Genomic DNA, 72,089 nt, shown 5'->3' with positions numbered 1-72,089 from the left:
CTTTAAGCAATGAAATGATCATACCCACATATTGACACTCATCCCCAGAAGAGTACAGACGGCAGCTTAAAGTACAATTTACACGAATCCCTGAACCAAATAAAATTGTTGCTACCCCCGGAAAATGTGTCCGGAAGGGCAACCTTAGGTTCAGGGCAGGCCTGGTATCCATCACCGAAACTAGCCGCCTGGGGTCTCTGGATCTGCAAGACGGTCACGCGGAGGTCAGCTACCTCCAAAGACATACCCTGCATCTGTTCGACCAGTACAGACATAGGATCCATAGCTGCACTGACCTGAACGAAATGGCGGTTTTGGCGGTTGATAATGTCACGAATACAGGGGAGGGACACAGAACTAGGCCTCAAGGGAGAGGGAAAAATTCACCTCCTAGGAAGCCCCTAAACCTGGCCCTGACTTCTGTCAGTATGTATAGACCCTGAAGGTGGGAAAAGACATACCCCGAAACCTAGATCCTAGGAGCCCTGAAATGCCCTAGGTAGTGGCAGGGAATGAGAATACTAGTTCCTTCCCAGGTGAACGAACCAGTGTCTCCCTGAAGCCTAGTAACAACAAGCACAGGGGAACGACCAAATACAAAAAAGCAGTACAACTTATCTTATAGAAAATGGATGAGCAGGAACACAGGAAAGGTCCACACACCAATTCTTCCAAATCCAAGCAGAGAATATCAACCGCATGGTATGAAGTGTGAGACCAAACCAAGTAGGGAAAGCAGTAATGACCACAAGCTGCACCTGATAAGAGGTGTGGTCATTACCAAACCACAACACTGATAATCAAGAGACTGTCAGGTAACCTCACGTGCAGTCAGTCTCTCTGATCTTCTAACCTCTGTCACAGAAGGTTCCGTGACAGTAGTAGAGATCAGAAAATTGGTCCACACCAATCCATTTGATCATCAAACATACTTCTTGGTCCCTCTCCGTGATACAAATCAATTCACTCATCTTTGCCCAGTAATATTATTTTACAAATTGTCTGTCCCCAAAGAAGGGATGAAAGCCGAGTCTCTGGATGGAACACCAGCTCCAGGCCTGGGATTTCTATGTGGGGTGACTGGATTAGTTTGGGTTTTTTGAGAAAGTTGGTGAGCAGAACATTGCTTTTTTGGCCCCGATCACTAAACCTAGAAGTTAAGGAGCTAGAGACAGATCTACAGGAGGACGTGTATTCAGTCACTGTGTGATTGTGTCTCCACAGATGGATCCAGGAGGAGAAATCCCTCTGAGAGATGTCCACATCCTCTGTATTCCCAGGACTGTCCAGAGGAGAAGGTCCCAGAGAACCATCAGGTAGATGGAGCTGAAGCCTCACCAACATCTGACCTGGAAGGGATTGAACCAAAGATAACTTTATTTTTTTTTGTTTAGGATGAAAATCTGATTGATATTAAAGTTGCGGTAATAGATGATGAAGAAGAGGAGATGGATATTTGGGGTGATCGTCAGTGTAAGGGGAGGGCTGTTATGTCAGGTTCACCTGGATACTACTCACAGCATCTCATCATCACATGTAATCAATCTATTCTGTTACTGTGTTTCCTACAGATGGATTCATAGAAAGAAATCCCCCCGAGAGATGTCCCCATTCTCTGTATTTCCAGGACTGTCCAGAGGAGAAGCTCCCAGGGAACCATCAGGTATAAACATCTATATAGAGGGGTCTGCAGTCATAGAGGGGTCATAGATTGTAGGGGGGTTTCTTATGTGGATCTGTTAGATTTCCCACCTGTCTGCTGTATTGTCCTGAATTGTTACAGATGACAAATCAGGGGGAAGATGTGACTGATATTAAAGTGGAGGATGAAGTAGAGCGGATGATGGGCGATCCCCAGTGTAAGAGTGAGGTGGAGGAGAACATTTCAGTCCATGTGATCACAGGTATGGAATAATGAATGTAGAAAGTGAATTGGGAGGTTTCTTCAAGTGAGGCTCCACCTTAGAGCTCCATTAAAGTAGCACTCCGGGCATTGACCCCTGTGTTATATACAGGAGCGGAGGGAGTTGAGCAGAGCTCCATCCACTATACAGTGACAGGGCTGTGTAAGGCACCACTACACCTGAACAGCTGATCAGTGGAGGTGCGGGGTGTTAGACCCATATGGATCAGCTATCCTAAGCATAGGCCATCATTTAATAAAAGATAGCAGCCTCTTTCATTCTTAAGAAGGGTAAGGAGGAATGGCATGCCGAGAAATATTGTCCCGTATTCTTATAGGGAACCCGTCACAGACTTTATGTTGCCGTCCTTGAGGGCAGCATAAACTAGTGACAGACGCTGATTTTAGAGTTGTTTCAATCATGATCTAAAAGTAAGTGGGGTAAGTTTAAGGGTTTGGATATCTGGAGTTGAGGGGGGGTAAAATCGCTCTTTATGTGGCAGATATCTTGATATATAAAGAACACTATAAAAACTGCCCCATTTATAATTCAGAGGATGGAGGGCTGTGGTTGATTCTCTGGATAGAGTATTAATTGGTCCAAATCAGACTCACAATTTTAGTTTGAGTTGACAATACCTGCCCTCAGTTACAGACTCCTTTCAGTAATTAGTTATTCAGATATCCGGAAGTTTTACCGAATTTTGATTACATAATAAGGGCATTAAATTGAGCACAACATTGTTATGTAGGTTCTAATAACGAAAGCTAGAAGTGAAGGAGCCGAGAGACGTGTCTGATCTATAGACAGATCTACAGGAGGCCATGTATTCAGTCATTGTGTGCTTGTGTCTCTCATAGGTGAGCATATTAGGAGAAATCAACCAGAGAGATATCCCAGTCCTCTTTGTTCGATGGACTACACAGAGGGAGATCCTTATTTTATTACTGACACCCAACTTGGGCATCATCACAGAGATCATACAAGGGAGAATACATATTCATGTTCAGAATGCAAGAAGTGTTTTACAAAGAAATCAAGTCTTGTTCGACATGAGAGAATTCACACAGGAGAAAAGCCGTATTCATGCTCACTATGCGGGAAATGTTTTACAAATAAATCAAGCCTTGTTATACATGAGAAGATTCACAAAGGGGAGAGGCCATTTTCATGTTCAGAATGCATGAAATGTTTCATAAATAAATCTGATCTTGTCATACATCAGAGAATCCACACAGGAGAGAAACCATATCCATGTTCAGAATGTGAGAAATGTTTTATTACTAAAGCCAAACTTAGGGATCATCAGAGAATTCACACAGGAGAGAAGCCATTTACATGTTCCAAATGTGGGAAATGTTTTATTAAGAAATCAGTTCTTGTTATTCATGAAAAAAATCACACAGGGGAGAAGTTGTATTCATGTTCAGGATGTCGGAAATGTTTTCAAAAGAAATCAGTTCTAGTTAGACATCAAAGAATTCACACTGGTGAGAAACCATTTACTTGTTTAGAATGTGGAAAATGTTTTATATTTAAGTCAGATCTTGTTATACATGAAAGAATTCACACAGGAACAAAGCCATATTCATGCCCAGAATGTGGGAAATGTTTTACAAACAAATCAAGTCTTGTTAGGCATAAGAGAATTCACACAGGAGAAAAGCCCTATTCGTGTTCAGAATGTGAGAAATGTTTTACAAATAAATCAGATCTTATTATACATGAGAGAATTCACACAGGAGAGAAGCCGTATTCCTGTTCAGAATGTGGGAAATGTTTTATTACTAAAGCCAAACTTAAAGATCACCAGAGAAATCACAATGGAGAGAAGTCATTTTAATGCTTTGTATGTGGAAAATGGTTTACAAAGAAGTGATATTCTGAAACTCCCCAAAGAACTTGCATAGAGAAGACTGATACTGTTTTCACCACCATTTGCTCAAGTCATTATCAGTTTTTCTTTCTTGTAAAAACTCTGTCTTTATTTTTTGATAAACGTGTTGTCTGCTGCTGTGGCCAAAACTCTGTTGCTTCTTCTTTCCACAGAACATTGGTGTAGAAGTCCTGTTCTTTAATGCGCAAATTGCAGTCTTACCAGGCGTTTTCTTTTCAGGATAGCATAGGTTTTCCTTTAGCAAACATCAAATGTAGTTTTAACCCTTTCCCTGTTAAGGACCTATCTCCTGACAGAGAGGCATGTCAGTAGCCAATGACATACATCTTTGCTGTTAATGGCTCTATCTCCAGCTAGATTGGAGATAAAGCAAAGTTCAAAGACTAAGAAATCGGCTCTAGCAATGATCCAGCCTGAGATAGAGCAGTGAGAGTACCATATGCTTGCAGCTCATACTAAAGTGAATGCTGACAGGCTGCAGTGTGGAGAAGAAGCACACATTTTCTTGCAGTCCTTATATAACTGAATATGACCCCAGGAGATGGGTAACATGGATTGTTTATCTTGTCACCTTGCCTAAATAATGATATTCATGCCACACAGACATGTCAATGACGTGTATACCTATTACACTTTCCTTCTCCTGTTTTTACCCAACGCTTATCATTAAATATGCAGTCCAATGTTCTAGAGCAGGGATGTCAAACTCGTGGCCCTCCAGCTGTTCCAAAACTACAACTCCCATCATGCCTGGGCATACTGCAGCTATCAGGGAATGCTGGGAGTTGTAGTTTTGCAACATCTGGAGGGCCATGAGTTTGACATCCATGTTCTAGAGGGACAGGTTACACACTGCAATCAATAATAGCAATTACCACTAGATCAATTCATATTTTCTAGTACCTTTCTGACAGATGGTCTAGATGTCCTGTCTGTCAGAAAGATATTTTCTCCCACTGACTGTCGCTATAAGCAATCATGGACAACTAGTTCCAGAAAAGAATGTCAGCCTTTGGATTATTTCACACTGCTTTTTGGTCCATATTAAAGGGGTTGTCCGCTTTTGTAATGTTGATGACCTATCTTCAGAATAGAATGTAGTGAAAGCCACAGCACAAACTCTAGTCAAAACGTTGCATTATCTTAGTGAATAAATAACAGCTTGGCATTTGAAGACTAAAGTGTGCTGCGGTTTTTCACTACAGTCTGGATAACGGGATCACTGTGGGACCACCACTTTTTGGCTACTGATTTTCCATAAGTGCTGCTACAAACCCTTTTTTCTATCCTCAGAATAGGTCATCAATATCATATCGGTGGGGTTCTCACACCCGGGACCCCGCCGATCAGCTGTATGAAGAGAACACAATGCTCATACAGCGCTCACCTGAATAGGAAGCAGCTGACCCATTACAGTGAATGGGACGGCAGAGTTGTAATTACACCTGCTCACCGCTGCGATGTCGACGTTGAGCAGGTAAACAGAGAAGAGAAGGCAGCACTGCGTTCTCTTCAAACAGCGGATCGCCAGGGGTGCTGGTATTCGGGACTACGCCGATCTGATATTTATGACCTGTCCTGAAGATAGGTCATCAATATTACAAAAGGAGACAAACCCTTCAAATTCAAATCACTTGGACATTCTGAGCGAAGTGGGGATAAATAACACTTGTGTTAGGCTGCGTGCGCTCATAAAATATTGAGTTCAGTAGGACAGTAGCGGTTGGAAATTGCACTGATGTCATCAGCCCATGAAGCTAACTGCAATCGGCAGGATTCCTACTTTCAGAAAACACTTAAGGATAAGGGGTGCACTTACTTTTCAGATATATAAATCTTGTATTTTATAGGTTGTTACTTTTGTTTAAAACTTCCAGCTCAGAGGTCCTATTACACCTGCAGATGAAGCAGGTGATTGTGGAGAGGGAAGGGTTCCTTCCTGGCAACCGCCTGCTCTCTAGCGGAGGAGACCACCGCTATTACATGCAGCGATCTCCTTCTCAGTATGGGGACAAGGGTTAAAATGGAAAATCTGCTAAGGCCTCTTTCACACTTGCGTTGTCCGGATCCGGCGTGTACTCCACTTGCCGGAATTACACGCCGGATCCGGAAAAACGCAAGTGAACTGAAAGCATTTGAAGACGGATCCGTCTTCAAAATGTGTTCATTGTTACTATGGCAGCCAGGACGCTATTAAAGTCCTGGTTGCCATAGTAGTAGTGGGGAGCGGGGGAGCGGTATACTTACAGTCCGCCCGGCTCCCAGGGCGCTCCAGAATGACGTCAGAGCGCCCCATGCGCATGGATGACGTGCCATGCAATCACGTCATCCATGTGCGTGGGGCGGACTTTAGCGTCCCGGCAGCCATGGTAACCATTGAGAAAAAGCTAAACGTCGGATCCGGCAATGCGCCGAAACAACGTTTAGCTTAAGGCCGGATCCGGATCAATGCCTTTCAATGGGCTTTCATTCCGGATCCGGCCTTGCGGCAAGTCTTCAGGATTTTTGGCCGGAGCAAAAAGCGCAGCATGCTGCGGTATTTTCTCCGGCCAAAAAGCGTTCCGGTCCGGAACTGAAGACATCCTGATGCATCCTGAACGGATTTCTCTCCATTCAGAATGCATTAGGATAAAACTGATCAGGATTCTTCCGGCATAGAGCCCCGACGACGGAACTCTATGCCGGAAGAAAAGAACGCAAGTGTGAAAGAGCCCTAAAAGTGAAATTTGGAAATTTCTGCTCTCTTTTCCTTTAATTCTTATGAAACACCTAAAGGCTTAACAAAGTTTGTAAAATCATATTTTAGTTTTATTTGTAGTTTCTAAAATGAAGTCATTTATGGGTGGTTTCTACACTAAATTTTCTTAATTTTAAAAATTGCATATAAAATTGTTCTCCATCTGACATCCCAAAAAACTATTAAAATGACATTACAGAATGATGCCAACATAAAGTAGTGTGAGGCAGTGACAGGCCTCATACGGGATAGAGGTGTAGAAGGGGTGGATATTTTAGTCCACACCCCTATTCCACCACAGGTGAGGCCAGCTGGCTATAATCACTAGGCAGAGAAACCAGTCCTCAGTGCGGTGGAGACTTGGAAACTGAAGCCTGCAGAGGCTCTGTGTGGTCTCAGCCAGGAGGCTGAGGAAAGCCAGACCTTAGGCCACATTCACATGACCGTATGAATGAGTCCGCATCCATTCTGCAATTTTGTGGAACGGGTGAGGACCCATTCATTTCTATGGGGCCGCTGTCCGCATCCGTTGCTGCGTGACCCGGCCCCGCAAAGAAAATAGAACATGTCCTATTTTTGTCCGCAATTTCAGACAAGAATAGGCATTTTCTATGATAGCTGCGGCATGTGCAGATCGCAAAATGCGGAACGCACATAGGCAGGTATCCGTGTTTTGCCGATCTGCAATTTGCGGATCCGCAAAACACAACGTTTGTGTGAATGTAGCCTAATACTGTGTTGGTGAACGTCACTCTATAGGTGAGATAGATACATCACATGTGTTGAGCCCAGACGGGCAGGTGTTTATTTTCGTGTTTAAGTTTGTGATGGTGCTGAAGTGCCAAAATAAAGCACCTTTTGGACTTGAACCCCGTTGTCAGAGGAGACATCTGTGATTCCGACCCCCTGAGAGAGAGCGATCCCTTACAGTAGACATATGGGAAATGTTAAGTAATAACTATTTTATGAGGTATCACTATCCGTCTTAAAAGCAGAGGAATAAAAATTTAGAAAATTGTGAATTTTTCAACATTTTTGTTAAATTTTGGATATTTTTTATAAATAAAGGTGAAATATATCGACTCAAATTTACCAATGTCATGAAGTATGATGTATCAGGAGAAAACAATCTCAGAACGGCTGGATCCTCAGGATCGGTCATCAATATCTGATCGGCAGGGGTCCGACACCTGGAACACCCATCGATCAGCTGTTTGAGAAAGCAGCGGTGCTGGCAGTGTGGCCTTAATGCGGTTTCCCACAGGCCCAGTGACATCACGACTATTATCACTGGCTAAGCCCCCCTGCCGATCAGATACTGATGATCTATCCAGAGGATAGTCATCAGTAACAAAAAAGCTACAGAACCCCATCACGCTGAAAACTGGCACGTGGGTAGAAGGGGTCTAACACCATCCCAATGTCAGATCCATTTTTCAAAATATGCTTTCACTTCTAGAGGTGTGTCCTGGAACGTTCTGCTTGGGTCACACTTATGAAACATCACATTAAAGGGATTGCCCAATTTCATATAGTTTTTTTTTAGATACCTGCCCACTAGGCAGGACTTTTTGAAGGAAGCATTCTTACCTGCTCCCCGATCCTCAGTACCGGATCCGTGGGTCCATTGCTATCTTCTTTGCACTTAGGTCCCCACATCTTAAACCCCTATAATGCCCCCCAAATTGCCTAGGCACTGCATATAGGTTATACTACCCCCCCATCCGCATCACTCACGATGCCCACATGGCCGCTGCTGTATCTCTCCATCACACGGATCAAAAATGGAGAGGAGGGGGCAGCCAATAGCTGACCGCAACGGGAACGAGCCTCCCTAGCATGACTGTCTTCCAGCAGTCATAACTTTTCAAAAGGGGTTCTCCGGGCTTGTACTATTGACCTATCCTCAGGATAGGTCATCAATATCAGATCGGCCCTGGTCCGACATCCAGCACCCCCGCCGATCAGCTGTATGAGGAGACGGCGCTCGCAGAGCACGCGTGCCGTCACCCTTCCTGTCCGCTGCTGCGGTCTATGATCTTTTCCCTAGACAGCAGCGGCGAGCAGGAACAGAGACGGGAGATGGCATGCACTGCACATCTGATCGGCGGGGTGGCCGAGTGTCTGACCCCCGACCATCTGATACTGATACAATAGTAAAAGCCCAGAGAACGCCTTTAATTTTTTCTTCTAATATTTTTATTTTTATTTTGTGGGATTTAGTTGTAGGTATTTTAGGAACCATTTTAGGTTATATGAAGTGTAATAAATAACTTTTATTTATTTATTTTTTTGGGGAAAATTAAAAAACAGCAATGGTAACAGTATTTTGTGGAATTTATTTACAGCGTTCACCGTGTGGTATAAATAACATTGCTGCTCCGGTCAAAAGACGTGATGAAATATCGCCGCTCCGGTCACAAGACGTGATTAAATATCACTGCTCCAGTCACAGGATGTGATGAAATATCGCCGCTCCGGTCAAAAGACGTGATGAAATATCGCCGCTCCGGTCAAAAGACGTGATGAAATATCGCCGCTCCGGTCACAAGACGTGATGAAATATCGCCGCTCCGGTCAAAAGACGTGATGAAATATCGCCGCTCCGGTCAAAAGACGTGATGAAATATCGCCGCTCCGGTCACAAGACGTGATGAAATAACGCCGCTCCGGTCACAAGACGTGATGAAATATCGCCTCTCCGGTCACAAGACGTGATGAAATATCGCCTCTCCGGTCACAAGACGTGATGAAACATCGCCGCTCCGGTCACAAGACGTGATGAAATATCGCCGCTCCGGTCACAAGACGTGATGAAATATCGCCTCTCCGGTCACAAGACGTGATGAAATATCGCCGCTCCGGTCACAAGACGTGATGAAATATCGCCGCTCCGGTCACAAGACGTGATGAAATAACGCCGCTCCGGTCACAAGACGTGATGAAATATCGCCGCTCCGGTCACAAGACGTGATGAAATATCGCCGCTCCGGTCACAAGACGTGATGAAATATCGCCTCTCCGGTCACAAGACGTGATGAAATATCGCCTCTCCGGTCACAAGACGTGATGAAATATCGCCTCTCCGGTCACAAGACGTGATGAAATATCGCCTCTCCGGTCACAAGACGTGATGAAATATCGCCTCTCCGGTCACAAGATGTGATGAAATATCGCTGCTCTGGGCACAAGACGTGATTAAATATCACCTCTCCGGTCACAAGACGTGATGAAATATCGCCGCTCTGGGCACAAGACGTGATGAAACATCGCCGCTCTGGGCACAAGACGTGATGAAATATCGCTGCTCTGGGCACAAGACGTGATGAAATATCGCTGCTCTGGGCACAAGACGTGATGAAATATCACCGCTACAGTTACAAGACGTGATGAAATATCGCGGCAGCCGGCTCGGTCTCATGATATCACATCACATTGTGAAGATCAGCTGCCTTGCCAAAAAAAAATAAAAAAATAAAAAAAAGTTGCACCTAGCACAACCTGGTACCAATTGCAGCCCTGCAAAACCAAGAACTCACAGCTCCACCAAGAAAAAAAGGCACTTCGTTCGGCTCTCAGAGTCTGGTGACACAACAACGAGTGATTTCTTCCGGCTGATTCTCGCCATATTTGCCAGAATGCAGCCAGATCTCCACCGTTCCCCAATATAGTTAACGGGTCTGTACGGAGACTTACAAGCTTCCGGCAATGCCAAAATGTAGAGACACCCAGAGGGCTGTTCCCTGCCAGATCCCTAGCGTAAGTGTGAATTTAGCGTTTATACGCCCAGCAGTTTTTTCACCCAGGACATGACTTCTTTGCTATACCTCGGAGAATGACCCCCATAGACGATGATGTATATAGGGATAGTGAGAAATCCAAGCATAAGGTGAGACTGGAGCCAAGACGTCTTATACAGGACTCCGAAGTACTGCATGGCCGAAGTACTGCACCCACCTCTAGTCTCACCCACCTCTAATGTCACATACCTCTATCTAGTGTCACCTACCACCTACAACCCAAATCTGGAGATTCTGAGGAGGGCTACATCCAATACTGCTAAAAGATGACCCCCTAATCTCAGAAACATCATGTGATATCAGAGGACATTACAGGAGGAGGTAGAAGAAGAGAGGACTACAACTCTCAGCATGTCCAGCCTGTTATTATGTGATATTAAAGGAGATTACAGGAGGAGATATAAGAGAAGAGGACTACAACTCCCAGCATGTCCAACCTGTGATTATGTGACATCAGAGGACATTACAGGAGGAGGCAGAAGAGGAGAGGACTACAACTCCCAGTATTTCTCACACAGAAGCCATCACTTATCCTTTTGGCAAAGACTTTGTGGTATTTTCTGACTGAACTGATTTTCAGACTGAACTGAAGACATCCTGATACTGAACGGATCGCTCTCCATTCAGAATGCATTAGGATAAAACTGAAGCGTTTTTTCCAGTATTGAGCCCCTAGGAAAAGAATAACGCCTGTGTGACCGTACCCTGAATGGCGCCTGTGTGACCGTACCCTGAATGACGCCTGTGTGACCGTACCCTGAATAGCGCCTGTGTGACCGTACCCTGAATGACGCCTGTGTGACCGTACCCTGAATGACGCCTGTGTGACCGTACCCTGAAAGGCACCTGTGTGACCGTACCCTGAATGACGCCTGTGTGACCGTACCCTGAATGACGCCTGTGTGACCGTACCCTGAGTGACGCCTGTGTGACCGTACCCTGAGTGACGCCTGTGTGACCGTACCCTGAATGACGCCCGTGTGACCGTACCCTGAATGACGCCCGTGTGACCGTACCCTGAATGACGCCCGTGTGACCGTACCCTGAATGACGCCCGTGTGACCGTACCCTGAATGACGCCCGTGTGACTGTCCCCTGAATAACGCCTGTGTGACCGTACCCTGAATGACGCCTGTGTGACCGTACCCTGAATGACGCCTGTGTGACCGTACCCTGAATGACGCCTGTGTGACCGTACCCTGAATGACGCCTGTGTGACCGTACCCTGAATGACGCCTGTGTGACCGTACCCTGAATGACGCCTGTGTGACCGTACCCTGAGTGACGCCTGTGTGACCGTACCCTGAATGACGCCTGTGTGACCGTACCCTGAATGACGCCTGTGTGACCGTACCCTGAATAGCACCCGTGTGACCGTACCCTGAATAGCACCCGTGTGACCGTACCCTGAATGGCACCCGTGTGACCGTACCCTGAATAGCACCAGTGTGACCGTACCCTGAGTGACGCCTGTGTGACCGTACCCTGAATGGCGCCTTCTGTGTGACCGTACCCTGAATGGCGCCTGTGTGACCGTACCCTGAATGACGCCTGTGTGACCGTACCCTGAGTGACGCCTGTGTGACCGTACCCTGAGTGACGCCTGTGTGACCGTACCCTGAATGACGCCTGTGTGACCGTACCCTGAGTGACGCCTGTGTGACCGTACCCTGAATGACGCCTGTGTGACCGTACCCTGAATGACGCCTGTGTGACCGTACCCTGAATAGCGCCCGTGTGACCGTACCCTGAATGACGCCTGTGTGACCGTACCCTGAATGACGCCTGTGTGACCGTACCCTGAATAGCACCCGTGTGACCGTACCCTGAGTGACGCCTGTGTGACCGTACCCTGAATGACGCCCGTGTGACCGTACCCTGAATGACGCCTGTGTGACCGTACCCTGAATAGCACCCGTGTGACCGTACCCTGAATAGCACCCGTGTGACCGTACCCTGAATAGCACCCGTGTGACCGTACCCTGAGTGACGCCTGTGTGACCGTACCCTGAATGACGCCCGTGTGACCGTACCCTGAATGACGCCTGTGTGACCGTACCCTGAATAGCACCCGTGTGACCGTACCCTGAATAGCACCTGTGTGACCGTACCCTGAGTGACGCCTGTGTGACCGTACCCTGAATGACGCCTGTGTGACCGTACCCTGAATGACGCCTGTGTGACCGTACCCTGAGTGACGCCTGTGTGACCGTACCCTGAATGACGCCTGTGTGACCGTACCCTGAATGACGCCTGTGTGACCGTACCCTGAATAGCGCCCGTGTGACCGTACCCTGAATGACGCCCGTGTGACCGTACCCTGAATGACGCCCGTGTGACCGTACCCTGAATGACGCCCGTGTGACCGTACCCTGAATGACGCCCGTGTGACCGTACCCTGAATGACGCCCGTGTGACCGTACCCTGAGTGACGCCCGTGTGACCGTACCCTGAGTGACGCCCGTGTGACCGTACCCTGAGTGACGCCCGTGTGACCGTACCCTGAGTGACGCCCGTGTGACCGTACCCTGAGTGACGCCCGTGTGACCGTACCCTGAGTGACGCCCGTGTGACCGTACCCTGAGTGACGCCCGTGTGACCGTACCCTGAGTGACGCCCGTGTGACCGTACCCTGAGTGACGCCCGTGTGACCGTACCCTGAATGACGCCCGTGTGACCGTACCCTGAATGACGCCTGTGTGACCGTACCCTGAATGACGCCTGTGTGACCGTAGCCTGAGGTGAGGTGATGTTTTTGAAGCAGTCTGGTGTAGGCTTTAGCTCCAAAGCTCTGGCCCCTCCTACACGGATCACATGATAGTGACATCATCACAGGTCCTTCCTCCAACACTTAGTTCCACTACTGAGTTCTGCCCCTTCCTGAATAGATCACATGATAGTGACATCATCAAAGGTCCTTTACCACCACTACTACTCCCTTTCTGATCTCCGCCCCCTATTGTACTGATCACATGGTGGTGACATCATCCCAGGTCCTTCAGCTCTTGCAGTGCAGCAGATCCAGAGCAGGTCCTGGTCGGTAGTCACTGCTGTGGTGTCTGGAGCCTCTTCTTCTCTCTGGTATCAGCCATTAGCAGAGCCCTGTGGCCCCCAGGATACATTCCCACTGGCCCTGTCCTGGGGACTGATGAGAACACTTGTCGTGTGCCCCCGGTAGAAGGTAAGTGGCCATCAGACAGTTTTTTTGTCGCTGTTTTGACCACGGTGAGAAGAACATGCGGTGGTGGGCGCAGTCATGTGACTTGTGGATGTTCCCGCCATTGACTGCCGGGGATGTGCCCTTTCCCGTTGTATAAGGGGGAAATCTGCAGAGAATTCCGCCACCTCCCAGAGATCCCCCCGTAGATGTGTCCGTCCTCCGGATCTTGTGCTGATTTCGTTGTCCAGAATAAGTTTTAACTCTTTCTTTATGAATCTGCCCCCGTTGCATAATAATCAACCATCAAATAGTAAAATATTAAATCTTTTTTAGTATCAGATAATTCAATTTTTTTGTTACATTTCATAGTATTAAAAAGACATAGAAGTCCACCGTACAAAATGGAGGGATAACTGGAAGGAATGGCGCAAAATACATAGGGGGTAAGTGCGTAAAGAACCACCCAGCGATGTCGGAGCATCCACCTATGTCATGAAAGTCTGTGCGCAATATCCATCCCAGTGTCCCTCCCTTACCCTTGTCAAACGCGCTTCGCCGATTGGCTTCGTCAGGGAAAGTGAGGGAGAGCGGTGGCTGTCATCCTTATATAGGCAGATAACTCGCCTGTATACAATATCGCACATCGTGTCCTCCGGCGTTCTCGGAACTAGATAGAAAACTCCCACATCCTGTTTGTCCGTGGTCACATGGAGACTATTCCGTGCATTCATTGGAGCGCACCGGAACACTCCCAGTCCCGCGAGATCTCATGCGGGGCCGCTGCCATTCATTATAGTGGGCAACCACTACCGCAAAATTGCGCACGGCTCATGTGACCATGCTCCTAGTAACGATATACACAAAGAAGATGCCATAATTGCTGAAGGGCGCGATGGGCGAACCTGACCTTGTGGAAAGGAACTTGTTGCAGATATTGTGTACAGGTGAGTTATCTGCCTGTATAAGGATGACGGCCACCGCTCTCCCTCACTTTCCCCTGATGAAGCCAATGGGCGAAGAGCGTTGGGTAAGGGTAAGTGAGGGACACTGGGATGGATATTGCGCACAGACTTTTATGACATAGGTGGATGCTCCGACATCGCTGGGTTGTTCTTTATGCAGATTAATTTTTTATGTGATACTAATAAAGATTTTATATTTTACTCTCTGATGGTTGATTATTATGCAACAGGGGCAGACGCATTTTTCTAATAGGTGGTGTGGTCGTTTATATGTGGCCCGTATAGGTCAGTTATAGGTTTTCTTTCTTTATGAAGAAAGACTAAGGAGACGAGTCGGGGGATGCGTGGGAGTAGACGAGCAGGGGGGGAATGCGCGGAAGGAGACAAGCGGAGGGGGGATGCGCGGGAAGAGGACGAGCTGGGGGATGCGCGAGAGGAGACGAGCTGGGGGATGCGCGAGAGGAGACGAGCTGGGGTATGCGCGGGAGGAGACGAACTGGGGATGCGCGAGAGGAGACGAGCGGAGGGGGGGATGCGCGAGAGGAGACGAGCGGAGGGGGGGATGCGCGAGAGGAGACGAGCGGAGGGGGGGGATGCGCGAGAGGAGACGAGCGGAGGGGGGGGATGCGCGAGAGGAGACGAGCGGAGGGGGGGATGCGCGAGAGGAGACGAGCGGAGGGGGGGATGCGCGAGAGGAGACGAGCGGAGGGGGGATGCGCGAGAGGAGACGAGCGGAGGGGGGGGATGCGCGAGAGGAGACGAGCGGAGGGGGATGTAATAAAGTATTTGGGGCATAACATGTAGTAGAAATATCTGAGATAAACCAGTAATGAAGCATATGGGGCATAACATAGAGAATAAATATTTGGTAATGAAGTAGAAACAGATGGGATAATCCAGTAATGAAGTATCAAGGACACAACGTGGAGTAGAAATATCTGATAATGAAGTTTCCGGTACACAACGTGGAGTAGAAATATCTGATAATGAAGTTTCCGGTACACAACGTGGAGTAGAAATATCTGATAATGAAGTTTCCGGTACACAACGTGGAGTAGAAATATCTGGTATAATCCAGTAATGAAGTATCCGGGACACAATTTGGAGTAGAAATATCCGGGGTAATCCGCTAATGAAGTATTCGGGGCTAGTGATGAGCGAGCATGCTCGGCCGAGTACCAGTTCGGCTCGAGCATCGCTATGCTTGGCAGATCTGAGCGCTCGGCCGAGTACCACATGTGTTTGAGTCTCCTCTTCGCACGTTTAGCGCCTTCTAAGCAGCCAATAAACATGCTGGTAAGTACTGCCATCACTAATGCCAGTAGCCATGTTGGTACCAGTACAGTGATTGGCTGGCCGGAACACGTCATCGGCTGCTATATAGCCCCCGGTCACGCGGGTTCGGCTCATTGCGAGTCAGGGAGAGCTGCTGTTAGGTAGGGACAGATAGTGTAGGGAGATAGAGTAATTTGTGATCACTTTCTCAAGACGTTTCAAAGACCCAAAAGTCTTTTTAAGGGCTACTGTGGGTGTTGGCAGCAATTTAAAGTGCAGATTTGTACTTTTTTTATTTTTTTTATTTACAAAAAAAATGGCTTTATTGGCTATCCTAATAGAAGGTGTCTGCAGTGACTTCTGACATCTGTGCAGCACCTTCTGTGTATCGGGGCAGAGACAGGAAGAATATCAGTGAAAACAATAGTTTTTTGTCCCAGAATCTGACAACGTTTTTGCTGTCAGCTGTTTAACCCATTAATCTCAGTGCTCTGCATTAGAATACCGTCTGTGCACTTCAGGGCCATATATTGGGAAAAAGTGAAAATCAAAATATATATACAAATTTCACTAAATCTGCACACGGTTTTGTTGTCTGCGGCAGAAACCATTAATCGCAGTGCATTTCTGTACCGTCTGTGCGCTTCAGGTCCATATATTGGGAATAATATAGTCATAAATATAAACAACATCATAAAGCAGTGTCTGTACTGCAGATTACAATAATCTGTGGCTAAAATACTGTCCACAATCTGTGCTGTCCTGTGTCATATACCGCCCTGTATCTGAAAAATGTATTTTGTGGACAGTAAAAAAAAAGCGTCATAACCAGTAAAAAATCCATAAATATGAAGAAGGCGAGCACTAAGGGACGGGGAAGTGGGCGTTATGCTGATGGTTCACGCAGAGGCCGTGGCACTGGGCGCAATGAAACTGTGCCTGCTGCCTGTGCACCAAAAAAAAAAAGTTATAAAACCGTACCCAGCTTTATGTCCAACTTAGCTGGGCGGCGCACGACAACACTGTCCAAGTCAGACCAGTGCGAACAGTTGGTCGGTTGGATTGCTGACGTTAATGCTTCCAGTTGGCTAAGCACCACCCTCGCTTCCACCAAGTCCAGTCTCTGTAGCCAAGAGTCTGGTCAGCGAACTCCTCGCTCAGATCATCCTTCCTCCCTCCATGGAGAGGCCTGCCAAACGAGTGATCCCACACTCGGATATTCCCCGGAGCTCTTTTCAGCTCCACTATTACATTTGGCCCTCGCGCACAGCATGCTTGAAGAGGGACCTGAGATATTGTGCCCTAAATCCCAACCTCTTGAGCCTTCACAGTCTAAACAAGATGACGGTGGTGAACGTCAATCATTAGTTCATGAGGTGGATGATGATGAGACACCGTTGTCACTGTGGTTAATCACTGAGGTTGTGGTTAGGTCAAGACAGGAGGATGAGCAGAGTGAGGAGGTGGTTGACGATGAGGTCACTGACCCAACATGGGAAGATGAAAAGCCAAGCGAGGACAGCAGTACAGGGGGGGATCCGCAGCGCTGGAAAAGGCAGTGGGGTTGCAAAAGGGAGAAGTCGGCCCACACCAAACAGGCTCGCAACCGTTACACCGATCACCCCATGCGTAAATCAACCTTAGCAAGGGGTAGATGTTCCGCAGTATGGTGATTTTTTTGAGGAAAGTGCAGAGGACAAGAGTGGTAGTTTGCAACCTGTGCCGTATCAAAATGAGCCGAGGCATGAACACTAGCAACCTCACCACCACCAGCATGATCTGCCACATGGCATCCAAGCACCCTACTAAGTGGGCCGAACACCTGGGTCCCATCTGGGTCAGCTGGTCACACCACTGCCTCCTCTTCCCCAGTGTTACGTGCTGTCCAATCCCGTGTCCAAGACGCAAGCTCGGATGCCTCTCTCCCTGCACCTGGACCTTCGCATGAACCATCAGCAACAACATCCACTTCCCTGTCCCAGCGCAGCGTTCAAATGTCCATACCACAGTCATTTGAACGCAAGCGCAAATATCCACCCACCCACCCACAGGCCATAGCACTTAATTGCCAACTTTCAAAATTACTGGCCCTTGAAATGTTGCCATATAGGCTTGTGGACACTGAGGCCTTCCGCAGCCTGATGTCGGCGGCCGTCCCTCGGTACGCAGTCCCCAGCCACCACTATTTTTCACAGTGTGCCGTGCCCGCCTTACACCAGCATGTGTCCCAGAACATCACCCGTGCCCTGACCAACACAGTTACTAGGAAGGTTCACTTAACCACGGACACATGGATAAGTGCTGGTGGCCAGGGACGCTACATTTCCCTGACCACACACTGGGTGAATGTTGTGGAGGCCGGGAGTGAGTTGTACCCAGGGATGGCACAGGTGCTACCCACGCCCAGGATTGCGGGCCCTATGTCCATCAGGGTCTCCGCAAGCAGCTATATTACTGGCTCCAACCCACACTTCTCCTCCTCCACATCTACCTCCAGCAGCAGTCAGCCATCAGTTGCTAGCTGGAAGCAGTGTAGCACTGCTGTGGGGAAATGTCAACAGGCCGTGCTGAAGCTGATCTGCCTAGGTGACAAACAGCACACCACCGCAGAGGTTTGGCAGGGTATAAGGGACCAGACCGAGCTGTGGCTCTCGGCACTCAACCTACAACCAGGCATGGTTGTGTCTGACAATGGCCGTAACTTGGTGGCGGCTTTGGAGCTCGGAAACCTGACATGCATCCCATGCTCAGCCCACGTCTTAAACTTAGTGGTTCCGCGGTTTATCAAAACATGCCAATTTGCCAGAGCTACTAGTAAAGGCGTGCCGCGTGTGTGCCCCTTTTTTCGCAAGTCATCCACAGCTTCAGCCGGTCTGTCAACGCTGCGGCAGCGCTTGCGGCTTTCATCTCACCGACTGTTGTGCGACATGAGTACGCGCTGGATCGCTATGTCCTACATGTTGGCCAGGCTTTGTGAGCAGCAGAGGGCAGTTGTGGAATACCAGCTGCAACATGGTCGTCGCCTTTTGAGTCAACTGACACTATTCACAAGCGACGAGTGGGCATGGATGTCAGACCTGTGTGAGGTTCTAAAAAACTTTGAAGAATCCACACAGATGGTTAGTGGCGATAACACTATTAACAGCGTAACCATCCCACTGCTGTGTCTACTCAAACGATCAATGCTCACAATTAAGGACGACGCTCTGAATGTGGCAGACAAGGAAATGGGGGAGGACATTACACAGGGGGATAGTCAGACCACCCACAGTTTGTCTTCTCAGCGCGAATTGGACCATGAAGAGGTCGAGGGGGAGCTGGAGACAATTGCATCTGCTACAGAGGGTAGTACCGATGGAACTTTAATTTCACCAGTTCAGCGTGAATGGGCCCAAGAGGAGGAAGAGGAGATGGAGAGTCATCCTGATGTCGACATATTGCCTGTTGGTACTCTGGCACAAATTGCTGACTTAATGTTAGGCTGCCTTACCCACGACCCTCGCGTTATACGCATTTTAGATAACACGGATTACCCTGTTCACCCTTCTCGACCCCCGCTACAAAGATAACTTTTCATCTCTCATTCCTGTGGTGGAGAGGACGAGTAAAATGGTGCAATACCAGAAGGTACTTGTTGAGAGATTGCTCCGGAATTTTCCATCTGACAACGCTGGCGGCAGAATCCGTACTTCCTTAGGCAACTGAGGAAGGGAGACAAGGGGAACAAACAGCAGTTCCAACAAAGGCAGGGCAACACTCTCCAAGGCATGGGACACTTTCATGACACCCCGCCAGCAACCTCACACTTAAGCGCGGGCTAGTAGTACAAGGAGGGAAAGGTTTTGGAAGATGGTGAAGGAATACATAGCAGACCGTGTCAGCGTCCTAAATGATCCCTCTGTGCCTTACAACTACTGGGTATCCAAGCTGGACACGTGGCACAAACTTGCACTCTACACCTTGGAGGTGCTGGCCTGCCCTGCCGCCAGTGTATTGTCTGAGCGTGTATTTAGTGCTGCTGGTGGCATTATAACAGATAAGTGTATCCGCTTGTCCACTGGCAATGCTGACAGGTTGACTCAGATAAAAATAAACAAGGCCTGAATTGCCCCTGACTTCTCAACTCCACCAGAGGAGAGCTGAGCTGATGAGGAACATAAAGGCACAGTATATATGCCCTCAGTACAATGTTTCATACGGTCTGCTAACCTGTAGGCCCTCACCTCCAATGTTTCATACGGTCTGCTCAGCTATAGGCCCTCACTACAATGTTTTATGGGGTTTGCTCACCTTCAGGCCCTCACCTCCAATGTTTCATACGGTCTGCTCAGCTGTAGGCCCTCACTACAATGTTTCATACGGTCTGCTCAGCTGTAGGCCCTCACTACAATGTATTATGGGGTTTGCTCACCTGTAGGCCTTCACTACAATGTTTTATGGGGTTCGCTCACCTGCAGGCCCTCACTACAATGTTTTATGGGGTTCGCTCACCCTCAGGCCTTCACTACAATGTTTTATATGGTCTGCTCACCTCTAGGCCCTCACTTCAGTGTTTTATGGGGTTTGCTCACCTTCAGGCCCTCACCTCCAATGTTTTTATACGGTCTGCTCAGCTGTAGGCCCTCACTACAATGTTTTATTGGGTTTGCTCACCATAAGGCCCTCACTACAATGTTTTATGGGGTTCGCTAACCTGTAGGCCCTCACTACAATGTTTTATGGGGTTCGCTAACCTGTAGGCCCTCACTACAATGTTTTATGGGGTTTGCTCACCTGTAGGCCCTCGCCTCCAATGTTTCATACGGTCTGCTCACCTGTAGGCCCTCACTACAATGTTTTATGGGGTTCGCTCACCTTCAGTCCCTCAGCTCCAATGTTTTCCAGGGTCAGCTCACCAGCAGGCCCTCAACCATAATGTTTAAGAGGGTCAGCTGAGCAGCAGGCTTTTATATATAATTTTTAAGTGTATGATGTCCTCCTTTATGTATAATAAAAGGTGCATTGGAGTGCCGGGTCCTCGTAATTTTTGGCAGCCTTTTCACTTGGTGCATAGGATGTATGAGTGTAGGAGTCCCACTACCTGAACAATTGTAGCACCATGTGACTGAGGCCCTCCTTTATGTGATATATAGGCCGTATCTCTTCTTCCTTGTAATTTTTGGCAGCACTTACACTGTATATACAATTGAATCTACAGGAAAGAATGTTTCCTAACAATTTTTCCTCTAAAAATGATTTTTTTTTGTGGGGGCGGGGTTTTGGGTGTTTTTTTTTGTCAGTCTGTAAAAGTGGCGTACAACTCGGACAACATTGGTGTCCAAGATGCATCCAGACATGGTCCCCCTGCTGTTCCTGATCGATTTCAGATGTGTTTTCATCACTTTCAGACCTTTTCCTATGAACCAGGCACCCTCCCCTTATCCGAGCAGGGGGTGCCTGGTCGCCTCCCATTGACTTCCATTATACTCGGGTGCTCAGCCGAGCGCACGAATATCGCGATGTGTTTGGACCGAACACACAAACACTTTGGTGCTCGCTCACTATTCGGGGCATCACGTGCAGTAGAAATATCTGGTGTAATCCAGTAAAGAAGTATCCGGGGCACAACGTGGACTAGAAATATCCAATATAATTCTATAATTAAGTTACTGGGACACAACGTGCAGTAGAAATAATCGGGATAATCCAGTAATGAAGTATCCGGGAAACCATGCGGAGTAGAAATATCCGGTAATGAAGTATTCGGGACACAACGTGGAGTAGAAATATCCAGTAATTAAGTATCCGGGACACAACGTGGAGTAGAAATTTCTACTCCACATTGTGCCCCGGATACTTCATAACTAGATTACACCGGATATTTCTACTCCACGTTGTGTCCCGGATTACACCAGATATTTCTACTCCACGTTGTGTCCGGGATACTTTATTACAAGATTACACCAGATATATCCGGTGTAATCCAGTAATGACGTATCCCGGACACAACATGGAGTAGAAATATCCGGTGTAATCTAGTAATGAAGTATCCGGGACACAACGTGGAGTAGAAATAACCGGTGTAATCTAGTAATGAAGTATCCCGGACACAACGTGGAGTAGAAATATCTGGTGTAATCCAGTAATGAAGTATCCCGGACACAACGTGGAGTAGAACTATCTGGTATATTTTGATAATCGAGAACAAATCCCGGTAACGGTGCAGTAATAACCAACATGAGACATCCTGAAGACATGAAGAAGGCGAGGAGGGGAAGAGAAGACAAATATATGAATGACAAGCACCAAATGGAGCCAAACCGAAAGCAGTAGCGCAGGACCTGCAGGTTCACACTATTCCAGAGCTGCCACATTTGGATTAGTGAAGCTCAGTTTGTCCAGATGTCACCACCACCTCTTCAGTTCTCCGGTTCTCCACATAGCAGGAATGGGTATTTCTATGTGGATCCAGTACAGAGCTCCTCCACCAATTCTGGTCATGTCTACTCGGCTGATCTTCCTGCTGCACTAGTTTAGGAGAGAAATGTTGGATATCGCGTGGACCGATGGGATATCGCGTGGACTGATGGGACAGTTTAGAAGCAGAGGATGTTATTCTCTATCCTCACATATACAGTACACAGGTGTCAGACACTGACCACAAAGCCTGGCCCAGGGTTTCGCCCACTTCCCAGGCATGGTCTTCACATGTCCTTATCCACATTATATAGAGCGTAATGGTCTGAGGCCTGCATTAGTTAAAGGGGTCCTCTCACTTCAGCAAGTGGTATTTATCATGTAGATGCAGTTAATACCAGGCACTTGCTAATATACTGTTATTATCTATATTGCTTCCTTTGCTGGTTGGATTCATTTTTCCATCACATTATAGACTGCTCGTTTTCATAGTTATGACCACCCTACAATCCAGTGGTGGTCGTGCTTGCACACTATAGGAAAAAGAGCCGGCCTCTCTGGTGTCCGTAACCGTGGGAGCTCACATAGGGTGCTACTTTTTTCTATAGTGTGCAAGCATGACCACCACTGATGGATTGCAGGGTGGTCGTAACCATGGAAACAAGCACTGTCTAATTTGATGGAAAAATAATTTCAGCCAGCGAAGGAGGCAATATGGAGAATCACAATACATTAGGAAGTGCCCTTTATTAACTTTCTCTACAAAATGCTATTTTCTGAAGGGACACAACCACTTTAAAAGCATTGCATTATCTCCAGCGTTCAGTACAATATAAAAACATAAAACACACAGTTATACCCCGTCACACCCAGTAATAAAACCGATAATCGCATCACCTACAGCCTCCACCTGAGCATCTTCATGTATCTCACAGCCAAAAACCTTTCTCAGCAGGGTGGATTTTTATCTATATTCAGATTTGTATCTAATCTTATCCTAAACTGTACTTATTTAGAACCATCTCAAAACGCCCGATCAGCTGACCCCCTTATGGCCAAAAAATAAAAGATCGTAAATGGCCATTTTTGGTTTGGGAATCTCCAAGGTGTTACATGTGGTGACTAATCACAAGTGGTGACTAATCTGAGTACTACCGTAAGGCTACATTCACATCTGCGCTTTGGTTTCTGGTTTTGAGATCCGGCAGAGGAAGAACAAATGCCGGGTTCAGAAGATTTACCAATAGGCGGCTGGGGGTATAAAATTGCATGAGAATCAGGTTCCATGATGAGGCTTCAGGAGAAAAAGGAAGGCAATGTCTCTTTGGTCAGTATCATCTCTGGGCACCAGTAGTATTGTTCCTCAGAAGGGTTTAGTAATTTGGGGAGGTCCATATTGCAAAGGAATTCTCTTGAGATTCCTTGGATTAGGAAAACTCCCTCCTAGGAATTATGAAGAAGGATTGTATGAGCATGCAGTCTCTATCCAACATGGTGCCGGCTTAGGGGTAGTCACTTCCCACTAGATGATGTGTCCAGTGGAGCCTTGAGAGGAATTCAGAGATGTGGTACACTTCTGTGGACCACACTTTGTCAAGCCAGAGCAGGTGGCCGAGGTGGTGGCATAAGTTCCCAGTTTGGCGCCTTTGAAACTGGGATGCGGGTGCTTCATAGAAGTGTTGTAGATCAGCTGCTGTGCAAAGGGTGGCAGATTGGCCTTCTCCTCTGGCTGTTAAGTTGAAGAAGAAAACTCAAAGGTACATGATATATCATATCATATGGTGGTCTTTTAGGATTGTGAGCATTGGACATAGATGGATGTGGCTTTTGGAGAGAGCCCTAAGAGAGAGCAATTCTCTAATCTGGTGGGCAACCCTTTTGGATGTAATGTTCTGTGGGCACGATCCATTTTGATTTAATTGGTGGAAAAAGTTTCAAGGACCCTAAAACCATTAAAAACAGATGCTATTAGCTAACATAACATATTTCTCCACTGGCATGGCATCCACATGGGTCCATGCGCTAAACTATATCTAATACTGGGTGCGGGCTAAAATCGCCCTTTTAATTGGGCACTAGCCAATTCAATTATTTGGCGCACACCATGCTCAAGACTTGCCATATGTCAGCCATAGCACCTACGTGTCATCCTCTAATCGAAGATCTCATCATCCAGACTTCTATTGCATCATCTACACAACCTCCCCATCACACTACAACCAGTCAGAAGATGAAATTCACTCCACGTCTCCGCCATCTGTGCTATGGACCTTTCTCAGCAACCTTGATGAACATCCGATGACAGAGAAAATGCCCTGTGCTAAGGTGCTCAAGTCAGTATGATCAGACATTCGGAGGTCGCAATAATGGCAGTTTTACTCCCTAAAAAATGTCTAATGCGTATGAATACGCACAATGATTTCACTGCCATTCGTGAGCGCAGTGACTGGCCCAGCAATACCGCTGACAGCGCCAATAACAGAGCTCCGCACAGTACAGAGCTTTGTTGTTAGTGAGGAGGCTGCTTGATTTGCCAGTATCGGTGGGCTGCCACGCCATTGGCCGGTCCTCTCGCACACCCCTTCTCCCGCGCACTGAACACAGCAGCGGCAGCAGCTTCCTTTTCAGTTATTATGAAAATGGGGAGCGCGCGCCACCCCCGCGCCATTGCCGGCTGCTGATTAAGTACCAGGGACAGCATGGTGGGAACGGAGCCTCAATGTGCCAAGGTGATGTCCCACCAGAAGTGCCCTGAAAGCTTCTATCTGCTGCTGGGAGCTCAATGTGAAGCTTTATAAGTGGGAAAAACTAATAACCAAGAGGCTAAAGAAAAAGAAAACCCTGCTCCTGACCCTTACGTTCAAATGAAAGTTATGTTTTAACATAAGGGTTTTGTTTAGACTCTTGGCTATTCGTTTTTCTATGTAAGTTCTCTGGACCACTGAGAGGTCTATTTTCCCGTATGGTTTATGTCCAGTGATCACAGAGAGGTCTATACGATACTGTGCAACAGTCCAATATATTGTGCATAGGACTGTCCTATAACTGCCCCCTGTGCATCCGCCCCAGACCCCACCCGCTGCTCCCTGCCACAACCACCAGACGTCCCTGTTCAATTCTTATTGCATTGAGTTTTGCACAGTCCAACGCTCCGATCCCTACGTGACAGATTTGGTGCTTCAAGAAAGGGATTCAGGAATTTTAAATGGTCAAAATTTGCTATTTCTGCATTGAAGACATTATAGAGGAGTAATGGTCTCCCTGCATTAATAACAACCCCATAATATTATGTAGCACTACGTATTACCGTGTTTTTCGCTTTATAAGACACACCTGATGATAAGACGCACCTAGATTGTAGAGGGGAGAAATACAAATAAAATATATATATTTTGAACCAAAAGGTGTGCTAAAGAATGTAATAAAATAACAGAATATTTGACACTGTTATGGGGGAATCTGGTACTGACGCACTGATATGGAGGGATCTGCGGAAGACGCACTATTGGGTGGGAATCTGCGGAAGACGCATGCACTGTTATGGGGGGTTTGGCAGATGACTCACTGTTATGGGAGCATCTGTGGATGACACTATTATGGGGGGATTTACGGTTAACACACTGTTATGTTATGGGACTATACCTCCCCTCATCCTTAAAGGGGTTGTCTGGGTTCAGAGCTGAACCCAGACATCCCTCCATTTTCACTCCGGCAGCCCCCCTGACATGAGCATCGGAGCAGTTCATGCTCCGATGCTCTCCTTTGCCCTGCGCTAAATTGCGCAGGGCAAAGGCATTTTTGGGAGATCCGGTGACGTAGTGGGGCTCTCCATGGGGCTGCCGGGAACCCCGGTGAACGTCACTGGCACTGATGGGCGGGATTTAGCTCTGCCCTAGCCAGTAAAACGGCTAGGGCAGAGCTAAAGCCCGCCGCTCAGAGCCGGTGACGTCACCGAACACACTGTCGGGTGGAAGTTGCTGCCCGGCAGTGTGTTATTAAAAACAAAAGAGCCCGTGCAAGGGGGCGCATCGGAGCATGAGATGCCCCGATGCTAGCCTCAGGGGGGCTGTCTGGGTGAAAATAAGGGTGTGTCCAGGTTCAGCTCTGAACCCGGACAACCCCTTTAAGAATGCATCCTAGCACTGCAGCACATGAATACATTCTTAAGGATGAAGGGGCTATTGTCACATTTAATATAAACACCAATTATGGTACAGTCCCTCAACAGTGTTTATATTAAATATGACTATAACTCCCCTCATCTCAACAGTGTTTATATTAAATATGACTATAACTCCCCTCATCCTAACGCTGGGTTTAGACCTGAGCATTTTACAGTGCGTTCCTACGCGCTGTAAAACGCTCAACAGGCAAGAACCAATGATTCCCTATGGGAATGGTTCTCACCTGAGCGTTTTACAGCGCGTACGATCGCGCTGTAAAACGCCCGACGCCCCAAGAAGTACATGAGCTTCTTTGGGGCGTCTTGTCGCGCGTTCCCGTACATAGACTTTAGCGGGAACACGCAACAATGGGCATTCGCTTGTCTCTGTATGCGCGATTGCAAACGCCCGTACAATCGCGCATACAGAGCGCTCCATCGCGAACGCTCAGGTCTGAACCCAGCCTTAAGAATACACCTGTGTACTGCAGTACATGGGTGCATTCCTGTGGATGGAGGGGGGTTATAGTCATATTTAATGTTCAGGTCTGCCCCTGAGCGCCCCTTCATATCCTGGCTGGCACTCGCCCAGGAACTTGAGATGGAGACGGGCCAGTGGACAGCAGAGCATTCAGGGACGACGGAAGGCCAGTATGAGTACCTCCCTTCTTCCTTGCTAATAGCAGCGCCACACATAGCCAGGAGGGAGTAAGCTGATTGGTGGAGGCGGTAAATCAGCAGTTCCCGCCGGAGCTCACCACCAAACAGCGCCACATGCAGGGCGGCAGAGGAGGAGGAGGAGGAGGAGAATGGCTCTAGTCTCTCCTCCTCCTCCTCTGGAACGGACCCCGGCTGCAGATAATGGACGTGCGGGCTGGCAGAATTCAGCTGTGCATTCAGAGTGCTTCATACCCGTTGCCCGTCCCACACTTCTTCCTTCTAGTTGGCCGACTCATTTATTAAAGCTCCTGCAATGTGCTGGCCGCCATGATTTTGGCACATCCGCTTTATAAGACTCACTGTTGGGGGGGAGGTGCATCTTATAAAGCGAACACTACGGTGTGTGTATATATACAGTACAGACCAAAAGTTTGGACACACCTTCTCATTCAAAGAGTTTTCTTTATTTTCATGACTATGAAAATTGTAGATTCACACTGAAGGCATCAAAACTATGAATTAACACATGTGGAATTATATACATAACAAAAAAGTGTGAAACAACTGAAAATATGTCATATTCTAGGTTCTTCAAAGTAGCCACCTTTTGCTTTGATTACTGCTTTGCACACTCTGGGCATTCTCTTGATGAGCTTCAAGAGGTAGTCACCTGAAATGGTCTTCCAACAGTCTTGAAGGAGTTCCCAGAGATGCTAAGCACTTGTTGGCCCTTTTGCCTTCACTCTGCGGTCCAGCTCACCACAAACCATCTGATTGGGTTCAGGTCCGGTGACTGTGGAGGCCAGGTCATCTGGCGCAGCACCCCATCACTCTCCTTCATAGTCAAATAGCCCTTACTTTCAAAGTTTCCCCAATTTGTCGGCTGACTGACTGACCCTCAGTAATGATGGCCACTCATTTTTCTTTACTTAGCTGCTTTTTTCTTGCCATAATACAAATTCTAACAGTCTATTCAGTAGGACTATCAGCTGTGTATCCACCTGACTTCTCCTCAACGCAACTAATGGTCCCAACCCCATTTATAAGGCAAGAAATCCCACTTATTAAACCTGACAGGGCACACCTGTGAAGTGAAGACCATTTCAGGGGACTACCTCTTGAAGCTCATCAAGAGAATGCCAAGAGTGTGCAAAGCAGTAATCAAAGCAAAAGCACGTGTTGTGCTGAAACGCGTCACTATATGCTTATAATATGTGACTGAATAAACGCAACATTCATCATCATCGCGAGTGCCGGTCTTTTTTCCTTCTATTGCAAGTATTGGGACGTCTACCCACTGACTCGTGCACCGCGTCCATCCAGCAGTGCCGACCCTTCTCTACACCAGACAGCACATACATGATCCAACAGATTAAGCTGCTAATAGTGTTAGATATCACCCCAAGTGCTTTAACCACATCTATACTGATCAGTACTTCTCTAAGCATGGTGCTTTTAACTAATACTGAGTGAGTAAGAGAAAGCAAGATCTGTTTCTCTATGTGTATTCTGTGGGGGCAGCTTGTCTCCACCTACCAGCACAGAGACAACTTTGACTTGGGCGATGAAGCAAAGAATATAACTGCTAAAAAGTGCCAGATACAAGTCATACAGTGGTCAGATATAGTGCTCTAAATCATGTTTACACACTTGATAGTTTATTCTGCTGAGAAGCGGGGTCTCTCCAGGAGCAGTAAGTGCAGTTCTGGATCTCACTAATATTCTTGTCCCTGAAGGATTTCCAGCCTCCCCTCTCCTCATAAAGGCGCCTGCAGTACTAGAAGCCTCCAGTTCTCTCCTCTTCTCCTGAATGACCACCAAGGATGGACAGGAAGGAGATCAGCAGAAGAATATTAGATTTCACCTTGGAGATCATCTCCCTGTTGAGTGGAGAGGTAAGCATTTTAAAAAAAAATTCTCTTTATTGAATTACATAACATGTTAGACATCGGGAAGGAGAATCCATCATAGGAAGTGATAGGAAGAGTCCAGGGTCCTGTAGAACGGTCACCAGATCTTCTAAGTGACAGAGAACCTGAAGATCAGCCACCAGTATGGTCAGTGATGTATCATGGAGACCAATAGTCATGTTGTAGGAGCCATGAGAAGGTAAGTGGACACATGTAGATGATACTTGACTATAACAAGGAGGCCTTGACTACATCTAAAAAAAAGGTTTCTCCACCACCATAGAAAAGGATTCTTTACTGTAGGAGCAGTGAGACTATGGAGATCTCTGCCAGAGGAAGTGGTCATGGGGCATTCTCTAGAAGAGTCCAGAAGGGGCCTGGAGGTCTGGAGGGTAATAATATTCTAGCTTCTAGTGACTAGCTTACTGGAAATGGGGCCATGATCCAGGGAGGGATTCTGAGTGTAGATCTGGAGTCAGGAAGGAATGTCTTTCCCTAAGTGTCTCTCTCCATCCACAGGATTACACAATAGTGAAGAAGACATCAGGGGGGACTCCCATCATCCATGAATCAGTAGGGTTGAGCAGGACCCCCATGACAGAGCCTCCCCCCCTGATACATGAGAAGAAGATCCTAGAACTCACCCACAAGATGATTGAGCTGCTGACTGGAGAGGTGACACTGCTGGGAATGCTGGGAAATTCTCCAGTAACAGCACTGGAGGGGTCTGGGTGATGACGGTGTCATTGTGTTGTCAGGTTCCTGTAAGGTGTCAGGATGTGGCGGTCTATTTCTCCATGGAGGAGCAGGAATATTTAGAAGAACACAAGGATTTGTACAAGGAGGCCATGTTGGAGGATCCCCGGCCTCTGAAATCACAAGATAAGAAGAGACGAGGTGAGAAGATGCTGTGTTGAAGCCTCAGTTCGGTCATGTGCAGTGTGTACACGTGTGTATTCTAGGAGCCCCACATGTTCCCTTCTGTCACATCAGAACACATATCCACAGGCTCCATTCCTCCCAGCTACCAGTCTCATGATTAACAAATTGACACTCCTTTGGCCTCTGTCCGACCGGCGTGTAGGCTACACTTTTCCATACAGAGACACGCTTCATCACTTACATTTTTTTTAAACATAGGTCATTTCTGACTGGACAGTGAGATGTTGAAGCCTTTTATCAGGTATGCATAAACTCCTGATACCGCGCATTTGGAAAGCCTTCAGTCCATTTCACTTTTTTCACATTTTATTATGTTACTTCTTGTGCTGAAATATAAAAAAAAACTATTTTCTCCAGCATTCTGCACTCTGTACCCCATAGTGACAACAGAATTTTAGAGATTTGTGCTAGGAGAAACTAACATTTTGCATGAACATAGGCATTCAGACCTTTTGCGATGACACTTGACATTTAGCTCTGGGGCCTCCTGTTTCTGTTGATCATTTTTTAGATGTTTTCACACCTTGATTGGAGTCACCTGTGGTAAATACAGTTAATTGGACATGATTTGGAAAATACACCACTGTCTATATAAGGTCTCACTGTTGTCAAGAAATAAACTGCCTGTAGAGCTCAGAGACAGGATTGTGTGGAGGCAGAGATCTGGAGAAGGGGACAAAAACATTTCTACTTCACTAAACTCACATAACTCTGAAAAGAAAGAAGTTTGGGACAACCTGGACTCTTCCCAGAGTTGTCCGCCCCTCCAAACTAAATAATCAGGGGAAAAGGGCCTTGGTGAAAAGGATGACCAAGAACCCAGTGGTCACTCTGGCTGATCTCTATAGATCCTGTTTGCAGATAGTTGAACTTCTGGAAATTTCTCCCATCACTGCACCATTCCACCAATCTGGGCTTTTTGTCAGAGCGGCCAGGAAAAAGCCTATCTTTACTAAAAGACACGTAAAAGCCGCCTGGAGTTTGTATAAAAGCATCTAAAGTACTCTCAGACTGTGAGGAACAAGATTCTCTGCTTTGATGAAACCAACTTTTTCGCCCCAATTCTAAGTTTCATGTCTGGAGGAAACCAGGCATCGCTCATCTCCTGCCCAATAACATCCCTACAGTGAAGCATGGTGGTGGCAGCATCATTTCTGAAGGAGACCAGGTGCCGCCATCACCCCCCCCCCCCCAAATACCATACCTACAGTGAAGCATGGTGGTAGCAGCATCATGTCTGGAGGAAACCAGGTGCCGCCCATCACCTGCCCAATACCATCCCTACAGTGAAGCATGGTGGTGGCAGCATCATGTCTGGAGGAAACCAGGTGCTGCCCATCACCTGCCCAATACCATCCCTACAGTGAAGCATGGTGGTGGCAGCATCATGTCTGGAGGAAACCAGGTGCCGCCCATCACCTGCCCAATACCATCCCTACAGTGAAGCATGGCGGTGGCAGCATCATGTCTGGAGGAAACCAGGTGCCGCCCATCACCTGCCCAATACCATCCGTACAGTGAAGCATGGTGGTGGCAGCATCATGTCTGGAGGAAACCAGGTGCCGCCCATCACCTGCCCAATACCATCCGTACAGTGAAGCATGGTGGTGGCAGCATTATGTCTGGAGGAAACCAGGTGCCGTACCATCACCTGCCCAATACCATCCCTACAGTGAAGCATGGTGGGGGCAGCATCATGTCTGGAGGAAACCAGGCACCGCTCATCTCCTGCCCAATATCATCCGTACAGTGAAGCATGGTGGTGGCAGCATCATTTCTGGAGGAGACCAGGTGCCGCCCATCACCCCCCCCCCAATACCATACCTACAGTGAAGCATGGTGGTAGCAGCATCATGTCTGGAGGAAACCAGGCGCCGCCCATCACCTGCCCAATACCATCAGTACAGTGAAGCATGGTGGTGGCAGCATTATGTCTGGAGGAAACCAGGTGCCGCCCATCACCTGCCTAATACCATCTGTACAGTGAAGCATGGTGGTGGAAGCATTATGTCTGGAGGAAACCAGGTGCCGCCCATCACCTGCCTAATACCATCCGTACAGTGAAGCATGGTGGTGGCAGCATTATGTCTGGAGGAAACCAGGCGCCGCCCATCACCTGCCCAATACCATCCCTACAGTGAGGCATTGTGGTGGCAACATCATGCTGGGGGGACAGGAAGACAGGTGAGGGTTGAGGGAAAGCTGAATGGAGAAAAGTCCAGAGATATTTTTAATGAAAACCTGATCCAGAGCTCTGGACCGAAGTAAAAGGGGCTGAAGACTTATGTCAATACAAGACTTTAGGTTCTCCTTTTCTATAAATTAGCAAAGATTTGGAACATTCTGTTCTCATTATGGCTTATTGAGTGCAGAATGATGGGGAAACACATTATCTTTTTTTAATTTTAGCACAAGGCTGAAATATAGTAAAATGGGAAAAAAGTGAAAGGGTCTGAAGACTTTCTGAATGCACCGTATCTACCTCTGATAGAAGCAAAGAGTAAAAGACCAAATGCCTTGACATCCTGGCTTCAGCAGTTGAAAAGGTTATCAAGAAGTTTGTTCCTCTTCTAACAGTCAAGAAGCTTCCAAGATGAGGTGGAAGGGGGAAAATGTATAAGCGAACCCTATGAAAGTTGGTTTGAAATATGGCCACATAAAACTTCCAAAGAGCTTCTGGCTCTTGAGACATCTGGAGTGATGATATTATCCCGTACCACACACCACCACTGGACAAATTAGGCCTGTATGGACAAAGGTCCAGGTGGACCCCACTGCTTAAAGAAAAGCATAAAAATGAATGTCTGAACGTTGACAGAATTTAAAGAGATCCTCTCACCGCTCCTGCCATTCCTGTTTTTAATAGCTTCATGCATTCCCCATGTAATAACAATTCTGGAGCCTCTATTCTTATGGCTCTATGTTGTACCATTCCTTTAGTATTTCTGCTAGAAGTTATGAAGGAATTGCTAGCAGTCTACAGTAAGGGTACAGAGGGGAGGTAACCAGTTGGGGGGGTGTCCCTGCACAGTCTGAAAATGGTAGCACTGATTGGATAGAGTCAGTCTGTGCAGGTCCACCCCCCAACTTGTTACCTCCCCTCTGTACCCTTACTGCAGACTGCTAGCAATTTCTTCATAACTTCTGGTAGAAATAATAAAGCAATGGTACAACACAGAGCCATAACAATAGAGGCTCCAGAATCGCTATTACATGGGGAGTGCATGAAGCTATTAAAACAGATATGTCAGGAGCGGTGAAAAGTCCTCTTTGAATATACAAACCACAATCCTTCTATGGACAGATAAAACCAAACTTGAGATATTTGGCATTGCATACCGGTGTTATGTTTATAGATAACATAAAGCCTATTAAAAAATAAGTGGCTCCTTGATGTTCTCGACAAGTGCCCCAGATCTCAACTCAACACCAAAACCCTTCCAGGGTACCAAATAGTAAGCTCTGCTCTCAACCTTTTTAGCATCCAGGATGCCCGTCGCCACAAACTAATCTTCAGAGCCAAATGGAGTGGGAGCAGAGATTGAGGACCAAATGCGTTGACATCCTGGCTTCAACAGTTGAAAAGTTTATCAATGAGTTTTTACCCCTCTTCTAACAGTCAAGAAGCTTCCAAGATGAGGTGGAAGGAGGAAAATGTATAAGAGAACCCTATGAAAGTTGGTTTGAAATATGGCCACATAAAACTTCCAAAGAGCTTCCGGCTCTTGAGACATCTGGAGTGATGATGATATCCCGTACCACACACCACCACTGGACAAATTAGGCCGGTATGGACAAAGGTTCAGGGGGGCTGCACTGCTTAAAGAAAAGCGTAAAAATGAATGTCTCAGCATTGACAGAATCCACAATCCTTCTATGGACAGATTAAACCAAACTTTGAGATCTTTGGCATTGCATACCAGCGTTATGTTTATAGACGACATAAAGCCTATTAAAAAAAAAAAAAGTGCCCCCTACCTACAGTCAAACACTGCAAAGGATTCGTAATGTGGTGGGGCTGCTGTGCTCCCTCCGGGACTAGAGGCCTTTAATGATATTAGAGGGTTAGAAGAGCATGTTAGAGCCAACTGTGTTCCCAACTGTACGAAAACTAGGTGTGAGTCGGAAAAATGGGTCACAGCAGGATAATGCCCCAAAACAGACATCCAAAAATGCAGAACAGTGGTTAAGAAGTAAAAATGGATGGCTTTAAACTGGCCAGCAAAGAGTCCTCCAGTTTTTGGTCCCTGTCAGAGAGAACATGTGGCTTCTAGCAGTAGAAGTGTGGGCCAAAGTGTTCTAGCTGCAGAGGCTCCACAATGTCATAGAGTACCTAAGAGCTAATGTGAGCGTTGAAATACTATACCTTTTATTATTTTTCTGTAGATGGGTATAAATACGTGTCCAAAAATAATTTCCCAAAAGAAAAAGAAAAAATTGATAAAGGAAAAATAAGATCTTAGTATCAGTAAGAGGATAATAGGGTAAAAGGGTAAACTTTCCCTGTTTTACCCTAGAAATTTCTCAGCACAGGGTTACCCCCTGATGGTGGAGGTTCCCTGTCCTCGTTCCTAGAACCTGGAAATTCCCTATCCAGACCCTACATAAATATATCCAATAGTCATAGAATATACATGTACAGTGAGATGACTATAGTCTCTTGTTAGATATTTGCAAAAATAGAGAATATAGATAAAACATAAATAGTCATTCTATGACTATTGGATATATTTAGGTATGGTCTGGATAGGGAATTACTAGGTTCTAGGAATGAGGACAGGGAACTTCCACCATCAGGGGTAACCCTGGGCTGAGAAATTTCTAGGGTAAAACAGGGAAAGTTTACCCTTTTACCCCATTATCCTCTTCCTGATACTAAGATCTTATTTTTCTTTATAAAGTTTTTTTTCTTTTTCTTTTGGAAATTAGTTTTTGACACCTTGTATTTATACCCATCTACAGAAAAATAATAAAGGTATAGTATTTTAACTCTCACGTTAGGATCCTGGGCATCTCTGTCAGTGTGAGATCTGGTGATATTGGTGTCTGTTCTCGACATGAAGACAATGTTCTGACCCTAAATACTGTATACTAATAATCGCTGTACATATAACCTATAAGTATATATTAATGCCAATCTGGGGTCCTCGGAATTATTCCATTGCGGACCTAAAGCTGCTTGCCATCAACTCTGGCTTTAGAGGAATGGAGACCTCTGCTAGAGTGCTAGCCATCCTGTAGCCATCTACACTGACCACAAGAATCTGACATATCTCCAGACAGCTCATTTTTCCCCTTTAACTGTGTGATGCATTTTCTTCCTGTGGAAAAGAACATGAAGCAGATGCTCTTCCGGAGGTTCTTTGATCTCGCGGACTAGATTGGGGAGCAACAACATATCATAGATCCGGCCTGAATTATGTCCGTAGTTCCACTACTGAATAGGGGCATTCCTGATGATAAGACTTTTGTTCCTGTAGCCAAGAAGAGGTGGATCCTTGCTTGGCACATAAGTCTAAATTGGCAGGACACCCAGGTTTCTTCAAGACACTGAACCATATTTTCCGATACTAGTGGTGGCCTACACTTTCCCGGGCGCCTGTGACTATGTTACCTGTTGGCACATATTCTGTTTACATGGTCTGTCTCAGCAAATTGTGGGTCATTTGCTAAGACTGGCGTTTAGACCGGTGACCTTTACAAAATTCTGGTGGATCCACTGCCTCTTCTAAATCTATGCCAGCTCCCTTGCTGGCGTAGATTTAGACCATTTTCTACACCTAAAACAGGCATTGAAAATAATGGATGGGACGTCCCCTTTCTCCGCCCACACCATGCCCACTTTTGTAGACCTAGCGTGAGCAAGAAAAAGTCGCAGATTGCGGCGCAAAGAACCTGCGGCAGAAATACGCCTGATCGTAAACGATCCTCATTGTGTCTGATAGAGGAGTGGAATTTACAGCTGGTTCTGGAGAAGTCTTTGAAGGTTGCTAGACATAACGTTGGACTTTTCCTATTACCCCAAGTACAACAGGCAGGTGGAGCGAATTAATCAGGATCTGGAGAACTACCTACGTGATTTCATCTCTTCTAGCCACGACACTTTAGTGTCTTTACTTCCTAGGCCAATTTCTCTTATAATAACCATTCAGGCCAGCCAACTGGCAAGTCTCCATATGGACAACATCTGCATATTCCGCTTCCCATTTCTGCCTCCTCCAAAGTACCAGTTGCTGATGCCACCATCAAAGGTTTCCCTGCAAATGTGGCAGTAGACTAAAGAGATCCACTTCATTTCTCCCTAAGAACAAAGTCTGGTTGTCCTTCAGAAACATACACTACTATAAATTTGTACCTCATTTCTTGGGTCTGTTTGATGATTTCAGACACATCAACCCCATCTGTTACAAACAGTACCTTCCACCATGTTTTCATATCCCTAACTCCTTCCAAGTGTTGGTGCTCAACGGCTACTCCAGGTCCTCAATCTCTGCTCCCACTCAGTTTGGCTCTGAAGATTAGTTTGAGGTGAAGAGCATCCTGGATGCTAAAAAGGATGAGAGCAGAGCTTACTTTTTGGTACATTGGAAGGGTTTTGGTGTTGAGTTGAGATCTTGGGCACCTGTTGAGAACATCAAGGCACCAAGCCCTTCTTTAAAACTTTCTCTTACAGTTTGGACCAAAGAAGAGAAGGTGTAAGGGGAGAGGTAATGTTACACCAGCGGTCTGTGCCGCTATATCCTTTCTCACAGTCACTGTGCGCTTGTGTTTCCACAGATGGATCCAGGAGGAGAAATCCCCCCGAGAGATGTCCCCGTCCTCTGTATTCCGAGGACTGTCCAGAGCGGAAGGTCCCAGAGAATTGTCAGGTAGATGGAGCTGAAGCCTCACCAAAATCTGACCTTAAAATGATTGGCCAAAGATCAATTTACATTTTTATTGTCTTTTTAGGCTGAAAATCTAATTGATATTAAAGTTGAGGTTATAGATGAAGAAGAAGAGGAGGAGATGGATTTATGGGGCGATCAGCAGTGTAAGCAGAGGGGATATTCATGTCTGTTTTGAGGGTCACATAGATACTACTCCCATGATCTGATCATCTCATGTAATCAATCTATTCTGTCACTGTTTTTCGTACAGATGGATTCATAGAAAGATGTCCCCGTCCTTTGTATTCCCAAGACTTTCCAGAGGAGCAGCTTCCAGAGAACCATCAGGTAGATGGAGCTGAGCCCTATACACATCTATATAGGGGGGTCCTGCAGTCATAGAGGGGTCATAGATCTCTTATGTGGATCTGTTAGATTTCCCACCTGTCTGTTGTATTGTACTGAATTGTTACTGATGAAAAATCAGGAAGAAGATCTGATTACTATTAAAGTGGAGGATGAAGAAGAGCAGATGATGGGCGATCCCCCGTATAAGTTTGAAGCGGAGGAGGACATTCCAGTCCATGTGACCACAGGTATGGAATCATGACTAGAGAACGTGAATTGGGAGGTTTCTTAAGGTGAGGCCCTACCTTTCTGGGATCACAGTATTGATGGTCTGTCCTTAAGATAAAAAAAAGGCCTTTTTATCACTGTGTAGTTTTGGCTGGAAGATAAAAAAATTAAAAACTCCTTAATGCCAGGAGGTTAAATGTATATAGGACCTCGATTCCAAACACATATTTTAGGAGTTCTTTTTTTACCGCTCTCCATTGTTTCTCATGCTCCCCATCAGACAAGAGGTAGAGAAGTCAATGAAGATATTGTAGAGCTCCTATAAGCAGGAACTGAGCAGGCTGATTTTCAGGCTGGACTCTAGTGTGAATAACAAAAACTCAAAACATGACGCCCTAACCTTGAATGTAGATGATGTCACATTACTATGGGGCATCCATGACCAACATAATAACCACTTGGTGACCTTGTCCTACGATGGTTAGGAGACTGTGGAACGCAGAGTTATGTCCCTGTGTTGGTTTAGGTACCCATATGTAATAATGAAGGGGATTATACTGGTGGAGGGGAGCTGAAGCCCACCAGTCTCCTGCCTATGTTGTTCTGTTGCTTGGGTTCAGTGGACAGAGCAATGGAACAGTGGATGGTTCAACATTCAGAAATGTCTTCAAGCTTTATTAGAAAATATAAAATTGGCACATGGAGTTGCAGATAAATGTGTGACAATTTTAAAGGGGTTGGCCCATCAGGTGTGGATACCACCTCTGGTACCCACACCCATCTCTAGATTGGCGCCTCCAAAGTGATCGAGGACACACTGCACAAGCGTGTCCACCTTCCATTCACTCCTGTGGGAGTGCCGAAAATAGCCGAGCGCTACTCAAATAGAGGTGAATGAACAGGCGGCCACGCTTGCGCTGTGTGCCCTCTGTTCATGTCTATGGGAGTTCTGAAAATAGTAGAGTGCGCTTGTTCGGCTCTTTCGAAGTGAATGGAGACCACGCCGCGCATGTGTAGTGTGGTCACCTTCACTTTGGGGGCCCTGTTCTAGAGATAGGTACAGGTCTTCGTTATATGCCATCAGTGTGTGAGATTGGCCAACCTGTAGGGTTTCTCTTGGAATTTAGAAAATAAAAATACTTAAATAAAGAGTTAAAGAGCTCCTTCATCCTCCTCTCTGCTCTGCTAGTCAGGGATTATGATCCTGAATACAGCTGATAAGATCTTGAAGTACAGAACATAAAGTACAGAGAGGACGGACAGGACAGACTGTGGTAATGGAGAATGCATAGAAGAGCTGCTGCTCATTGCCACATCCCCTCCTCCTCTCTGTACTTTATGTCTCCTCATGATCTCCATTCCTACAGAGATTCAGCTGAAGATCTTATCTGTATTCAGGATCATAATCCCTGACAAGCAGAGAGGAGGATGAGGCAGCTCTTTAGCTCAGTGTTCTGAAGTAACTTGTCCTGCTGTATGATTAGGACAGGTTTTGTCTGTAATACTAGGACAGCAGCCATTTTATTTCTCCTAATGATTGCTCCTCAGACAAAGCATGCCATTATGACTAATAGTAACATAGTAGATAAGGCCGAAAAAAGACATTTGTCCATCCAGTTCGGCCTGTCATCCTGCAAGTTGATCCAGAGGAAGGCAAAAAAAAACTGTGAGGTAGAAGCCAAGGGGAATAAAAAATTCCTTCCCGACTCCAATCAGGCATCAGAATAACTCCCTGGATTGGATCAACGACCCCTCTCTAGTGGCTATAGCCTGTAATATTATTACGCTCCAGAAATACATCCAGGCCCCTCTTGAATTCCTTTATTGTACTCACCATCACCACCTCCTCAGGCAGAGAGTTCCATAGTCTCACTGCTCTTACAGTATAGAGTCCATAGTCTCACCGCTCTTACAGTATAGAGTCCATAGTCTCACTGCTCTTACAGTAAAGAGTCCATAGTCTCACCGCTCTTACAGTATAGAGTCCATAGTCTCACTGCTCTTACAGTAAAGAGTCCATAGTCTCACTGCTCTTACAGTAAAGAGTCCATAGTCTCACTGCTCTTACAGTAAAGAGTCCATAGTCTCACTGCTCTTACAGTAAAGAGTCCATAGTCTCACTGCTCTTACAGTAAAGAGTCCATAGTCTCACTGCTCTTACAGTAGAGTCCATAGTCTCACTGCTCTTACAGTAAAGAGTCCATAGTCTCACTGCTCTTACAGTATAGAGTCCATAGTCTCACCGCTCTTACAGTATAGAGTCCATAGTCTCACTGCTCTTACAGTAAAGAGTCCATAGTCTCACTGCTCTTACAGTAAAGAGTCCATAGTCTCACTGCTCTTACAGTAAAGAGTCCATAGTCTCACTGCTCTTACAGTAAAGAGTCCATAGTCTCACTGCTCTTACAGTAAAGAGTCCATAGTCTCACTGCTCTTACTGTAAAGAGTCCATAGTCTCACTGCTCTTACAGTATAGAGTCCATAGTCTCACTGCTCTTACAGTATAGAGTCCATAGTCTCACTGCTCTTACAGTATAGAGTCCATAGTCTCACTGCTCTTACAGTATAGAGTCCATAGTCTCACCGCTCTTACAGTATAGAGTCCATAGTCTCACCGCTCTTACAGTATAGAGTCCATAGTCTCACTGCTCTTACAGTAAAGAGTCCATAGTCTCACTGCTCTTACAGTAAAGAGTCCATAGTCTCACTGCTCTTACAGTAAAGAGTCCATAGTCTCACTGCTCTTACAGTAAAGAGTCCATAGTCTCACTGCTCTTACAGTATAGAGTCCATAGTCTCACTGCTCTTACAGTAGAGTCCATAGTCTCACTGCTCTTACAGTAGAGTCCATAGTCTCACTGCTCTTACAGTAGAGTCCATAGTCTCACTGCTCTTACAGTAAAGAGTCCATAGTCTCACTGCTCTTACAGTAAAGAGTCCATAGTCTCACTGCTCTTACAGTAAAGAGTCCATAGTCTCACTGCTCTTACAGTAAAGAGTCCATAGTCTCACTGCTCTTACAGTAGAGTCCATAGTCTCACTGCTCTTACAGTACAGACTCCATAGTCTCACTGCTCTTACAGTATAGAGTCCATAGTCTCACTGCTCTTACAGTATAGAGTCCATAGTCTCACTGCTCTTACAGTATAGAGTCCATAGTCTCACTGCTCTTACAGTATAGAGTCCATAGTCTCACCGCTCTTACAGTATAGAGTCCATAGTCTCACCGCTCTTACAGTATAGAGTCCATAGTCTCACCGCTCTTACAGTATAGAGTCCATAGTGTCACTGCTCTTACAGTATAGAGCCCATAGTGTCACTGCTCTTACAGTATAGAGCCCATAGTCTCACTGCTCTTACAGTATAGAGTCCATAGTCTCACTGCTCTTACAGTATAGAGTCCATAGTCTCACTGCTCTTACAGTATAGAGTCCATAGTCTCACTGCTCTTACAGTATAGAGTCCATAGTCTCACTGCTCTTACAGTATAGAGTCCATAGTCTCACTGCTCTTACAGTAAAGAGTCCATAGTCTCACTGCTCTTACAGTATAGAGTCCATAGTCTCACTGCTCTTACAGTATAGAGTCCATAGTCTCACTGCTCTTACAGTATAGAGTCCATAGTCTCACTGCTCTTACAGTATAGAGTCCATAGTCTCACTGCTCTTACAGTAAAGAGTCCACAGTCTCACTGCTCTTACAGTATAGAGTCCATAGTCTCACCGCTCTTACAGTAAAGAGTCCACAGTCTCACCGCTCTTACAGTAAAGAGTCCACAGTCTCACTGCTCTTACAGTATAGAGTCCATAGTCTCACTGCTCTTACAGTATAGAGTCCATAGTCTCACTGCTCTTACAGTAAAGAGTCCATAGTCTCACTGCTCTTACAGTAAAGAGTCCATAGTCTCACTGCTCTTACAGTAAAGAGTCCATAGTCTCACTGCTCTTACAGTAAAGAGTCCATAGTCTCACTGCTCTTACAGTAAAGAGTCCATAGTCTCACTGCTCTTACAGTATAGAGTCCATAGTCTCACTGCTCTTACAGTAAAGAGTCCATAGTCTCACTGCTCTTACAGTAAAGAGTCCATAGTCTCACTGCTCTTACAGTAAAGAGTCCATAGTCTCACTGCTCTTACAGTAAAGAGTCCATAGTCTCACTGCTCTTACAGTAAAGAGTCCATAGTCTCACTGCTCTTACAGTAAAGAGTCCATAGTCTCACTGCTCTTACAGTAAAGAGTCCATAGTCTCACTGCTCTTACAGTAAAGAGTCCATAGTCTCACTGCTCTTACAGTAAAGAGTCCACAGTCTCACTGCTTACAGTAAAGAGTCCACAGTCTCACCGCTCTTACAGTATAGAGTCCACAGTCTCACCGCTCTTACAGTAAAGAGTCCATAGTCTCACCGCTCTTACAGTAAAGAGTCCATAGTCTCACCGCTCTTACAGTAAAGAGTCCATAGTCTCACCGCTCTTACAGTAAAGAGTCCATAGTCTCACTGCTCTTACAGTACAGAGTCCATAGTCTCACTGCTCTTACAGTACAGAGTCCATAGTCTCACTGCTCTTACAGTATAGAGTCCATAGTCTCACCGCTCTTACAGTAGAGTCCATAGTCTCACCGCTCTTACAGTAAAGAGTCCATAGTCTCACCGCTCTTACAGTAAAGAGTCCATAGTCTCACCGCTCTTACAGTACAGAGTCCATAGTCTCACCGCTCTTACAGTAAAGAGTCCATAGTCTCACCGCTCTTACAGTAAAGAGTCCATAGTCTCACCGCTCTTACAGTATAGAGTCCATAGTCTCACCGCTCTTACAGTAAAGAGTCCATAGTCTCACCGCTCTTACAGTAAAGAGTCCATAGTCTCACCGCTCTTACAGTAAAGAGTCCATAGTCTCACCGCTCTTACAGTAAAGAGTCCATAGTCTCACCGCTCTTACAGTAAAGAGTCCATAGTCTCACCGCTCTTACAGTACAGAGTCCATAGTCTCACCGCTCTTACAGTACAGAGTCCATAGTCTCACCGCTCTTACAGTACAGAGTCCATAGTCTCACTGCTCTTACAGTAAAGAGTCCATAGTCTCACTGCTCTTACAGTATAGAGTCCATAGTCTCACTGCTCTTACAGTATAGAGTCCATAGTCTCACTGCTCTTACAGTATAGAGTCCATAGTCTCACTGCTCTTACAGTACAGAGTCCATAGTCTCACTGCTCTTACAGTAAAGAATCCTCTTCTATGTTTGTGTACAAACCTTATTTCTTCCAGACGCAGAGGATGTCCCCTCGTCACAGTCACAGTCCTGGGGATGAATAGATGATGGGAGTGATCTCTGTACTGACCCCTGATATATTTATACATAGTAATTAGATCTCCTCTCAGTCGTCTTTTTTCTAAAGTGAATAACCCTAATGCTGATAATCTTTCAGGGTACTGTAGTTGCCCCATTCCAGATATTGCTTTAGTTGCCCTCCTCTGGACCCTCTCCAGCTCTGCTATGTCTGCCTTGTTCACTGGAGCCCAGAACTTTACACATTCAGAAATTGTTTGGACGGCACTCCGTGAACGAATTCCGGTGCTCAGCGGTAATGTCAGTCGATATGTAAAATATATAAGACCGCGGCACTCGAGTTGAATAGTTATTTATTTATTTATCCATCCAGAGAATTAAGGCCAACGTTAACGTTTCGGTCTCATCCCGAGACCTTGTTCACGGCCTAAGGTAAAATAATAAATTGAAATGCATATATTATATATAGGGTTGTACATAATCCTGGCTTTCAGAGGTATATATCGGGGGTGTATTATTGTACAAATCCATAACGCATATAGTCATGTAGCAACATTAGAGATCATGGGGTAAGGGTACAAGGTACACAAAAAAATATATGTCATAATATTTAAATATCTGGATATCATATATCAAAGGAGACCATGGTTGCTTATATCGATCTGGTATATTAGGTGGTTTATAGTAAACTCCTATTAGTAATTTATTATTGTTTTTGCCTCCATGTATCTCTACCCACAGAGACTCCACATGTTCATGTCCCTCACTTATATCTTCACGGAGTGTGGGCTTTACACAGGACTTTACATAGAGGCAGACCCCCCTCCCCCTCTCCGGTTCTGACGATCCTTTCTAAACAGACTGTAACCCGGTACATTAACTGCCCAGTCATAGCTATCATCCAGCCGTGTCTCAGTTATTCCCACTATGTCATAGCTATCATCCAGCCATGTCTCAGTTATTCCCCCTGTCATAGCTATCATCCAGCCGTGTCTCAGTTATTCCCACTGTCATAGCTATCATCCAGCCGTGTCTCAGTTATTCCCACTATGTCATAGCTATCATCCAGCCATGTCTCAGTTATTCCCCCTGTCATAGCTATCATCCAGCCGTGTCTCAGTTATTCCCACTGTCATAGCTATCATCCAGCCGTGTCTCAGTTATTCCCCCTGTCATAGCTATCATCCAGCCGTGTCTCAGTTATTACCACTGTCATAGCTATCATCCAGCCGTGTCTCAGTTATTCCCACTGTCATAGCTATCATCCAGCCATGTCTCAGTTATTCCCCCTGTCATAGCTATCATCCAGCCGTGTCTCAGTTATTCCCACTGTCATAGCTATCATCCAGCCGTGTCTCAGTTATTCCCACTGTCATAGCTATCATCCAGCCGTGTCTCAGTTATTCCCCCTGTCATAGTTATCATCCAGCCGTGTCTCAGTTATTCCCCCTGTCATAGTTATCATCCAGCCGTGTCTCAGTTATTCCCCCTGTCATAGCTATCATCCAGCCGTGTCTCAGTTATTCCCAGTGTCATAGCTATCATCCAGCCGTGTCTCAGTTATTCCCACTGTCATAGCTATCATCCAGCCGTGTCTCAGTTATTCCCAGTGTCATAGCTATCATCCAGCCATGTCTCAGTTATTCCCACTGTCATAGCTATCATCCAGCCGTGCCTCAGTTATTCCCACTGTCATAGCTATCATCCAGCCATGTCTCAGTTATTCCCACTGTCATAGCTATCATCCAGCCGTGTCTCAGTTATTCCCAGTGTCATAGCTATCATCCAGCCGTGTCTCAGTTATTCCCCCTGTCATAGTTATCATCCAGCCGTGTCTCAGTTATTCCCACTGTCATAGCTATCATCCAGCCGTGTCTCAGTTATTCCCACTGTCATAGCTATCATCCAGCCGTGTCTCAGTTATTCCCCCTGTCATAGTTATCATCCAGCCGTGTCTCAGTTATTCCCCCTGTCATAGCTATCATCCAGCCGTGTCTCAGTTATTCCCAGTGTCATAGCTATCATCCAGCCGTGTCTCAGTTATTCCCACTGTCATATCTATCATCCAGCCGTGTCTCAGTTATTCCCACTGTCATAGCTATCATCCAGCCGTGTCTCAGTTATTCCCACTGTCATAGCTATCATCCAGCCGTGTCTCAGTTATTCCCACTGTCATAGCTATCATCCAGCCGTGTCTCAGTTTTCCCCACTGTCATAGCTATCATCCAGCCGTGTCTCAGTTATTCCCACTGTCATAGCTATCATCCAGCCGTGTCTCAGTTATTCCCACTGTCATAGCTATCATCCAGCCGTGTCTCAGTTATTCCCACTGTCATAGCTATCATCCAGCTGTGTCTCAGTTATTCCCACTGTCATAGCTATCATCCAGCCGTGTCTGTTATTCCCACTGTCATAGCTATCATCCAGCCGTGTCTCAGTTATTCCCCCTGTCATAGCTATCATCCAGCTGTGTCTCAGTTATTCCCACTGTCATAGCTATCATCCAGCCGTGTCTCAGTTATTCCCACTATGTCATAGCTATCATCCAGCTGTGTCTCAGTTATTCCCACTGTCATAGCTATCATCCAGCCGTGTCTCAGTTATTCCCACTGTCATAGCTATCATCCAGCCGTGTCTCAGTTATTCCCACTGTCATAGCTATCATCCAGCCGTGTCTCAGTTATTCCCACTGTCATAGCTATCATCCAGCCGTGTCTCAGTTATTCCCACTGTCATAGCTATCATCCAGCCGTGTCTCAGTTATTCCCACTGTCATAGCTATCATCCAGCCGTGTCTCAGTTATTCCCACTATGTCATAGCTATCATCCAGCCGTGTCTCAGTTATTCCCACTGTCATAGCTATCATCCAGCCGTGTCTCAGTTATTCCCACTATGTCATAGTCCTCCTCACACATCACAAATTCCAGCTCCTCAGATTTATTAGTCAGGCTTCTGGCATTAGTATACATACATTTGAGAGGTTTATGTATATTTTTTTACCCTACACCTTTCCTTCTGAACTGTTCTAGTCCCTCCTTCCATTCCTCCCCCAGTCTCACTACCTCCCCCGGTCTCTATCTGCACTATCTTCCCCTCCTATAATGTAATTACCCCCCCCCAGTCCCTAGTTTAAACACTCCTCCAACCTTCTAGCCATCTTCTCCCCAGCACAGCTGCCCCTTCCCCATTGAGGTGCAGCCCGTCCCTACGATAGAGCCTGTAGCCGATAGAGAAGTCGCCCAGTTCTCCAGGAACCCAAACCCCTCCTTCCTACACCAGTTCTGGAGCCACTTGTTAATCTCCCGCTGCCTTTCTTGTGTGGCCCGTGGTACAGGTAGTATTTCGGAAAATACTACCTTTGAGGTCCCTGCCCTAAGCTTTTGACCTAAATCCCTGAAATATTTTTTTTTGTTTCAAATGGTATTTATTGAATTTTGCATAGAAAAAAGCAATATGACTGGTAAATGATGAGAATTATTACATGAAAACAAAACATCTCTTGGAGACAAGCCTATCGTTGGCATATTCTTTAACCCTTCAGTAGGGTTATACAAATACTGGGCTTGAGGAGCGGTGCAGAAAGACAGTCCTCCTGCATTAGGTTAGACAGAAACACAATCCTTATAGGGAGATACTAAGACGTAGATCTGGAGAGTGTGGTGAGGATAACCTTTTCAAAAGTGGAAAATGAGTCAGTGCGGATGGCCGCCAATCTCTCAAATATCAATATTTTATTAATCCTATCCAGGACAGCCTGAAAGGACAGCGAATCTGAGCGCCATTTAAAAGCAATATGGATTCGAGCTGCAAGCAATATATATTGAGAAAGTTTAAACCTTGCATAGGATAGCCCGTGGGGTTTATCCCCTAAGAGGCAAAATGGTAATGTTAAAGGAAAATTGTAGTCTAGCACTGACGACATCAGATTCGCTATCTGGGTCCAGAACCGCCCTACCGCAGGACAAGACCACCAAATATGATGCATTTACCCCTCCTCATTACAACCTCTAAAGCACATAGGGGATACTTCGGGGTATATGCAGTGAAGTCGTGTAGGGACCATATAAGTTCTGTGCATCACTTTTATGGAGGATTCGGCTAGCGTGACTTGCCAAGAACCCTTGGAAAGGATCTGTGAGCGTTGGAACCATTTGGAGGGTGGGTACTCCTGATGTAGGTCTTCCTCCCAGGCTCTCATGTAAGGCAGCTTTTGGCCTTCAGGAATAGTGTTGAGGGCTCCATGTATTCTTGATAACATAGAAGTAAATTTCACTTTTCGGTTAGGGATCTGAACAGATCTCGAGTAGGAAAATATCTGACCCATAATAAGATAATCCCTGGCAGGAGGAGAATATTTGCCTTTAAAATCTGCAAGGGACATTAATTTACCTCTAATAATGAACCTATGATGCCTACATAGCTGGTTGTTTGACCACCACTCAAGGTTGCGGTATTGGAGGCCTGGTAGGAAGGCTGGGTTTCCTATGATACTCAGTAGCGGGGATGGCATGGCTTGAAGGGCAAATTTGAACCGACCTTCAAATTAACAGTAAGTACTATGACGGGAGAGTCGCCACGTAGGAGAGGTGTCCCATGTCAGTGCCGTCCATGTGTAGGGGTTAAGATTGGAACATTCAAGCGAGATCCATATCGGATGTTCTCGCGGAGCTAAATGAGTCAAAAACATCTGGGCTAATCTAGCCGCTTGGTAGTATTTCACAAAATCGGGGACTGATAAACCCCCCTTAGACCTATGCTTACACATGGTAGATTTAGAAATACGCGGGCGATTGTTAGCCCAAATAAACCTCATCACATCCCTCTGAATGGATCTAAGATCCTTTACCGGAACTGGGGTTGGTAAGGCCCTGAACAGGTATAGGAGTCTAGGGAGGACCACCATTCTGATGATGTTTATCCTGCCCACCCGTGAGGTCTGTGGTGATTGCCAGGATGCTAAATCTTGCCGAATCTTACGGTACATAGGTAAGTAGTTGGTCCTATAGACCATGTCAAGGGAAGTTGGCAGCAGTATTCCCAGATAAGAGATGTGGTGGGGTCTGTGCTGGAATGGGAAATGTTGTTGTATCAGCGTTTTAGCGGGGGCAGGGGTGTTACATAAGAGCAATTCAGATTTGGAGTGGTTGATAGAAAGGCCAGAAGCTTAAGTAAATTACTCTAATAGTTTTAAGAGGGAAGGAAAGGAGATAATGGAGTTGGTAATAGATACTGTAGAAGAAGGTCGTCTGCAAAGAGATTTAACTTATAATCCATCCCCCCAATTACTAATCCCTTAATATCAGGATGGGATCTTATGTGTGCTGCTAGGGGCTCTATGGCTAGTGCGAATAATGCCGGGGAAAGAGGACATCCCTGTCTCGTACCTCTTCTGATTGGGATGTGGGAAACCTTTGTAGAGGGTAGTTTAAGGCACGCTTCTGGTTTGGAGTAAAGAGCTTGTATAGCTGCCAGGAAGGGGCCCTTCATTCCCATTGTTGAAAGGACTCCGTACAGGTATGGCCAGATGACAGTGTCAAAGGCCTTCTCAATATCGAGGGCCAAAAAGGCTAGCGGGACCTTCGTTTTATTAGACGTATGGATAACGTTAAGGATTTTTCTAATGTTTTCAGGAGCCTCCCTGCCTGGTATGAAACCGACCTGGTCCTTATGAATAAGGCTAGGGAGGAGCCTATTGAGTCTACCAGCTAAAATAGAAGTGAAAAGTTTATTGTCAATATTTAGTAGAGAGATCGGCCTGTAATTGGAAGGGACTAAAGGGTCTCTGTTGGGTTTAGGAATAACCGTGATTGAAGCTTTCAGGAATTCTTCTGGAGGTATGGCTCCTCGCAGCAGATGATTACAGTAATTGACTATATGAGGGATGAGTAAAGGGGCAAACTTTTTATAGTACAGGGCGGAATAGCCGTCTGGGCCCGGGGCTTTACCTAATTTTAGGGACTTGATGGCGTGTTCCACTTCCTCAGCTGAGAGAGGGTTATTTAGCTCCGACTGGGACTCAGGGGATAAGACGGGTAGGTGCGCCGATGATATAAAATCGGGCCTGATCCTTCTATAGGGGCAGAGTAGAGCTGGGTATAAAACTTTTGAAACGTTGCATAGATGGTGTCAGGATTAGAAGTGGTGTGGCCTGACCTCGTATTTCTTTTAAAGACATGATTTATCCGTTGCTTAGCTTTAAGCTGGTTGGCTAGCAACTTATCCGGCTTATTGGCATATTTATAGTAGAAGGAGTTCGTCCATCTAAGGGCTTTTTCTGTATTATTTGTTAGGATCATGTTAAGTTGCTGCTTAACATCTTTTATCGCTTTAAGTAGGTACAGTGATGGCGATCCTTGATGGGTCCAGACTAGCCTGCTCAACTTGGCTTCCAGACCTGCTTGGGCCTTAGTGCGTTCCCTCTTTCTTTTGATAGCTTTACTTATGAAACTGCCCCTCATGTAGGCTTTGTGGGTTAGCCACAGGGTCATAGGGTCAATTTCAGTGGAGGTATTATCAGTAAAGAAGTTTGCGAGTTCTTCTTGTAGTTGAGTATATAGAGCTGGATGAGTCAGAAGTGACTCGTTTAGCCTCCATTGGACTGAGCCACGACCCTGTTGAGGGACTGTAAACTCTGAAATGACCATGTCATGGTCTGACCAAGACGAGACGACATGTCTAGAATAAGACATGAAGGGAAGGAGAGAGGTGGATGCTAGGATCATGTCAATCCGCGAATACATTTGATGAGCTGACTAATAATAAGTGTAACTTCTTTGAGAACCATTATGCTCCCTCCAGGTGTCAGCTAAGGACAGGGATTGGAGAACGTGATTAACCTTATTAGTCTGTGTCGTCGGTCGTGGTGTTGCCGGCGGGTTAGTACGGTCCAACACAGGGTGAATAGTAAAATTGAAATCCCCACACCATACTAACTTATGAAACGTAAGGGTATCGATCACTCTGCTCATTTTCACAAAAAAGGCAATAGGATCATCTGTGGGAGCATAAGTGTTAACTAGGCAAAGTGACTGCTCTCCGCAGGTCCCTACAACAATCACATATCTCCCTTCTGGAGCAATACATGTCTGAGTGACTGATAAAGGGAAGGAATTTTTTATCAAAGTAATTACCCCCCGACATTTTGAAACGAACTTAGAATAAAATCTAGAGTATTGTGGGTGAAAGTATTTCGGATGGGATGTGGGGGTAAAATGTGTTTCCTGTAAGCAGATGACGTCGGGCGCATGCTTAAGGTATATCGAGAAAGCCGTCTTTCTCTTACGAGGGGAATTCAAATCCCTCACATTATGACAGAGTAGTTTACACATAATGGCAAAAAGTGGGTTAAGTTTTTCTTAAAAAATAGGCGCCAGACGTCATCCACTCCCAAGGCTAATCGCACCCCAGAGGCCCCACACGTCAGCATGGACATATTGATAACCCTGGTTAAAGACTCCAAGAGTAGAATGGCATAACAGTTAAACCACAAATTAACAGAAAAGAACCGAAGGTAATAGGCTGAGCCGTTAGGCCCAGAACAAAGGGCAATAGTAGATGGGATATGCGAGTAGAAAGATAGCCTCACATAGGCCAGCCTTACTATCTCGCAGAACCCCAAGAGTAGGGACAGCATGATAAACCGTATCATCGAGACCCTGCATTAATAAAACTAGCCTAGTACAATTTTGAAGTTAAATAACAAGTCCCCGAAGTGACCTGTTAAAGAAAGTCTGAGTATTACCGACATTAAATCAGGTAGAATGGTTCGTTCAAGAGATCTTCGCTCTGCTCGGGCCTCCAGAGGTAGGAGGAACCTTGGTCCAGACTCTCGCTGGTCTCTGCGGTTTCGGCGAGGAAGATGATGGAGCTTGGAATTCACAGGGGATCCCTGCCCGTTGTAATGCATCCAGACCTTCAACCGGCGAGTGGACCGTGTGTAGGCGAGAGTTCAGTTCAAATGACAGGTTGAAGGGAAATCCCCACCGGTATCGGATTTGCGCCTTTTGCAAGGCCTGTGTGACTGGCCTCATTTTGCGGCGTCTGCGAAGTGTAGATGGTGCTAGGTCCGCATAGAGGTGGACCGAAGCCGGGAGACCAGGTAGAAAAGGCAATTCCCTTGCAGCAGCCAAGATTTTATCTCTCTTCTCCGGGTGATGAAATTTAAGGATAATGTCCCTCGGGAGGTCCGCAGTACGTGGCTTCCCCAGTGCCCTATGAACTCTATCCATCTTTAGGAGGTTTGAGTCTGCTTGTGGTAATAGAGCTGCAAACAGAGTGGTGAGGGTAGATTGCAAATCGTTGCACGTTTCAGGGAGGCCCCTGACCCGTAGGTTACCCCTCCTGGACCTGTTCTCAAGGTCCTCTATTTTAAGTTCCAGCTCTGCAAGCTGGGTTGAATGACTGTTAATGTCCTCCTTGTCACGGCCCAAGTCGTCGGCCATGTCATCCGCCCTCGTCTCTAGATCAGAGACTCTGTTACCCAGGTCTTGAATCTGGCGGGAAAATTCTGAGACAGCTTGTGACAATTCCACCTTAAACAAAGCGGCTATGTTCTTGTACAGGTCTTCCTGACCGGAGCAGTGAACAGCTCTGTCTGGAGAGGGCTCATCTCCATCCGAGGATTCAGGGCTGGAGGGAGCTGGTGTTGCGTCCACCATGACCGTCTGTCTGGTCTGTTGGAAGATCTCCGGCAAAGTCTGCGACGGGACGGGAGTACCCAGAATTCTCGACCGTCCCTTAGTGCGGGTCATCTTCGGGGTTCCCTGCATCGATTTTGAGGCGTGATGGAGCCCGATAAAAGGCACTAAGATCAGGGTGAAGTCGATGAGCGGAGCGGAGCTCACGGAAGCATGACCTCTCCGCGAGCCGCGCGCATGCGCCCCTGAAATAATTTTTAAGGACTCTCCACCTACCCCTAACTTTGTCATTGGTTCCGATATGGACCATGTATGCTGGATCTTCTCCAGCCCCTCCCAGTAATCTGTCAACCCGATCCGCGATGTGTCGAACTCTAGAGCCAGGAAGACAGCACACTGTTCCGCGATCACGGTCTTTGTGACAGATTTCCCTATCTGTTCCCCTAATAATTGAGTCTCCCACTACCAGCACCTGTCTGCCCTGCTCTCCTGGTCCCCTGCTTACCGGAGCTGACATTCCCCTGACTGGCAGAGGAAGTGTCCGGCTGCGGCAGTGCCGTCCCTGGACTGACTAATGAAAGGTATTTGGGAATATATTAATAATAAATTAATCAAGTATTTTCATTTTCTTAATTCCCAGAGAACCCCTTTAAAGAGATTTTGTTAAACGTTAAATGTCCTTGACTAGTTATACTCCCGTCTCTTTCTTGTATATAAAATAGTATCTTCTGTTTTCTCAAAACCTAAAGAGGCCAAACCATTTTCTGACAAAATTCTGTACAGATCTTGAACTCCACCATCACTGTACTTTTCCTGGACTTTGTGATGGCATACATAGGGGCACGTTTTAGACGCCGGTCTTAACAAAGCCCCTGCACTGGAGGTGGATCCACCGGTGTTGTGATCAGGTGCCGGCCTCTTCATAACTTCGGCACATCCAGCGCCAGTTCTAAGTGTAAGGCAGCTTCCCAGTTTCCTAGCTGTCTTACATTTAGACCATTTTCTACTCCTAAAACAGGCGTACAAAATGACGAATGAGACGGCCCTGCCCATGCCACTCCCACAATATAATAAATGACCCCCGTAGATTTAGAAGGGTGGTAGTGACTCTACACAGGTCCCCGGTTCTTCTCCGATACAAGGTTCTCCTGTTTGGAATTTCGCAAGCACCAAACTGGTCGAAAAGATGCCGTTCTGTATCAGAATAACGGACATTCTATTGGTTTAAGTATATTACCGTATAGTACCATACGGAAGATGAAGGTGTGGTACAAATAGCTTGCCATGAATGTCATATGGATGGCTTTGTACAACGCCTACTTGTTGTCACCATGTTGAGGCCGGAGAGGAAGTTGACACCAGTTACACGAAACCTTTATTAATGCCCTTATATTTTGAACCAGAGGGGCCCCAAACAAAAGGGAATGTCCCAAAAAAAAGGTACAAAGTGTGTTCCATCAGCGCGACAACTGTCTGTGCATGAAGGATTGCTTCAAAGCGTGCTGGGTTATTTTATTTCCTGGTGAAACGCGCGTCGAGGTGCAGCTCTGTTCAGATACCTGGTGCTTCCACACATCATGGGTAACTTATGTAAACCATAGTTTATGTTCAGTGTCTTTATTTGGCTGTTAATTTTTGCACATGCTATTGCTACCTTGTTATGATTATTTATTGTGACCTGGTTTTCTGCTTTATATCATAGGCAGGCCATGGTCACTGTCTATTTTGGTTGGCAACCATGACCTATGTAATTAGGTGATATTATGTACACCTGCAGTATGCCTTTAGTTACAGGTTACGCTTGGTGACTCCACATCTCACCCACCATAGTGTGGTTCAGCACCTTGTATTTCTGGCACATTCCCCTGTCAGTACGGTATATGTGAGGGTGGGGTTTTGTGGCTCCGATACACGGGGCGTCCCGTCCCCCCATTGCCTTGTGCCCTATGTCATTGTATGTTTATTTTACATCATTAGTACCAAGGCAGAACTTGCCTTCATCACTGAACACTTGAACATTCATGCCTCCAATTGGCTTTCTTGTGGCACCAGTGCAGGCGCTCTTAGAGATGAGGAGAGATCAGTGACAAATGAGCTAGTGGAATGTGTGACTGCAGTCCTGCTTCAAGTAGATGGTTGGTGCAGAACCAATTTTGTGATTATGTGGTTGTCCTTTGGGATACAGGAGTTCTTCTTATACAGTGACCTTGAGGTGCATCTTTTTGTCTTGCATGCCCAGAGCCCTCTCTACATGCATGACCACTGTCCACACCACCGATGACCTGCAGAACTCTTTCTGAGATTAGACGAATAGACCGTCCAGCTTTTCAGAGTCCCACTATTCAGCCATTGTCAAAGTCTTTTTCTTGTCCTTCCTTTCTTTTTACTTTAACCCTTTCTCACTTTTCTCTCTTTTTCTCTGTCCTTTCCTTATATAATGTAGGAACTGTGTGAATTAAACAGGGATTATTATGGATACTAACGATGGCCACACTGACGAGTTATAACCAAAGACTAATCATATGCTGTAACTAGAGCTGCTTCTTGGGTCATTAGTCCGTATGTCAGTACTTATTGTTCTGAGAATACTATGGAAGTTGGTCAATATTACAGTACATTACTGCATTAGTATTTTTATGACTGTTTTCTTTAAGGTGTTCCCTGATATTCTTCCTTAGTTAAATCAAAAATTCATGGTTATAGTGAGACTTTTGATTTTGTATATTGCCACACGTCATTCTTTTAAAACTTAAGGTGATCTCTCTCTCCACAAACCATGACTGATCAGATGGGTGAGTAGCATAGGAGAGACAATTTAAGTTTTTCTAGTAATGCCCATCTGGCATAGAAGGGTGAGTGAGTTGGCATAGGCAAGGCTTCGTTGCCAGACAAGGTTGTGCTTTTCAGATACATTTTATAATGTCAAGATTTACATAATGAAAGTGGTTACCGAAGGCAGAGGAGAATCTGAGATCATTGATATATGAGTAAGTCAAAAATTATCCACACTCTGGCTGTAGAATTCATTTGAATCAACTTTCAAAAAAGACAAGGTTTTCTACATAATCTTCCTACTTTTCAATCCACTTTGTCCAAGCTTTTATATTCCCTCATTAAAAACTGTTTTATGCTGAGCTGTGAGCCACAAATGCACCGCTGTTTTTCACCTCTTCATCAGACGTGAATCTTCAACCTCGTAGGGCCACATCATCCACTGTCAATCGTCTACCCAATGGAATCTGCTCAAGTCCACGCTCAATGCTGTCGTCAGTTGTGGACAAACTGCTCCTTCTTCATGACTGACACCTTCCTTGAACTTCTCCACCCATTCCTGCAAACTTCTTTGCAACAAAACACTTTCTCCGTACTGTGCACTAAGTCTTCGATAAATATTGGCACCAGACATATCCTCAGACCACTAAAAAATCATTGCACACTGCTTTTCTTTTGTGCAAATCAGAAGTGGAGCAGCCGTTGTTCCTCGCACCGCAATCACAAATGAACTGGTGTAACGCGTTCAAACCTGCACAGCAATGACTGGGAAGATTATATTGAAAAATGATGGATTTGTCTTTTCTGAAAGATGATTAAAATAAATTCTACCGGCAGAGTATGGATAGTTTTTGACTCGCCCTCATATTTTATAAAGTTGTATTAAGTGGCAATCACACATGCAGTTTTTTATGGTAGGTTTTGGGCTAGATTGTATTCAAAAGGAATAGGAAATATAATAGAGATACTTCTACTGCCCTTTCCTGCTGGATACATTTCTGGCTTTAGCTCAAAATGCATAAAAAACAGCATGTGTTTTTCTAGCCTAAGATTACCGGTAATTGTTTTTGATTTTTCTGCATGTTCATCAAAAAAATCATGAAATCCATTTTTTCCCTTAACAGAAAATCCTAGTAAGAGCTCCAAGAGAAAGTTCATGTTACCACTAAAATGTAAAGTAGAAGATGAAGATGATACGCAGGACTCTTCAGGAGAAATCATTACATTTAAAGTGCATCCAGGACTTCACAATACAGATCTATCTACTAATCATGAGGAACCTCCTCCTGGCAGATCACAGATTGTTACCACAAATGCTGGTCCAAAAATAGATACCAGATTTCAATGTGGTGAGTGTGGAAAAGCGATTACGAAAATCTCGGGTCTTTTTACACTCAGACGAAGTCACTTACCAGATAAACCGTACTCCTGCCCTGATTGTGGGAAGAGTTTCACAAATAAATCACATCTTCTAGCACACCAGAGAAGTCACACGGGAGAGAAGCCATATATATGTTTAGAATGTGGGAAATGTTTTACAAATAAATCAAATCTTGTGAGACATGAGAGAAGTCACACAGGAGAGAAGCCATTTTCGTGTTCAGAATGTGGGAAATGCTTTACAAACACATCAGATCTTGTTAAACATGAGAGAATTCACACAGGAGAGAAGCCGTATTCATGTCCAGAATGTGGGAAATGTTTTATTACTAAAGCCAAACTTAAAGATCATCAGCGAAGTCACACAGGGCAGAAGCCGTATTCCTGTTCCCTGTGTGGGAAATGTTTTACACATAAATCAAATCTTGTTAGACATGAGAGGATTCACGCAGAAGAGAAGCAGCTTTGATCTTCTATATGTGCAACATTATATACAAGAAGATCAAATTTTAAACTCGGAGAAGAAACCATATTCTTGTTTGGAATGTGGAAAATGTGCAAAGAGCAGAACACAGATTTTTACTAAGTAGGTTATTTGTAGACAATGAACATCCAATAATAGGATTTATTTTTGGGGTGACATTAGACTGGATCTGCCAGACACCCACATTATATTTACTTTCTTAGACATAGTAGCTCAGCGGGTAGAATAGGTCATAGGTTCAAATCTCATCAAGGACAACATCTGCATGAAGTTTGTATGTTCTCCCCATCTTTGGTTTCCTCTTACACTCCAAAATATAATGTGAGGTTAATCCTGATTTTTAGATTTGTGAGCCCCAGTGGGGACAGGTACTGATGTTTGAGGGGTGGAAGTCTTTATTCTGTACTGCCGGATATGTAAGTGTTATAAAAATGAAAATAGACATTGATACCGAAGGTGAACTGACTGGGATCTCTGGAGGAACTATCAGAACAGTGATGATGAATTGTCCCAATAAACTTTACTTCTTCTTATAGTATTTATACCCCCACTGCAGGAGAATCCAGAGGGACATAGTGATAAAGGAAGAAACCCTCACATAAATGTTTATGTAAAATATGTGGACATATTAATCTTAATTTGGTAACTCAAAGTGACGAACCCAGAAATGAATTTGCAATAATTCCCTAGAATATTTTTCAGATCTGACACTCTCTTCTATGGATCAAATTCCTGGTACTGCCTCTTTGGCAAAACCAACCTCCAGCAGGTGTATATTATAAGGCTGCTTGTGTATTCTGGTCAGTATTGTAAGCCAAATTAGGAGCAGCTCCAAAACCTCAAAGATGTGGAAATCTGTTTATGTTCCATTCCCGGTCCGTTTTACACTCTCCCAGCATCTTGAAGGATTATTTTTTTTTTTACCAGTCATTTTTTGGTGGGTTTATTGGTATGTTTAGGGTCATCACCATGTTGCCAGTTCTATGTTGAGTTGAGCTTTAGTCTTTCTGACAGATGGCCTCACGTTATCCTCCAGCAGGTTCTTGTACAATGGATATCATAGTGTCTATGATGATGATAAGGCACTCAGACCCTGATGTATTAAAGCAATCCCAAACCAGAACACTTTCACCACTATGTTCTCAAGTTGGTATCAAGATTTCCTGGTGAAATGCTATCTATAATTTTTTATCAAACATGCCTTCTGGTTTTGAAGCCAAATCTGCTTCTTTTCATAGTTCCATAAGTTATGTTGTGTGTGCTCGTCGGCACCCATGCTTTTATAGGCACCCATAACCTTTCTGAAGGGCTTAGAGTGCTTTGGATCTAGGCGTTATGATGCCACAAATTTCATCAACAAAGTGCAACAAATGGCTGCAAGTGTCTTGGTCATCTGTGTTAGGGCAAAACCCCCACCTCTATGATTGTCGGGGTTGCAATTGAAGTTTTGTTTATGAGCGCTCAAGAGAGCTGACACAGACACGCTGCTGAATCAGTTATTATCTTGACCTAAAGCTGGGAATTTCTGATCTATATACATCCTGCCAGCTGGCTAATAAATTTTTCCACATATGCACAAGATGGAGGACATGTTTATCCAAAATGGATTCTCATCCCTCACATCTGGATAGGCTTGCAGAATCCATGTGTACATAGCAGAAACAATCCCATGTGGATATAAGGAAATGATTTTCAGTAGCAGAAATGCCTTCTAGAAATGACATATAAACATACCCTAAGGGTATATGGCTGCCAGAAGGCAGTAGAGATACAGCTGTGAGTGGCCATCAAAGCCACAGTAGGTTTTTAATTGTTAAAATGGATCGTGCATCATTTGCTGACTGTTAATTGATGCACGATAAACGTTCAGAACCATACGGCCAAATCTGGAGGTCCGATTGTAATTTTAGGTCATTAAGGTAGTCCTGAATATACGTCCGACGTGTCCGACTGTTAACAAGTAATCGGAAAGCTAATTTATACAGTTTTTCTTCTGTTCCATCACATTTATCTTTTTGACAGAAGATCAGGTATTGATATGTCCACATATGATGGAAAAAAAAATAAAGTGTCATTTTGAAGTGTGGTTGAATGATTGTGAGTGAACCTTACAACCTTATGGTTCAGTTACCCTCCACAGAACAGTGTTTTTATATGAATCCTTCCTGACAGGACCCCACAATCGTCTCCCCTCATCCTGCTCTGAACATTACGTGTGATGTATGCTAGAAATGTAGTATTTCTTTTATAAATGCTTTTTTACTCACTCTGTGTAAATGTTTTTCTTTTTATGCTCCGAGTTTAATGAATTGCGTCAATTTAGTTAAACTTTTTGTCTGTCCATCTCTGTTTATAAGGCAATGATGTGATATCACATCACATAGTAAAACGGAACGTCACCTTGGAAATATAAAAAGGCAGGAAGCAAAGGTGTAGGAACAAGGAAAACGTGAGGTAATTTATTTCATATAGTTGTAAGAAAAGCAAGTCAAACCTTTGGATTAATGTGGTTTCACTTACGATAAAGTTAATCCTTGAAATCACACGATTTGTTTAATAATAAAATGTGGCCTGACCGTTATCTACAGTAAATCAAGATTATAGATGAACACGGTCTTAAGGGCCATTTATACAGGCCATAGGAGCGCTCATTAGCGATTATCTGGCGTGTACCACCGATGACCCAAAGAACGAGCTAATTCGATCATTTGTGCACACACAAAAGTGATCATCTACTGGCAGAAGATCGTGCCGTGTTTACATTGGCAATGGCATTAGCGATCGCTCCTACCCATACTCTGGAGGAGCTCTCTTTTGCTGACGAGAAGGAACAATTCCTTCCCGACAATCTACTGCTCGGTCATCCCGTGTAAAGGGACCTTAATAGTTGTACTGTGCAGTAAACAGCCATAGTGCTGGGAGAAAAAGCACTGAAAATGACTGCTACAAGAACTAACTGGCAAAATGTCAATTAAGGAGATTAAAAATTTAGGTGTAAGTTTCATAGGTGCTTTGTTCAATAAATAAAAGGCACACGAAGCCTGGTTACTGACAAATCTGTTCTCAACAACTTTCACTACACAGAAGACATATTAGTCTGTCTTCACATCATGTTTTTGTCTGTTAACGTATACATACAGAAATCATCTGTGTTAAACAGATGCCTCCGAGAGATGCGATACAGTGGCACCATCCATCACCATAGAGTTTCATGGTAAAGATATGAAAATTCAGGACTGTAGCTAATCTCCCCGGGAGTGGGTGTCCAGTGAGGACCACTCCAAGAGCACAACAGACGATCCTGAAAGAGGTGAGAAAGAAACCATGGGTAACAAATAAAAGTCCTTCAGAAGACTCTACAATCTGCAGAACCTCTGGTCATGTGTCCATGGAGAAATGCCATGAAGGAAGCTGCTGCTGTCCAAAAAAAATTACTGCCCGTCTTAGTTTTGCTCGAGACCACCTGATTGTTGTACAGTGCTTCTGGGAGAATGTTCTATGGCTCAGCAAAAATCTGAACACACACAAATAATATAAATTCATTCTTTATTGTTTGAAAAATATATAAATACATGATATTAGACAAAATACATATAATAGCAGCAAATGCAGGACAATACTGCGACAAAGAGAGTACCCCCCCCCCCCCAACCTCCCGCTGGTGGGTATATTACGTCTGAGGAATCTGCAAAATCTATGCATCATCGTTATACAATCACCAATATAATGTAAGTGCAAATTGCACATGGTATATTATGCCATTAAAAACAGTGGTCATCACACTACTGTAATATAAATGCTGAGGTTATTGACTTGTACTGGGAGTCTCACTAGGAAATACTCCCATGTATACACACCTCGGCATAACAAATAAACAGAGACACAAAGGCAAAGTGGCATAACACAAACCAGGAGTAATGGAGAGACACCAACCCCGACGCGCGTTTCTCCTCGCTTGCTCTTAGGGGGCTGTAAAGGGGGAATATTTATCACCAATATTTATGTAAATATCTATCATTAATATTCATAAATAGGAGGAGCCGTCTAGTGATGGCTCCACCTATTTATACCTTTATATTCTACAAACCGGATTCCAAAAAAGTTGGGACACAATACAAATCGTGAATAAAAACTGAATGCAATGATGTGGAGGCGCCAACTTCTAATATTTTATTCAGAATAGAACCTAAATTACAGAACAAAAGTTTAAACTGAGAAAATGTACCATTTTAAGGGAAAAATATGTTGAATCAGAATTTCATGGTGTCAACAAATCCCCAAAAAGTTGGGACAAGGCCATTTTCACCACTGTGTGGCATCTCAAAATGCCTCTTTTTATACCCAATCATGTTGCCAATTGACCTAATTAGTGTTAATTGGTCTTCCAGCTCTTCGTTATGCTCAAATTTACTTTTTCCAGCCTCTTATTGCTACTTGTCCCAACTTTTTGGGGAATTGTTGACACCGTGAAAATTTGAATCAACGTATTTTTCCTTTAAAATGATACATTTACTCGGACTAAACGTTTGATCTGTGATCTACGTTCTATTACAAATAAAATATTGACATTTGCCATCTCCACATCATTGCATTCCGTTTTTATTCACAATTTGTTTAGTGTCCCAACTTTTCGGGAATCTGGTTTGTAATAACACTAATATCACTTTGCCTCACGCTAATCACTAAGCTAGCTGCATGCGCCTTACTAAACTATTGCTAATAACCACACATTACACAGATAGTTACAAATAAGACACAGTATTTATTAATACCTAGTACACTACACACGCAATACACTAACAATACAGCACTATAAATACAGTACTAAACTGCACTACACGGTTCCCAAATTCCACCCACAAACTAACTATACATTACAATATTACACTTACATACACTCCAATATCAATTACCCACCCGCCTGGCTACTTACTGTTCCTACGGGAGAACAAGGGGTTAAACACACAATTGTGGCACTGCAGGGGTTACTACATGCAGCCCAGGGTTCACAGGCTAGTTAATGCTCTGCAGGAACAGGGCAATGCAGGGGTTCATGTACTTGTGGGGGCAGCGCAGGGGAACAGGGGACTCAATGGGTTAATGCTCTGCAGGGTTGATGAGCAGGGGCACTGAAGGGGTTTATGCTCTGTAGGGGTGTCAGGGTAGACAGAGCAGGGGCACTGATTAGAGGGAAGGGGTGCATGCTGTGTTAAGCGGCCTGGGTCTGGTGGCGATGCAGGGGTTAACTTAGGAAAGGGTTGGCATCGGGACAGGGGATTGGTGGAGTGGGTAGAGATAAGGGAGAGGACAATTAGGGGTACGTTGGTTGGTCAGGGTAGGTAAGGGTTAATCGTTGATGGGATAGTGGGGTGATACTCGGCCCTCCAGGGGTATGCCAAGGATGCTCGTTTTCCAGGGGTCGATCCTCTTCAGGCGGGAAGGGGGGCTCGGCTTCTTCCTCCCCAGTGCAGGGGCTGCCGGGTATTTGTGTCCGGTGGCCCGCACTGCCGTACCACCCACACGGTGGCGCACGTGCGCGCCACCATCAGGGACACGTGGGCTGGCTCAGTGAGATGACGTCACTGCGCCAGCCCGCGCGTTCCCGAACGAGCACATCGGGGCCGCGCCATTTGCTAACAGGCGGGAGAGGCCTTTGATCTCCCGCCTGTAGCATTTTGCATTCCGGGTGAGTTCTTTTTAGTCATCAGGATGACCGCTTGGGGCACATTCACACCGATGCACCTGGTTTCAGGTCATGTATTGGGGATGGGGGATATATATATATATATATATATATATATATATGGTGTTGCGGAGCTTCAAGGTATACCCTCAATATCTTCACTTTAAATCCCCTTGTAGCTGAAGAAACAGGTCAATATTGAAGAGACAATTTCCCCAGTGACTGGACGACACACAGTTTGGGAGTCACTGACTTTACTAGGCATGCGCACCTGGTTTCAAACCTCCAACAGCCTCATTTACATACAATACATAAATTACTATGGTACAAGAAAAAGTGGGGTCAGACAATAGCAAGGGCTGATGAGAGGTTGAGGGGGGAGAAGAAGAGGTAAGGGCAAGAAAGACATTCGATAAGTGGCGATGTTTGCCACATATGGCATATAAGGGGCACAGATAACACATATGTATACATATGGCATATAAGGGGCACAGACCTATAAGGGGGCACAGACAACACATATTCATACACACATATATATATATATATATATATATATATGGAAAGGGACCTATAAGGGGGCACATATTTCCCACAGGGGCCACACTGAGCCCCTGTGGGCCACCAAGGGCAGATGTGCGCAGATCCTATGATGTGGCAGTCAGTGAATGCATATATATCATACAGGCATGCACGTGTTTGCATGCATGTATGGATATATATGCATACGTCTCAACCCTTCCTCAACAGGGGCGCTAATGTTCTATGGACAGCGTTCTGGAATACACCATAAAACTCAATACAGACATCCCTTTGCTGTGGTGCGACACATTGCCCCAACTACTGGTGTAATGATATGGGAAGCCATTGCATACAGCAGTCAGTCACCCCTAGTTGTGATACGAGGGACACTAACAGCTCAGTGATATGTGCAGGGCATCCTGTAAGTATATGTGTTGCCTCTCATGGCAGGACTTCCAACTGTAATTTTTCTCCATAACATTGCGTCAATGGGACGTCGGCTGCAACATCTGCTGCAGGATACCATATGGAGCCTGTATGCCTCCATGTCAGACTACAGTATAACCAGGATAGAAGCCGTATCTCATCTTGTATCCAGGCTAGAGGCCGTATCTCATCTTGTATCCAGGCCAGAGGCCGTATCTCATCTTGTATCCAGGCCAGAGGCCGTATCTCATCTTGTATCCAGGCCAGAGGCCGTATCTCATCTTGTATCCAGGCCAGAGGCCATATCCCATCTTGTATCCAGGCTAAAGGCCGTATCTCATCTTGTGTCCAGGCTAGAGGCCGTATCTCATCTTGTATCCAGGCTAGAGGCCGTATCCCATCTTGTATCCAGGCCAGAGGCCATATCCCATCTTGTATCCAGGCTAAAGGCCGTATCTCATCTTGTATCCAGGCTAAAGGCCGTATCTCATCTTGTATCCAGGCTAAAGGCCATGTTTCATCTTGTATCCAGGCTAGAGGCACCCAACAGGATACTAGAGCCTCCTTTTAATTGTATAGTTTTCCCCGAAAAACTTCTTCTTTTGCTCTAATATTGTCATTTTCATAAACCATCATTACATTCACACATAGAAAGTTTCATTCCAACAACTCCTTCTTGGTGAGTTATTTTTTGGTTAATGAGTCTAGTTTAATATCTGTGATGTTGTAATCAGGGTAACAAAAAAGATTTGCCACAGGAAAATGTATTTTTTGAAGTCATTCTAGAGACCCTCAGAAGGATTTTACAGCATAAAGACCCCCAGAAGGACATTCAATACAGTACAGTACCTACAATTAAGTGGACCACATATGGAATGCAGCAGCTGAAGGTTCCCGGGATCTTGTAGTCCTGATGTGTGTTTTGGGAATCTATCTCTTATGTTACTTATGTATTTTTCTGGTTGAAAAGTCTTGTTGTTGGTTGAAGACAGTGAGCTCTGGACAACGTTTTTCAAATTATGAAGCTATCTATTATAGAAAATATTGTTTTTAAAAAGTAATCTTTTTTTTGTAATACACTGGAGGTACTTAATGGTCTTCTTGATTTTCTCCTGTTCTTGGATGCTTGGCCTGATTCACAAATGTCTTATTGAGGCCACCAAGGTGTTTGTTTTTGAGGTTAGTATATATGCAGTTGCATTAAATGGCTTTACTGTAGACAATGGAATTTGTTATATGTGTGGGACAGAAACTCCCAATTTTGTTGGTTGGTCAATTGGCCTCTGGTTCTGTGATGTTTCTCTGTTATTGTTCTGTGTCATGAAGATGGTGTCCAGAAAGTTTATTTCAGTGAAGGAGTATAGGTGATAGTGGAATGTAACTGATTACGATGACTGTGGGAAGTTTTTAGCGGTTGCTGAAACTCAGTCCAGATGATTTAGGCTTTGTTCACATCTCAGTTTGGTAAATCTGGTAGACTGTTTTGGTAGAGGAGCAGACTATCACTGCATGCAGTAGTATTTTTCCGGAAGGAAGCCAGCCTCCAGAGGAGGAGAATCCTTGCCAGAAAGCATGCAACAGCCTGCATGGAGGGGCAGAGCAAGAAGAGAACAGAGAAATGTGGGTTCAGGCCGCGGGGAGAGGTAAGCAGAGTGCTGTAACAGTACCCCTTCCCTTTACCTTCTCTCTTCTTTGGTCTGCAGGGGTGTTTATGTTTTGAGCCGGCTCCCAAGATCTTTCTTCTGGGCCATAGCCCTTCTAGTCTACCAAGAAAAAGGTTTTACAATTTTCTTCATGTCCTGTATATTCTATTACTATCTTCAGTGCTGACAGGAGCAGAAGCAGGTACAGAACCTCTAGAATAACAAATACAACTGGCTTGAGGAGAGAAACATGAAAGGAATACATGAAAGGAATGAGAGATACAGTATGTAAAGAGACAGGAAGATACAACTTATAACAGACTGTCTTCAGCTGTCTCAACACCTTGAAAAGGCCAATGAAGCAAGGTGCCAAACCGTCTGAATGTACCTTAGGTCTGATATTTTCTCAGGAAAGGTCTTGTCCCCAGGAGAAAACTGAGATAGAATCCTACTCTATGGTCAACAAATTTCTTCATATGAGCAGAGACCTGAAGCAGGAATGACTTTGTGTCTTGCTAGATCTGGAAGACTTTGCTGATGTTAGACTTGGCTGATGGAACTCCAGGGGAGACAAGTAACAGAAGAGAAACCCTTGAAAGAGCAACCCCTATAAAGGTATCTTACAGAAGAACTCACAGATGATTGTAGAAAGTTCTGCCCAGGGGAGCAAAGAAACCCAGTTATTGAGACAAGCTGAACTGACGTGTTGCAGGTGGATGACCAGGATTTGAGTAATACACTAACCTGTCCATTGGATTCCAGATGGTATGCTTCAGGAAAAGTCCAACTTGATTTCCAACTATTTGCAGATGGCTCTCCAGAGGTAAACAGAACTCCCGATCAGAAATGAAATGCAAGAGCAAACTATGTAGCTGAAAAATGTATTGCACAAATAACTTGGCCAGAGAACTGGCAGACGGGAGACTGGGTATAGGTATGAAGAGAGCCATCTTCAAAAAACAGCCACCACCCAGATTACAATGCACCTCAAGGGACGAAGGTAGGTTAGTGATATGTTGCTATGGTATGTCAGGCACTAGCAAGGGAAGCAACAGTCCTGCAGGTTTTTGTTTTGGTGACTTGTTCTGGGCACAGGTAGAGAATGGGGAAACATAATCCCAAACATCCTTGGAAAACATGGGCCACCAGTGATGTTGAGTAAACAGGTCAACTGGAACGAAGGGGATGATGCGGGTAGAACAAATGATGTGCTGGGTATTCTTGTTCTGGTAATGCAGAATGAAAGTGAATCATGCAAATAGCAATGTCCACTGAGCTTATCCAGGGTTCAGACCTTGATCTGACTGAAAATACAATAGGTTCTTGTGATTTGTGTAGGTCACACCTTCCAGAAGATGAAGCCTCAAGGGCCAATAGTTAGAAGCTCCCTGTTAACAATACAATAATTCCATTCTGCCAAGAAAAAGTCACAGGTGAGCATCTTGCCACAGGTACCCTTCTGAGTAAAAACAGTTCCTGCTCCCATGGAGGATACATCCACCTCCAGAAAGAACTTTTTGGAGATATCCAGGTGATGGAGAATTGATGCAGAAGAGAAAGACCACTTAGAGACTGGAAGGATGACTCAGGCTCTGGAGATCACTCCTTTGCATTCACCCCTTCCTGGGTAAGAACAGTAATAGGGGCAGTTAGGGTGGAAATAACAAATTGTCTGTAATAGTTATCAAAGCCTAAGAACTGCTGGATAGCTCGTGGGACTGGGCCAATCCAAGACAGCAGACAATTTCTCAAGATCCATCTCAATGCCACAATTTTAGATAATGTTGCCTAGGAACAGAAAAGAGGTCTTTTCAAAGAAGCACTTTTCAAATTTAGCATAAAGTCTTATCTCTCAAGCTATGGAGGACTGTGGGTACATATTTCTAATGTGAATTCAGGTTGGGCAAGAAGATCAAGATGTCATCAAAATAAACCACTACACAGAGGAGATCATGAAAAAACACCATTAACAAATTCCTGAAAAGAAACAGGAGTGTTACTGAAACCAAAGGTCATGACAAGATATTCATAGCAACCATCTCGGATGTTAAAAGTGGACTTCCACTCATCACCCTCTCGTATCTGGATCAGATTGTAAGATCTTCAGATATCCAAATTCGTGAAGATCCTAGCTCCACGAAGCCTATCAAAGAGCTCAGACTAGTAGCAAAAGGTCATTGTTTTCTACAATAATTTTATTCAATCTACAGTAATAAATACACAGCCGAAGGGAGCCATCTTTTTTTCTTGACAAAGAAACCAGCACCTGCCCATGAAGAGGACTTCTGTCAAATAAATCCCCTCTCAAGGTTCTCTTTAAAATAGTCTGGCTTGTGTTTTAGGCAGAGACAATGGATAGCCACAGCTATGTGGCACCAGGCTGAGTCATAGGGATAACTTGGTGGCAGAGTCTAAAGGCTGTATTGCACCTGTATTACATGATCATCTTGCAGTGTAGTACGGCCACCGATTGCCTGATGAATGAGCAATTCGTTCATGAGGCAATCGTGATTTTTAAACTCGCCTAAAAAAAAATTATCTGCAGGAGATCATGCTGTCCAATAACGAACTGCCACCGGCAAACCACTAGACAGCATGCAGACGAGCGATGGCATAACGATTGCTCCTCCTCATGGTGCGGAGATCATTGTATGAAATATCAGTGGTATTCTCTACTTGCGAGCAGGCAATTGACGGGAGGCTTTAGCTTCCTTCTTATCAAAGGAAGGATTCTGAGGAACTTGTGGAACTTGACCAAGCTGTACAGATGCCAGACAGTGAGAGTGATGAACAGAACATCAATGCAAAATCTGCTCCAAGTTCCATTCTATGACAGTACTGTGGAGCCTCATTTAACAGTCTCGACACAGCAATCCAAAGTGCAAAGCTCCCTGGGAACCAGTAATATGCAAAATAACCGTGGAGCCCCAGTTATGGGTCTTCAACACAGTGAAAGCCAGATATCCCTCAAAGGAAGGAAAACCGAGCAAAGGGTCATATTAAGTGGCCCCTATGTCAAGATCCTGCTCTTTTACAAGCTTTAAGGATGTGACGGGGAAGGCCTAAGCCAGTTATCCATCCACAGACAGCTGTTTCGGGGTGTTGCCCCTCATCAGTGTGTTAAAATAGTCAAATCGTTTAGTTGACAAAGTGGTTCCACACTCACTGCCATAACAGTGTCTGCAATGCATAAATATCTATGCTGACACTCTTCCTCAGACTATCAGACCATGTCCAGTTGCAAAGGTTCCAGAGCATGAGATGGAGAAGATGGAATCATGGGCTTCTGAAAAGTAAGTGTCAACCTGGGAACCCTCCTCTCACATGTAGATTTTTTGAGGTGCTCTCTGAAGGGGAGATCAATCTAGGAAGCAAAGGTAATCAGATCATCCAGGGTAGATGGGATATCATGACCTGCCAATTCAGAAAGCTGTTACTGGACGCAGTTATGACATCAAGTCCTTCATCAATTGCAGAACAGCGGGAGTAGTGTATTTGGCAACATGTGTTTGTGGCCTACAATAAGTGGGCAAAACAAAACGTGAATTTAGGAGGCGAATAGGGGAGCACCTATTAAAGATCAACAATTGTGGTGATGCCCCTATTGCACAACATGTTGCGGTTAACCATCCCACAATGAGAAACTGCGTCATGTTCCAGGGTATAGAGCATGTGAGATATCACCCAGAGGGGGTGATTTAGACATCTTACTCCTGAGAAAGGAGGCCCAATGGACCTTCACCCTTGACACGATTAAGCCCAGGGGCCTCAATAATTCAATATCTTATGCATGCTCATCACTGATGTGGTACATATAGTGGGGCTCCAATGTCTGTGGACTGTTACAATCTGAAGTTCACAGAGCAATGTTCACACTTGAGTTATCGTATAGGCACATAACATATGCGGTTCTTTCAGGAATGAGATTGTGGCGTTTTTCATATGTCATCAGTGTCTTCCAGATTGTACTGTACACTATCTCTATGTATCGAGAGAGATGTATATGTATTAGTCCGCATTGAATGTCATTATGTGTCTTTTCCATGTATCCTTTTAAGTACATCTGCAAAGCGCAACATATACACTCACCTAAAGAATTATTCGGAACACCTGTTCTATTTCTCATTAATGCGATTATCTAGTCAACCAATCACATGGCAGTTGCTTCGATGCATGTAGGGTTGTGGTCCTGGTCAAGACAATCTCCTGAACTCCAAACTGAATGTCAGAATGGGAAAGAAAGGTGATTTAAGCAATTTTGAGCGTGGCATGGTTGTTGGTGCCAGACGGGCCGGTCTGAGTATTTCACAATCTGCTCAGTTACTGGGATTTTCACGCACAACCATTTCTAGGGTTTACAAAGAATGGTGTGAAAAGGGAAAAACCTCCAGTATGCGGCCGTCCTGTGGGCGAAAATGCCTTGTTGATGCTAGAGGTCAGAGGAGAATGGGCGACTGATTCAAGCTGATAGAAGAGCAACGTTGACCGAAATAACCACTCGTTACAACCGAGGTCTGCAGCAAAGCATTTGTCAAGCTACAACATGCACAACCTTGAGGCGGATGGACTACAACAGCAGAAGACCCCACCGGGTACCACTCATCTCCACTACAAATAGGAAAAAGAGGCTACAATTTGCACGAGCTCACCAAAATTGGACTGTTGAAGACTGGAAAAATGTTGCCTGGTCTGATGAGTCTCGATTTCTGTTGAGACATTCAAATGGTAGAGTCCGAATTTGGCGTAAACAGAATGAGAACATGTATCCATCATGCCTTGTTACCACTGTGCAGGCTGGTGGTGGTGGTGTAATGGTGTGGGGGATGTTTTCTGGGCACACTTTAGGCCCCTTAGTGCCAATTGGCCATCGTTTAAATGCCACGGGCTACCTGAGCATTGTTTCTGACCATGTCCATGCCTTCATGACCACCATGTACCCATCCTCTGATGGCTACTTCCAGCAGGATAATGCACCATGTCACAAAGCTCGAATCATTTCAAATTGGTTTCTTGAACATGACAATGAGTTCACTGTACTAAAATGGCCCCCACAGTCAGGGCCGGCGTCATAACCCGGCATACCCGGGAAAGTGCCGGGGCCCACTTTAAGTAAGGGGGCCCACTCGTTTCCTTTAACATTTTTGCATACTTCTGTTCATGCTGCGCAGCGCCCGGCCCCTCTCTCACATGATCTCTGAGTCCGACTCCAGGCAGAGAGTCTATGCGCCGCGAGTACACTTTCCACAGAGTGACAGCTGTGTAACGTATGTAAGCCTGCCTCAGCCAGCAGCAGCGCAGGACACAGGGGAGGAGCCACGGAGCTGCTGATCAGCAGGGGCAGCCAGAAGATTCACGATCAGGATTCAGGACGCATAGCCGAGCCCAGAGGAAACCTGGCCAAGCCGAGCCCAGAGGAAACCTGGCTGAAGAAGGCAGAAGCTGCTGCTGGAGTTTTACATTTAGAATTCAGGTGAACTACAGAATCAAATAACAGACCAAGACCAGTTCCATGTGTTACATGGGGGCCTGCAGCGTGGGGCTATCTCTACAGTACACCAAAATAAAGGGTCAGAGGAGCCAATAATTGAATAGAGGGCAATTACCATGTGTTGCTCTTGCTCAGCAGCACACATGCCTGTAAAACACAATATAAACTCCTATAAGAAAATACCAGAACGCATGAAATCAATTATAGAGTTTATTGGCAAAAATTCATAGGAGGAAATTTTCCTCTTATGAATTTTTGCCAATAAAGTGTATTATTGGTTATTATTTTCTTATAGGAGTTTGTTTTAGGCCTCATGCACATGGCCGTTGTGTGCCCATGGCTGTATTGCAGTCCGCATACGGCAGGTCCGCAACGCAATACATGGGCACCGTGGTGTTTCTGGCCGTGCCTCCGCACCACAATAAAATAGAACTTATTTAAAAAAATTGTGGGGGGCGGATGGTTAACAAACCCATTCAAGTTGAATGGGTCCGGATCCGTCCCGGCCGCTGCACGGACGTTGCCCGTGCACTGGGGACCGCAATGGATGCACAATGGCTGTGTGCAGGAGGCCTAAGGGCTCTTTCATACGAGCGGATGCCGTGCGGGTAATCCGCTGTGTGAAAAACAGCCAAGCCCCGCTCCGGACAGCGGAGACACGGAGCAGTAACATGATTGATGACGCTCCGTGCCTCTCTGTGACATTTTTACTACAAAATCACAGTGAGATACAGTTGTCACCGTGATTTTGTAGTAAAAAGATCAGAGAGGCACAGAGCATTATCAATCATGTTACTGCTCCGTGTCTCTGCTGTCCGGGACGGGGCTTGGCTCTCTTTCATGCAGCGGATTACCCGCACAGCATCCGCTCGTATGAAAGAGCCCTTAGGCCCCTTGCAGACTAGCGTTCCTCCCGCAGCGAGTCCACATCGCAGCACCCGGCCTGACCTCCCAGCACTGCCAGGAGTCGCATAGCATTATATTGATTTATGATCTAACCCTTAGGCCCCTTTCACGCGGGTGAGTTTTCCGCACGGATGCGATGCGTGAGTTGAACGCATTGCACCCGCACTGAATACCGACCCATTCATTTCTATGGGGCTGTTCACATGAGCGGTGATTTTCACGCATCACTTATGCATTGCGTGAAAATTGCAGCATGTTCTATACTGTGCGTTTTTCACGTAACGCAGGCCCCATAGAAATGAATGGGGTTGCGTGAAAATCGCAAGCATCCGCAAGCGATTTTCACCACGGTTGCTAGGAGACGATCGGGATGGAGACCCGATCATTATTATTTTCCCTTATAAAATAGTTATAAGGGAAAATAATAGCATTCTGAATATAGAATGCATAGTACAATAGCGCTGGAGGGGTTAAAAAAAAGAAAAAATAATTTAACTCACCTTAGTCCACTTGATCGCGCAGCCTGCATCTCGTCTGTCTTTGCCGAACAGGACCTGTGGTGACGTCACTCCGGTCATCACATGTTCCATCACATGATCTTTTACCATGGTGATGGATCATGTGATGACCGGAGTGACATCACCACAGGTCCTGTTCCTGCAAAGAATGCTCACCACAGGTCCTGTTCAGCAAAGGAGACAGAAGAGAAGCCGGGCTACGTGATCAAGTGGACTAAGGTGAGTTAAATTATTTTTTATATTTTTTAACCCCTCCAGCGCTATTTGACTATGCATTCTGTATTCAGAATGCTATTATTTTCCCTTATAACCATGTTATAAGGGAAAATAATACAATCTACAGAACACCGATCCCAGACCCTAACTTCTGTGAAGAAGTTCGGGTTTGGGTACCAAACATGCGCGATTTTTCTCACGCGAGTGCAAAACGCATTACAATGTTTTGCGCTCGCAACACACCCGCACATTTTCCCGCAACGCCCGTCTGAAAGAGGCCTTAAAGTTCTGGAATGTATTGGATAACACTGGCATAATGCTGTTAGTGTCATCTAATACATTCCAGGACTGTAAGGGTTACATAGCATCATAAATCAGTATAATGCTATGTGAATCCCGTCAGTGCTGGGAGGTCAGGCCAGGAGCTGCGATGCGGACTCACTGCGGGAGGAACGCTCGTATGCAAGGGGCCTTAGCACAGGGGGCCCACTGAGGCTTTATCGCCCAAGGGCCCACATGAACCTGGAGCCGGCCCTGCCCACAGTCACCAGATCTCAACCCAATAGAGCATCTTTGGGATGTGGTGGAACGGGAGCTTCGTGCCCTGGATGTGCATCCCTCAAATCTCCATCAACTGCAAGATGCTATCCTATCAATATGGGCCAACATTTCTAAAGAATGCTATCAGCACCTTGTTCAATCAATACCAGGTAGAATTAGGGCAGTTCTGAAGGCAAAAGGGGGTCCAACACCGTATTAGTATTGTGTGACGCTTTGCGATCCACAGCGATACTAGGAAATCGCAAATGCGCCATATTTCGCGATCACAGAGACACCAGAGCCTTCACTATAAATCTTCTCTTTTCACTAAAGGAGTA

At 45.4% G+C, this 72,089-nt stretch overlaps 1 protein-coding gene across 1 annotated transcript; it reads left to right on the top strand.

Annotated features, from left to right (window-relative positions):
- The first annotated feature begins 13,360 nt into the window (after positions 1-13,360).
- On the top strand, positions 13,361-58,026 carry LOC122933853 (oocyte zinc finger protein XlCOF8.4-like). Its single transcript, XM_044288934.1, has 9 exons — positions 13,361-13,519; positions 28,690-28,848; positions 29,383-29,538; positions 29,622-29,760; positions 36,583-36,674; positions 36,757-36,838; positions 36,946-37,022; positions 37,162-37,270; positions 55,070-58,026. The coding sequence occupies exons 2-9, from the start codon at positions 28,777-28,779 to the stop codon at positions 55,792-55,794; spliced, it is 1,452 nt and encodes a 483-aa protein (XP_044144869.1). The 5' UTR covers positions 13,361-13,519; positions 28,690-28,776; the 3' UTR covers positions 55,795-58,026.
- The last annotated feature ends 14,063 nt before the right edge of the window (positions 58,027-72,089 follow it).

This window comes from Bufo gargarizans, chromosome 4 (genome assembly GCF_014858855.1).
Source record: "Bufo gargarizans isolate SCDJY-AF-19 chromosome 4, ASM1485885v1, whole genome shotgun sequence".
NCBI classification, from domain to species: domain Eukaryota; kingdom Metazoa; phylum Chordata; class Amphibia; order Anura; family Bufonidae; genus Bufo; species Bufo gargarizans.
The sequence above is the reverse complement of the archived record's forward strand: the minus strand, read 5'-3'. Positions and strand labels throughout refer to the sequence as shown.

Bases quoted from the DNA above. Each gene is read 5' to 3' on its own strand.
- LOC122933853 (XM_044288934.1), top strand. From the start codon at position 28,777: ATGGACAGGAAGGAGATCAGCAGAAGAATATTAGATTTCACCTTGGAG. The intron at 28,849-29,382 runs GTAAGCATTTTA...CTCCATCCACAG, and splicing joins TCTCCCTGTTGAGTGGAGAG to GATTACACAATAGTGAAGAA. The intron at 29,539-29,621 runs GTGACACTGCTG...TTGTGTTGTCAG, and splicing joins TTGAGCTGCTGACTGGAGAG to GTTCCTGTAAGGTGTCAGGA.